The sequence below is a fragment of the Rhipicephalus sanguineus genome, chromosome 4 (assembly GCF_013339695.2).
Source record: "Rhipicephalus sanguineus isolate Rsan-2018 chromosome 4, BIME_Rsan_1.4, whole genome shotgun sequence".
NCBI classification, from domain to species: Eukaryota; Metazoa; Arthropoda; class Arachnida; order Ixodida; family Ixodidae; genus Rhipicephalus; species Rhipicephalus sanguineus.
Genome location: NC_051179.1, coordinates 208,082,386 through 208,154,474, shown reverse-complemented (window position 1 = coordinate 208,154,474; position 72,089 = coordinate 208,082,386). Strand labels below are relative to the sequence as shown.

The 72,089-nt window shown below is 48.1% G+C and overlaps 2 protein-coding genes across 2 annotated transcripts in view; both read right to left on the bottom strand.

Annotated features, from left to right (window-relative positions):
• Positions 1 to 5,600, bottom strand: part of LOC119392016 (monocarboxylate transporter 2-like) — a 97,587-nt gene extending 91,987 nt beyond the window's left edge. The window contains exon 1 of the mRNA XM_037659652.2: positions 5,171 to 5,600. The gene's annotated coding sequence lies outside the window, so the exon portion shown is untranslated. The remainder of the gene's footprint in view (positions 1 to 5,170) is intronic.
• A 23,411-nt stretch (positions 5,601 to 29,011) lies between these two features.
• LOC119391060 (uncharacterized) lies at positions 29,012 to 71,876 on the bottom strand. Its single transcript, XM_037658744.2, has 4 exons — positions 71,779 to 71,876; positions 68,589 to 68,611; positions 58,846 to 58,887; positions 29,012 to 29,267 (listed from the first exon to the last, which is right to left on the bottom strand). The coding sequence occupies exons 1-4, from the start codon at positions 71,816 to 71,818 to the stop codon at positions 29,043 to 29,045; spliced, it is 330 nt and encodes a 109-aa protein (XP_037514672.1). The 5' UTR covers positions 71,819 to 71,876; the 3' UTR covers positions 29,012 to 29,042.
• Between the last annotated feature and the right edge of the window lie 213 nt (positions 71,877 to 72,089).

Below are 72,089 nucleotides of genomic sequence, written 5' to 3'. Positions count from 1 at the left end.
GATAACTTGCGTGGTCTGGTTTGATAGCCACTTCCTGTCAAATTTAGAGTACAGCTTCTTCGGAGAACGAAACGGCGAGTTGGCGGCCGCACACGATTCAGGCCAACGGTTCAGGAGGCATCGCGGACGCCATGTTTACTGAGACTCAGAGAGCAGGCGTGAGGAAAATGTGGTGCAGGCGTGAGGAAAACGTGGTGCTGTCCAAAAAATAAAGACAGAAACAAACTTGAAGTTTACAATAACATTTTTTCACAAACGGCTTCCCATACTCGTTCTCTTTTTATAATGAGGAAATCTTTATTTATTCGAGCTAGGTAACTTTTCGAATTAGAAAATAAGTATAGGTACTCTTTCTTGGCGCGCGCGCATGCAGGCACTTTGGCTCTGTAGCTTCCACAGTGGTGCCAAGAAAAGTTGTCGCGGAGTATAATAGGCCTTCCTTCTAGGACTATTTTGGAACTGTAACGGGTGACGTACTTTCGTTACCATTTTTCGGTAACGTGAGGTGTCACGTTACTCGTTACTTTTCATTACAATTATGCTCGCTGTCAGACAATATTCATTCGTATTGTAGGAGCGCCTTTCTCGGAGCTCCCCTCAACGTTATTTTATCGCTGCGGCAGACTGCTGTCGGCCCGCCAAGCGTTGACAAAGCCACCTCGCACGGGGTCCTTTTTTGCGAAGGGGAAATTGAAACGGGGAGCAAATTGCTGAAATTTGTTAAATGGATCTGCTTTATTTTCGGCTACCTTGCTACCGAGGTTCAAGTTGTCGTTGATTGCCGATGACGCAAAGCGTAATGCGGTCCTCGTAACCGTCAAAAGCGAGCTGTCCAGATCTGCCCGCCGTGTGGACGTCAAGATTCGGTGTGAGCTCCAGCGCTAAGGAGGATGACTTCTTCAGAAATGTCTTCTGAAGGCAATCGACGACTGAAGATGAGCTATTGTCTCGGTACCTCTGATGCCGCATGTCATCGCCATGAGCGGGCTCAAGGAAAACTTTCTGCGCGTTCATCATGCAGCTCCTCCTTAAAGGGAATACAGGAGTACCATACAGTGCGTCCGTCGAGCTCCTGTTTAGCGCAGGTGCGGACGTATTCGCTAATCAGCGAGTCAAGCTGACCGAATAAAGCTTTGAAACGTAGCTGTTGCTCATATTCAGCAGCTTGTTCTTACATTACGAAACTGTTCCTGCACTACTCTAGCACTGTTCATAAACTTCGTATTCAAAATTACTTTTGCTTCTTGCTAATTGCAACAGCGTGTACGTTTCTGAATATTTAGCAAGCGAGGCTGACCTTGAGCACTTTCACATAAGCAGTCGCAATATTTGCGGTAATTACACAGGTCAAATTGAAAAAAGGACTTGTTTTTGTGCGCAAATAATTTTCCCCATATTTATGTCATTTAAGCATTCCTTTATTGCTACAAAATTTGCGCATTTATTATAGCAGTAGGAGGACGCCGTCATAATTACTGCAAGTTTGTTCAGTGATGTTTTCATTGCGGAGAGCGTTGATGATGTAATCAATCCCTTTCTGTTTATTTACCCATTCCGAAAAATAACTCCCCCGTGTGCCCCAGAGTTAGAAGCCAACACATGTAGCTGTATAGGCAACTTTAGGTCACTATAGTACGGTGAAGATACTGCATATTTGTGCATATTGTTCTCGTTTAATCACCATTTCCGGTAAAATTTCCGGTAAATAATAAACATGGGTTTGATAAAGTTGCTGTTGTAGGTTCTTGAGGCGAGGACATGCTGAATAAGATTTCTGACTAAGGCGTCACGACAGAAGTAACGTCCGTTACTTTTTCTCGGTAACGCGTTAACTTTGTTTATGGGTAACGCAGGGCAGTAACTCGTTCGTTTTCCTTTAGCGTAATGAGTAATGCATTTAGTTACTTTTTTTCGATAACGCATACAACATTGGTTCTATCTTACTCCTTGACCTTGCCATTACGTCATTTTCGTTACGCTTTCGTCACATACGCTACACGCTATCATGATGGCCGGCCGACCATTTTACATTTACAGAGCACCAGAGTCACCGATTACAAGCCATATATTTTATCACTATTCTGGACACCCGCGAACTTCCTTACCACGTCGCTGTAGTAATTAACGCAGAAATGCGATTGCCATCTCGTAGGTGGCTATATTACCTGGAATCCTTAACGTATTTTTTTTATTTGGCACCTGCTGCACCTGGAACTGCCTTGATACAACCAAAAAGCATAAGAAATAAGAAGAACATACATATCTTACATAGTTCATTCCTTATTAGTATTGAGCACGCACTAGCGAGTTTCCCAACCAAGGACGTGATGTTGGCCGCTACGATGGGTGCCAGTTCGAGATACGATATCACACGTTTTGTAAGAGCGGAATAGGACCTGTAGGCGCGCAACATCGTGGTTGTACGCAAAGCCCTTGAAACTGCGCTAATCTTTTCTCTTCCTCTAGCACCCTGCCAACTCTTTTCGAAAGTGCACTTTCGTGGCATGCTAATCAATCGAATATCCAGGTTTCTCTCTAGGAGGGTGTCCGAGTTTACGATTCTGTTTGGTAATACCGATTTCGCGTATGTTGACACGAAAAATAATAGTTAATTGTTCACGGTTCGGGGAGCGTTTCTGGGTCAGAGTACAAGGTGTAAAGAAGGGCTACGTCAGGTTATGCCAGGCTGTACGCTCGCTCTTCCTAGGCATACTTCACCAGGGGCAGAAGGAGCTTGATGTGGGCGAGTTGGGGTAGCATACTGGATAAAAAAGGATGTGCAAGAAACACGAGCACTATAAGGAACACTTACAACAGAGGAGCGCAAGCTATCAACAGAGTTTATTTGAAGAAACACGAACACTTATACACGAAAATACCAATACCACCATCATGACGTGCTCTATCGCGACATGCAGGCAATCTCTCTTTCTTCAAGTGTCACGCGCAGCTAATATACGTGTCTCTACACACGCAATGTAAATGGCTTCGAAGACCTTCCTCTCTTGTCTATCCCTGGATTGTGCTAAATTTGGTCTGATTAAGAATTGAAAGGCAGTTGCAAAGCTTACTGTGCTCTGCCATATGCCCGACAATCCGGGGATAGATTAGAGAGGGAAATCCTCGAAGCCTTCTACATTACGTGCGCAGGAGACACGTGCATTAGCTACGCGTGAGTGGCACTTGAAGAAAGAGAGATTGCCTTCATGTCGCGATAGAGCACGCCATGATGATGGTATTGGGTTTTTCGTGTATAAGTGTTCGTGTTTCTTCAAATAAACTCTGTTGATAGCTTGCTCTCGTCTGTTGTAAGTGTTCCTTATGGTCGTCGTGTTTCTTGCACATCCGCTTTTTTTTTTCATTCACCAGGGGGATCAGGACATCCAGATATCGACCCTGGTTCCACGTATATTTGTAATTAGGCATTGAAATTGTTTTTAGCGGTGGAGCTCTTTATGCCGAGTGTCAGTCCGTAATCTGTGAACAAAAACTGTCATAATCATGAGGCGGCACGCTCTCTCTTCTTCCTCTTCTTCATCTTCTGGTTCGCTCACAGAACACGTGTGCCAATTTGTCCGGCGCACGATTCTGATAACTCGGACGGGTGAGAAAACTAGTGTATAGAGAGAGAAAGAAAGAGAGACAGAGAGAAATTCTTCGCGACAAAAAATTCTTGACGAGGCAGGATTCGAACCCGCGTACCCACTATCCGAAGGCTGGCATCAAACAACTCGGCTATCCAGACACGCAAGTAGAGCATAAAATAGCCTTGTATAGTATTGCCACGCCCGCTTCTTGTTTTATTTTGATGCATTGGGGTTTAACCCACAGCAACGCTCGACGCAGACCGCGTCGCAGTGTTTGAGAAGCTTCGCGATGGCAGTAGATCATTTTGTTAAGATTTCGCGCAGGACGCGAATAGTCTAGATTGTTGCCGAGCTTGAGGGACCACCAGAGATAAGACTGAAAAGTTCGATGCGTGATGTATAAAAGACGGCACGTCCCAGCGATCAGTTTTTTCGAAGGCCGACGCCGTGTTCGCCTCTTCAGTGTGCAGTGTGTATTGCTATAGTTCGACTTTCCGTTTCCCAGCCACAAGTTCGGTCAAATAAAGAGTTTCATCTAGGACACGCCGACTGCTGCCTTCGTCGACGTCACGACCCCGTGACAGAATAGCAGGGGGGTGGAAAGGGGAATTGAGGGTGAGGAGGAGGGAAAGAGGGAGGGGAGATAGAAAAGCATATCATAAAAGAATGAGAGAAATAGAGAGAAAGAAGGAAATTGAGAAAAAGAGAAAGAAATGAGAGAGAGAGAGAGAGTGAGAGAGAAAGAGATAGAAACAAAGCGGAAGCAAGAAATAGAGAGAGAGAGAGATAGGGAAAGGGAAAGACGACACAAAAAGGCATAAACAGCGAGAAATGGAGAGAAAGAAATATAGAAAGAGAGAAATAGAAAAAAGAGAGATACAAATGGGATAGAATAAAACAGAGAAAGAGAAAGAACGAGAGCAAGAAAGAAAGAGAAAAATAAAGAGAAACAAGGAAGGCCGACCAGCATCGCTGTTCCTTAAGGCACCAATGCTATCATTTCTACAGAAAAAGCATGTGGTGTGGCGGCTTTGCTCACAGTTTCTTTCGTAATATTCTCCGGCGTTAGTATATAGGCGTATAACCTATTTCTCTCATGGTGGTGGTTTCTTCAGGAGTTCCGCATTTATTCTGCAAGCAGCACTATCTTCCACCACCCGGACACACACCAAAATAGAACGCTCTTTACAATTGCACACGAAACTTCGCGGTACCCCAGCTGAAAATACACATAAACTACAAGACGCTAATTTGCGCAGTAACTGCTTTGTATTGCCTTTTGGACGAATACGCAAACGGAACGATGCATGCCTGTAACCTAAAGTAGCGCGAAAGAGTGGCAACCCCATAAACGGGTCCCACTCCCGATGGCTAAACTCGCAGGGTGCATCGCAGTCTGATGTGCCGGCGTATACATAGAAGAGCACATGTGCGAACCAGGACTGTCACGACGACAGCGTGTACAAGTACATGTCTAAAAACGTATTCGAGTTGCACACTTTCATTGATGAAGCGCTTACGCTGTAATTTCAATTCTGCAATTAAAACAACAAAAGGCACAGTGTGCCATTTTGGAAACTAACCTTCAGGTCGCGGTCACGATGTTATTGCGTACTGGCGTGACGGAGCAGTGCTGTTTCGTCCGTGGATGTTGCCGATCGCACGTATCCGAGGGCCTAATACGAGCGACGCACTAAGCAATGAGTATTCCATGTAGCACGAACAGCCGAGGGAAGACGCTCGATGCCAGAACAGGCCTCGCGAGGTCGTGGTTATTCCTCGAGGAGCGATGGCGTTGTCGCCCGATTTGGTTCACCCGGAGACGAGAAAGTAACTGAAAAGGCCAGAGACAGACAAAGAGAGGGACGCTGTCTGCACTGTCCTCCTCTCCATATCCCCATGGCCGCTGGGCATCACGAACGCAACCCGCTCACCGGCACCTTCGGCGGTCGCTAGCCCGCTCCCTGATCGTGGCACGCACTCTCGGAACAACAGCTGCGAGGGATCGTCGACTTGCACTTCACGACTCGGTTGACCCTCCGGGCCGAAATAGCGTCTCCTCAGCCTCTGCCGAGGCTATCTTCCAGGTGGAGAGGGATGCCCCGGAGCTCGTCGCTATTCGCCCAAGGAGGCACCCACAGAACACCGTCAAGGTCATTTTACCGAGAAGGTGATTTGGGTGAGGGAAGACGGGGGGAGAGACGGACGACATGCAGCTCCAGGGGAGGTCATCAGAGCCCTGAGATGGGCTATGCATACCTACCCAAGGCATTTTATGTTCTTGCGAGAGCACGCAAACGGCGGCGAGGAGGTTAAGCATCGTGACCGACCAAGACACAAGAAAAACAAAAAAAAAACACAAAGTTAGGGTAGCAGTAACAAATAAACGCCTACGGAGCCTTTACTAGCGCAAAATGATGCCCTTGCGCAGAACGAGCTGACAGTTAGAGCAGAGGGATTTCGCGCAGTGAGATAAACAAGGCAATTACCACTATTCCTGACTGCAAACAAGACCGGAAAACAGCACGACACAGAACGACGTCATCAACGCGACTGAGAAGATAGTAATTCAGAATGCAACAATGAGAATAGTTGCGACATTATAACCAGAGCGTAAGAGGTTCAGTTGCGAGGTGCACTTCTGTCAGTTCTCCCCAAAAGCATTCAGGAAAGGCTTTCTGTCCTTCTTTGCTTATTCTCGTTTTTAATGCTACGCCGGTATGGCATAACACGATTCCGTTCTCTTTGTATTCCGTGTCCGCCGCTAAGTGTCCTATAATTCGTCGGACTCTTCTCTGCCATGCCCACAGTGATTCTGTATGACGCGACGCAACGAAACCCGCGAGAGTGTTCCATCGCGCAATGACTACCGATGCACGATTAGGTAGAACATAAAGAGGCTATGGCGCAGTGTCTTTTTATCCACAAGTATAATGCGGGTAGCATTAAAGAATTTTACAGTATCAATGAAAGGGTAGCAAGCGTCGTCATAAAACTGAATGGGAAAAAACTTGACAGTGGCTTTAGCTAAGGAGAGCACGGGCGAAAGCACGAAACAATAATGAACTTACTTAAGCATGCTCAGTCGATTGCAATTTTCCGGCTCCCTCCGCCATTTTGAACTTCTTGCACCTCGCCCGTTGTTGCACTACCAAAGGTATCGGCTCGACCCACCTTCGATTAGGCGGTCATGCCATGTCTCGGCGTCATTGATAACGTGATTATGTCGTCGTCACATCGCGTCATTATGAGGCGCTATCATTTATTCACGTAACTTTGGGACCGCCCGTGTTCAGGCCGACGGCGAACGACGCTTGTCATTGGTTTTTTATAGCGAACCTGCATATGCTGAGGCGAAACGCGTGTTCTAGCCCAAGCACTTGCCACAGAAATTGAACAAGCTGCACTACTCTCACTTACTGTTTGACATTTTGCCGCTAGTAAAGACAATGCAGACACAAGAAAGACACGAACACGACGGCAAGGGCGGCACTTCCAACTGGTTTATTTCTAGCATGAAAACAGAGCACACAGTACTCACGGACTGACACAAGGACCATTTAGGGCTACGTAACACACATCCTTTCGTTTTCAACGTCTTCAGTTCATGTCATATCAGCGTAACGTCGACTAGAAGGCGTAGATCAAAGCCAACATTATCTTTAGAGATCAGATTAGTCACGACATGACGTGTTATCTCGAGCAATTGCGCAGTACCAGTAGATATACTAAAAAAAAATTGATGTCACGTTTGAATCCGTCAGTACTACACATATACATGTGACACACACATGCGCAGAATAGCCAACAATACTGCCTAACATAGCCAGCTCTCACACAATCCAATCTCTAAAGACTGCACCTGTATAGAGGTGTCACTGATACATGCACCCGCGACGGTGGTCTAGTGGTTATGGTGCTCGACTGCTGGCCCGCAGGTCGCGGGATCGAATCGCGGCCGCGGAGGCCGCATTTTCGATGGCGGCGAGAATGCTTGAGGCCCATGTACTTAGATTTTGGTGCCCGTTAAGAGCATCAGATGGTCAAAATTTCCGGAGCCCTCGCCGTAATCAAATCGTGGTTGTTGGAGGTTAAACCCCAACAATTATTATAATATTATTAATGAAAAGGCTTCTAATAGCTCAAGTGCTGTCTGAGGCTTGCTCTTACCCAGAATCCTGACCTAATGAACTAGGGAGCATGACCGAAATCTAAAGAAAGAAAATGAACTTGCGCATCCTCCTGCGCACTGCAAGATCTGCAAATGTGAACCACGATTTCATGAGGTCCGGATTCTAGGTAAGAGCAAGCATCAGACAGCACGTGAATTATTTAAATCGTTTTGCATAATAAGCTACGCCATGAATGTACCAGTGACACTTCAATACAGCTGCGGTCTTCAGATTGTTTGAGAAGCTGGCTATGTTAGGCAGTGTTGTTGGCTATTGTGCGCATGTGTGTGTCACATGTATACGTACGCTCCGTCTCATGCTTGAAATGAATCAGTCGGAAGTGCTGCCCATGTCGTCGTGTTAGTGTCTCTATTGTGTGTGTTGTCTTTACTAGCGGCAAAATGTCATACAGTAAGCAATACCGACTAGGCCAAGAAGAAGTTCTCCTCAAGTATACCCTCCACTACTCCACTAAAAATGAAGTGTCCACGGGTAAAAACGTACGGGCCGCAGGAAATGGGCAAACTTCACCGCTCCCCACTGGTTCAATATAGTGTCACGAAACGTAGAATGCGGACAAAGTGCGCATGTTGCTCAAATGGGTCCTCAAGATGCGGCAAGTCAGGCAAGACGAAGTATGTCGCGGCAAAAAGGAAAAGAACACGCGTGCTGCTCAAATGCGAAAAAAATATTCAAGGAGCATACACAACTTTCAAAGGGGACTTTCTGTGCCTGTATGTACCTTTCATGAAAACTTATGCACCTTTCTTAATTACTATCCCAAGTGATGCCTTTAGCCTGCGGCTACAGAAGAAGCAATCGTGGAAGCGTCGAAAAATTATCGCCTTTCCCTGATCTTTGAGGGTTTTGGACACATATCGTGAAATACCCTGTATAAGGCTTCCGCCTTAACATAAAAAAGTCGTACGTGGGTACGCCCTACCATCCAGCTAGGACATCAAGGAAGTGGACCAGTTCTGTGAGGCCGTAGGAGCAGGCTAGCCATGCCAAAGGTGCGAACCGTGTACGCCACAGTCATGGGAGACTTCAGTAAGAAAGCAGCAAGAAAACAGGAATGAGAACAAGAAATCGGTGGCTGTGGCATCGCCTTGAGCAATATCAGGGAAGAAATGCTGGTGAATTTTCCTGGGAAAAAATTTACTCAGTTTAATCAACACCTTCTTCGAATGCATAGAATCAGGCAGTGGACCAGGAAGGGCCCTAACGTAGAAACAACAATCACAAATGAAATAAGTTTCATAATGTGCGGACCCAAAAATAGCACACTACACAGAATAAGTAGGCAAAGTAAATGGCAGTAATCAGTGCTAAGGCGGGGTAATGATCACCGTCAGCCTAAAGAGAATAAGAACAATAATAATCACTATAAACAGGCTAACCTCGTGGGCGTTGATGTAGGAACAGAGAAAGTCAAGGTTGTACTTGAGAACCAGCACGATTGTTAAAATATAAGAAAAGCAGACATGGAGGATATGAACGAAACAGGAACTAGACAAATTTCTGGACAAAGAATTTAAGTTTGAGGTGAAGCACCAAGACAATAAAAATGAAAGCTCTCTCAAACTACATTTATTTATTATTTATTTGGTTTGAATACATAGAAAATACGAAGACACGGATGAAATAAGGAGGGAACAGGCCGACAGCTGCCACCTAAAGGAGCGCAACGCCTGCCTGCTCATTTGGGAAAGGGGAAACATACTTGAAAGGAAGATAGGGGGAAAGAAAGAGGAAAGAAAATAGGAAAAAGGAATACATGAGAATAATTAAAGAAACAAACACCGAGAAAAATGACTGCCACAAGGCATAAAACAGAACTTTCTGAGCTACCAAACCTGATCGAGAAGCAGAAACTCAGAAATATGATATCGCGTGTAAAAGGCATAGTAAATAAAGGCAGCAGCTTCAAGGCAGCTAAAAGAACTGTCTATAGGGTGGACCATAATGCACGCGTTTAAGAATCAGTCGGGTAATGTTGTTAGCAATTTCAATGACATAAAGTGGCAGAATAATTCTGTTCCGAACTACGCGATGCGCACGAAAGCCATGTAAAATTAAACGAAACCCGAACACGACGTTGAACCTCTTTATGCAACCAGCGGAAAACATACGTCTTTATGTAACTAGCGGAAAAGCGGCTGGAGAAGATGGCATAACAGTAGATATGGTAAGAGATGAAGGAGGTTCTACACTCAAAGGACTCCTCACCTGGCCACATCGAGAAATTTAGTTGTGCACTGGAAGTGCTCAATTGAGAGCGTTCTAACGCAAGAATTTCGTGGCGTTAGCTACACTGGCCTAGCCGAGCCAGTTTCGCGTGGATCCTCGAGAGCCGTGCTGCGCATGCGCGAGGATCAGTGATGTCACGCACCGGAGCCGGCAACTCCCGCGCACTCCGCCGCCGCCGCGCGCGACTTACCGCCACCGGACTGCGTTTTCCAGAGGAGTGACGTCGCAGCCTTTGCAGACGTATTGGCGCCGGCGCGCGCGCAGCTATTCGCCTTCGCTTTGCAGTCGCCATCAGACACTGCGCTGGAGCCGCTTATAGCGCCTCTGACTGGCGTTCGCCAGTGTGGTATAGCCATGGGGAAGGAGAGCGCAGATGCTGCTCAACGGCGCAGAAGAGCGGAGAAGCTTAACTCATCGGATCCCAAAGTAGTTGCCTGGCAAAATAAATATACATGTGCCACATAATACCTATACCGTGTGTGTGTCATTGGAGTAGCAGTAAGCATGACAACCAAGGTAATCGTAGACAATCAAGAAAGCTAAGAATATTTAGCTGAACCTTTGCTAACGCTACGTTATCCTGGCGTAGCCGAGCTAAGCCACTGCAACATTTTTTCAACTTGGTTCACTACAAGCAGCGATAAAAAAAAAGACATTTTGAAGCGGCGCGGAACCATGATGTGAGGAGACGAGCCTAACACCCCTGCGCCTTGCCCTGTCTAGCCTTCGTAAAACAAGTTCGTTCCCTGCTTTCTCCGGTATCGGAGCCGAAGGATCAAGTGACGTGCACATACACCACGCACAGGTCACGATGCGTGTGCGCGACGAGCCTTCTTTCTTTCCCTGCAGTTGATGCTACACATGCGCAACACCGATAGCCAACATTTTTACGAATTCGGTTTCGCCGCTCTCTTCTGCTCGGTCATGTGAAATTCCAGGAAAATGACGCAAGGAAGCAAGCGAGCGCCGAGCAACGTGGTATGCTTCGCAATCGTCAACTACCTGCGTCGCGGCTGGCGGCGACTGGTGCTTGCGGCGGCAGGCACGGAGCTTTGAAATTTATACATTAACCTGGCGAAAACTTTCTATGGCAGCACAGCCAAAGCTACATGGGCGGCTATTCTGCACATGTGCTACTGTGCAGAGTAGTCTGTTTGCGGGCGGTTTCGGTATGGCAAGCGCAGCCAACACATCTTTCTAAATGTTATCTTTTCGTATGCACCTCCCGGCTTATGGTAGTATCTGCAGAATAGTGTTAGAAGAAATCGGCTATCTATAAATTTAATAAAAAACCACCACAAGGATATTATATTTATTGACGCATCGTTGATGCATCACAGAAGGAAGATATATCTATAATAATTGCTGAGCTACTCTGCAAAGTAAATTACTTCACCTCTTTAAACAACGCTATCTGCCAGCGGTTCAGGTCCGCGTGCAAACGCGCACCATCAGATAATATTTACATATTTTCTTCTAAAGCGACAGAATATTTTGTATTACGAAGGAACGTAGGAAGATCTTTTATTGAAGCGAGCGGTTTTATTTTGCAAATAAAAAAAAATTAAGGGGGCCAATGCAGGAACTACGCAATTGGAAATCCAAAAAACGTGGAGAACGCTTGAGCATCGCCTTCAAGAGTACAACACGATAGCGTAATCGGGCCCCGTGCGCATCGCCTTCTCAATTGCTAGCCTTGCTTCGGTTCTCGGTACTCGCCATGGTGGTATAGTGGTCATGTTACTCGACTGCTGACCCGCAGGTCGCGGGATCGAATCTCGGCCGGGGCGGCCGCATTTTCGATGCCGGCGAAAATGTTTGAGGCCCGTGTGATTAGATTTAGGTGCACGTTAAAGAACCCCAGGTGGTCGAAATTTCCGGAGCCCTCCACTACGGCATCTCTCATATTTATATCGTGCTTTTGGAACGTTCAACCCCAGCAATTATTATTATCGGTTCTCGGTGCATGTCTCAACCGCGCCGTAAGGAAACGAACGTCTGTGCGCGTAACATTGGTCGTTTAAAGCTATCCTAGAATGCCTATCGCAAGTACAGTTGCGCCGTGCCCACTGCGCAACAATTCTTCCTTTTGCCAATCAGCGAAGGGCCCACTAGCGTCCGTAAGGCGACACGGCTTTGTAATTGGTTGGCCTTTGAAACACCCACTCGTTGCGCATTTCACATGTTTTGACGCCTGGCGTAATTCTACGCTTGTGCCATGCAATATTACATGCGTTAAGGAGACTCCTTCCACTACATGACATTCATATAGTGTGGTTTTCCGCAGCAGTTTCAAGCACCTTCCAATCACAGCTCATGGTATTCGGTTCCTCCCTTTCAAAAAGAGCCCCACCAATAATACACCGTATGATTTATTTATGTTATTAGGACTTTATGCGCTATGGAAAAGTCGCATGATCGACCGGCACGCCGATCGACGAGCTCTGTCTTCCGAGAAGAAGCTGCTCAAGTGCGCAGTGTTGTTGAGACTTTTGAGCCCGTTCCGGAGTGGCTTGCACTTCTGGACGCTTGTGTGTGTTTGCCTGACTTTTGAACAGCCTCTTTCTGTAGGCAACAATGTGGGTGTTCTGAATGTTAAGGTAATTCTAATGTGACGAAGTATGTAGTGTGTGGTTCACAGCTATAACGGGTCATCTTTCCAGGAATTAAAGAAAAAATATATATATTGTGGCTATGTGGCAGAACATGTGCTTGCCACGCAGACGGCCTGGGTTCGATTCTCACTCGAACCAAAGTTTTTTTATTATTTATTTTATGTGCATCTTTCTCGATCTTTCGGTCACTGACAATATGATGATTTTTCGCTCACATACTACAACGCCGACACCGTAATTCCTGCGAAATGAGCTCTTTAACGCTACCGCGTCAATACGTACAGGCAATAAGCCAACTCCTGAATTTCGTCGTATTTTCGGTATTGTCGTGCCTTTTTTCTCTTCTTTTTTCTTCTTTTTTTGTGCATAACATTCTCGAGACTTTTACGTTGTCTTGCTGGTGGTCTCGCTGAAGGCCGCCCGAGTTGCCGGCGTCAAAGTGGGTATCGCGATGAGACCCACTTGCGCTGGTGGTAGTATTTGCACACAACTTCCGTCCTCGTAATTATATCTGGACAACGAAATATTTCACAACACAGCGCTGTCTCAATTTCTTCCTGTTGGATGAACAGAGATCAACTTACGAACAGAAAGTCATGCTCGCTTACAAGCATCGATGCGCCCCCACCAACCGAGCATCTTTGTTTAGAAGAGCAGGAAAACACGAAATCGACTCGAAAAACGAGAGAACTAGGAACAAAAAAAAAACAGAAAATCCTTTACCAGATAAGCTCTGTTACTCACAATGCAAAAAAAAAAATATTGAACAAAAATAAAAGAGGTAGATAATATGTGTTTTTTTCTTTTATGCTGTGTAGTCTACAACGCTTAGCTTTCGCGGACTACATGCAGCAGTGTATTAAAAATGTGTGCGCTTCGGCTCCGTAGCATTGGCTGTGCTGCCATAGGAAGTTGTCGCCAGAGGGGGGATCGGAGATCTCTGTTCGTTCCGCGTTCGTTCTGGCGGTGTTAGGTCACAAAAGAGGGCGGTCCGCAGCTCTCTTCCGCCGAGAGGAAGAGGACAGCCAATCGTCAAGCGGTGAGCGGCGAGCTTTCCGGAAGTAGACGCGCATCGTTTGTCCTCGGCAAGGGGACCGTATATTTCAAAACGAAGTGTTTCTCCCCTTCTAATAAATACAGTTGTTATACGAAAAGATATTGTTTTTCTTTTCAAGCTCAAACAGTTTCTGAAACAGCAATAGGTTTGAGCGCTGATATTTATTGGTGTTAGGTTTTCTAACGTGCTCGCTATGGGAAGTCGCGCACGCGAAAAAAAAAAGAGAAAAGTAGCGGTTGGCGCAGTTTTTCAAGATGTCGTCCCACCGGAATGTCTGGCTTGGCTCCCGTGTGTCGAATTGTCAAAGGGAGCTTCTGCTGGCTTTTATAAAAGAGCACCCACAGATACCTACGCCGTCGTGCCCACTGGGGCCGTCGTCCACGAGTGAGGACCGGGACGACACGTGGCAGTAGCTGGTAGCGCTTTTAAACTAAGAAGTCCCTGCGCGTAAGACCACAGCCCAGTGGCAGGCCCGTTCATTTTGTTCGCACTGTTCGTTTCGAGAACAGAAAGCGACGCCGCACTCGCTCATTTCTTCAAACGCATCTCGCACCTCCAACCGCAAGAGAAGCACACGTCGCAAGCGCCATCTTCTCAATATCAGCTGTTGCGGCAGCCGGAACCGCCGCATCATGCCGTGCGAAGCCGTTTGTTCGCTCGAGAGAACGCGTGCGAACGGTCTAGCGCTCCGTTCGTTTGCAGCAGACGACATGCTCGTTATGACGCGGTATGACGTCATCAAAAAATAAAAGATCAAGCAAAAAAGAAAAATGGCTACGCCCCTCAGAGACGCGGTTTTTTCCGGCTTCGGCCAATCGCGTACGCCGCCTGAATGGGTAAAGAACAAAACGGCGCAGAACAGAGATCTCCGATCACCCCACTCGTTATGCCGCGATATGAGGTCACCAAAAAAGAAAAGACCAAGCAAAAAAAAAAGAAATGGCGACACCCCCCGGCCTTGAGTGGCATCTCCCGCTTCAGCCAATGAGCGCGCTTGTTCTTCCCCAAGAGAATGAACAAGCGGAACGAACAGATCTCCGATCGCCCCCCAGGTATTGCTTCGAGAAACGTCGTCGATATCTAAGCAGACGAACTCGGTTTTCTACGTCATCACTCCATCTTCGAATCCGGCACCAGGGATTCGACGTTTAGTTTGAGAGTTGAGCTCTGTCCGCGTCGCGTAGCGTTGTTCATTTTGGCAGACGTGAGCGTGCAAGGTATGCACTGGTCTTCTCAGCTCAAAATGAGGAGGAGAGAGAGGGAGAGGGGACGCGTATGCGCAGTGGGGGTGTAGACCAAGGTCAATCTAAATAGGTCGCGAAAGTCGGAACGAAAAGTGGTCGGAAACCTATTGCGACAAACATCAACACCCGCGTGACGACTAAAGCGCTCCTAGGTGAGGGGGGGACAAATAATGAAAACAAAAAATTAATTAAGCGTTTATTTTTATTAGTTTTAACTTTATTTGTCACGAATTAAATTAGTAGATTACTTTAATCAAACTTTAGTCTTGGGTATGTGGTTGAGTGGCCAATTTTTGTCGTTTATTTTCAGAAACAGCGGGCACATGCAGGCAGTCTGGTAACAAGGGCCAACGGTTTTGCGCATTTTCATATAATTTTCAGTTGCAAATGGCCTCGCTCGTTTTTGCGCAGTAGGTTTGTGCCTGTCGTCCGTAGGTGATTTCCTCGCATAAGCGTTGTTTTCTAGTCGTGGTACTTGGCAGAAGGTAATATAGCCCATCGCACCCATCGGGAACGGTTTCAGTGACTGTGTTTTGCCAGCGCACGGCCGGCGTGCTGTCGCCCTTCGGGACGATGAGTCCGCCACGCTACGCGAAGAAACGCTGCGCTGTCTACGGATGCAAGAGCAACACGTGTGCAAGGTTTGTGTGTGTGATGATGTGGATTGTGTGGCCCGTGACGGGGCGAAGAGGGAACGACAGTTCTGTTCTGCGGTACGCCTTGGAGGGGAAGACGACGAAAACGAAGCGCGAGCGGGGCGTGCGGCTCGAGGAGTTGGAGCGCGACACGGTTGGAACGGCAGCCGCTGGTCGGCGGTTCGGGTTGCGACATCGCTTAACCAGGCGTCCGGCAGCCTTGCGGACCTGGTGAGCCTGGCTCCCTGCTTCGGGCTGCGTCACTCAACCAGGCGTCCGGCAGCCATGTGGACCTGGTGAGCCTGATTCCCGCTCTGTGCCCGGTGCTGACACGGAGACCGGCAGCCTAGTCTGTCCCTGGCCTGAGGTCCTGGGGCCCGAGTGGTGTCACGAGGAGGCCGCGGCTCATGTTGGCGTCGGGTAGCTAACCTGCGCTGCAGCGGCCTGGTGATCTACCGGCCTGCAGTGCGATCATCACCACCACTACCACCTCGCCACGGTCAAGGCAGCGTGACTGTTGACTGCCCAAGGAGTACCGGTGAAGACCGACCTCGCCGCAGCGGCAACAGTTCATAACGGCGAGTAGGACAGTTTGTGTGCGATGCGTGTAGGACGTTTAGGATGTAAATAAGGAATGCTGTAGTGTGTTGTGTGTGAATCGTCAGAGTTATCGGTTGTGTTAAAGTCTGTGTTGTGTGTACAGAATCACCTGACTGCCGGTTGAATGATTTCGGATCCTGGGCCCACATTACACCATCACAGTGTGCACGTTGAATTGTTATGCTACTTCTGATTTCTGTGTTATATATTTTGGGGTAATATCCTGTTCAACTGCAATATTTCGCCAATAAAATACATCTTATTTATCAAATCTGCCTTTTTCGTCTTCCCGTTATCTTGCAGGCTTCCATTATGGAGCCGTCATAGTGATAAGAAAAAGAACATGCAGCTATAAAAAAAAGTAAGAAGCGGCGCCCTGTCAAAAAATTTCATAATTTCGCGCCCATCGCGTTAAAACGTGACGTCATTTCCGCTTCCGGTTGTGACGTCAACTTTTTCTTTTTTAATTCTGTTTGTCCCCTCCTTACATAGATGGCGACTGTTGCAACAACTAGCCACCGACTTGACACGTGGGCTCCTACGGAAGTTACGCTACCAGTTTACATATACCTTGGTGTAGACGCCTCCTGTGGCGTGCTCGGGCTGGCGCTAACGCTGACACTGGTGGCGGCGTTCACGCTGGCGCCCATCGCGGCGTTGCGCAAGAGAGAATGAGGCGCGCGAGAGAGGGGGAGTGTAGGAGGGCGCTCATCGGGGCGTTGCGCAGGAGAGAATGAGGCGCGCGAGAGGGAGCGATCGCGCATTCGCAGTGGGGGTGTGGACGGCGCGGGAGAGATGGACAAAGCCCCCGCCTTAAGATGCCTCGCATCTTAAACGCCTCAACTACTACTCGCGCTGTCCTATCTTCATGCCGGGACAGCGCCTTTGTTTGACATAGCAATGGGTGACATTTGCAAGCTTTACAATGTAAGCACAAATTCGAGGAATGCTAAGCCTTCAGTGATGCCCTGTGATGCATCAAACGATTATTCCAACGCCTCCCGGTTTGGCCAATATAACACTTTCCGGAAGTCAAGGGAATAAGATACACAGCACCCTTTCTACATTCAACCAGCCCCTCCCGGTGGTTAACTTCGCATTCACTCCACTTTTTTTCTTTACCTTGAACTTTCCTTTTCCACTACTGTGCAAACGCGACCTAGCGTATTCCTAGAAGAAAAGACCACCTTAACATCAAAACGGTTTTCCACCTTTTTCATACGGCGAGAGAACGTATGGAGGTAACGGAATGCAAATAATGGGCATATCTTTATCCCTAGCCACCCTGTTGCCAATCCCCTTTCCTTCCTGCTTGAGTTTAATCAATAACCTTTCACTAAGAGAGGCCAAATTTCTTATTGGAAAGTCTGATAGCCTAAGCCTGTTGAGCTGGTTATCAAAAGCCCCCGACATTCGATGCGGGCACGACTTGTTCCGGTGCCTCGTCTCCGGTGGAGACAAGATAGCGTTCTGGTTTTTGTTGGATTATGAGCGCTGCGCGCACCGACAAATTTCCAGCTACAGACGCCGAGAAGTTTCCGTCGCTCTCTTTTTTGGCGGTAATGAGATGCGGTGCCTGCAACGGCTCTGCCGCGTGCACCACGCCAGCATTCTGGTTCATGTTGCAACTGCCAGCACATTTTAACAGCGGTGCTTTTTCAGCTTTTCGTTCCACCGTTTCGCACGACCGGAAAACTAAGCTGCGCCTAGCGCGTGCGACGCAATAACTCGACTGGCGCGCGCTCTCTTCGTTCTCTTCTTCATGTTAGGGTTCACTATAAATAAAGACAGTTTGCTCTTGGCAACGTACACTTCAGAAATGAGGATAGTTATTGCACATTTTTCTGTGGATGGATTCAGTACACGATGGATGTGCAATGAGGCATTTCTTCAATGCCTGTGCCTTCAGAAAAAAACAAGCATAGAACAGATAAACAGGAGAGAAAGAAATAGAGAAAGAAAGAGAAAGAAACAGACGATAACAGAGAGAGAGGACGTTGCACATTAAGACAACGCTAATTACGATCGTGTTAATTTAGACATTGGTAATTAACACGATGCTAAGTAAGACCTTGGTGGTAATCTAGGTCGACCACAAGCTCCGCTCTTAGTCCAGCCTTGCACCACTAGTGTAAGCTTTTTTCTGCTGGTCAAAAGCGTTCGCCTCGCTTGTTGCGTTATATCGTTGAATGCTGTTCAAGGAGCTTCAGCGAAACGCTATATGGTGCAATTGTCTTGAATGTATAGCGTTTCTAACCGGACCATTCATTTCTTGGACGCATTTATTTGTGATTTATGTCTTCATTACAGCCCTCATTACATATTACAGTTGGAGGTGTCGTGATCGAAAGATGACTCTAGTCAAGATAACTCGGAGAGCGAGAAAAAAGTGTCGGATTCAGTCACTAATGTAAAGCGCAACCCAGCCGCCAAACTGCTTTTTGTGGAAACATACCATGATGTCACTTCACGAGACTGATCTGGAATTCACAGCAGCAGTTACCCTTCAACATGGGTGCTGAACTGGGAACGCCGTGCAATTGATTCCGCTACATCTTCACTCCCGATGTGCTACACACGATAAGTGAACAATCCCGCCTTTATTCCATACACTGCAGTCCTGCGAAACCCATCTCAATCAAATACTGCGATGTGGAAACGTCCGTACGCTCTTTGCTACGGATGTCTCTGATTCGCCTCCCATGCACACGAATGGACTGGAGTGCCAGGTTATCTATCTCTCAAGTGACAAGACTTATGCCAGTGAATCGCTGGCGAGAAATCAAGTCATCAGTCCATTTTGCTGACAAACTGGCCTCAATAGCAAATACCAAAGCGGACATGACAGGCAGGCAAATATCAGACAATTGCTTGAAAGCATCATAGAGCGCTGCTTTTCCGTTTCGTTTAAGAAAATCTTTTTGTTGATGAACAAGCATGCGCCTTCAAAGAAGTGCCCTAAAGCCCAAAAAGCCGCATCGATGGGGGTACGAATTTTCGCTCTCATGAATAAGTGGCTTTCCGTACAACTTTCAACATATCAGTCGCCGATAGAATGTCGTCACAGATGGCATGGTAGTCTGTAGAGCTGGCGGCAACGGGTAGTCTGTGGAGCGACTGCGGCTCACCAGCGCTGTTACACTTGGTGTACACCGAAAAGTACACGTTTATAACTGTTGCGATAGCTCTAAGCTGGAAATAATCCTGGCAAAGGCTAGAATGCTGTCGCTGGGAACTATCAAGGGAAATGGAGCACTTGGTTGGCCAATAGAAAGCGAAAAGTAATTAACAATGCTGAGGTATTTCCGATGTTGTCTGTTACCTATACATAACGCTTCGCTGCGGCCTATACGGCCCCATAACATGGCGCGTGCTCAGCGGCCGCCTCCCTGAAAAAAGAGTAATATGCAATAAATGGTGGCAACTCTTTGTGGTCCGACCCTCTCGATTATTAAGGCGAAAGCCTTAGGTGCCTCATCAAACGCGAAATTTCTCCGTCGGCATCGGCATCGGCAGCGTCAACAAGAGTAATGCAAAAATCATCATCACGTGATGACGCCACCATAAGACGCCATCATCACCTCACAAATCAATTAAATTTGCGACGTCAGAAGGAGGAAGGAATACGAAAGGGGGAAGGCAGGGAGGTTAACCAGACAGCAGTCCGCTGCGATGTCACGCTGCGACGTCAGCGTGACATTATATAATGTGACGTCACATGATGACATCATTGCATGTCATCGTCGTTTGGTTAAAGGTGGGCCGATCACGGGGGCAGTGAAAAACAAAGTGAGCTGCAGAAAGCTTGTCATGCCTTCGATCTTGGAGGCCGTGCAAAACCCCGTTGGGTGCAGAAACTATTGGAGGGGGATCAATACACACACTCACAAGAAAGAAATGAAGATGGCTTTCGCCTTCCAGTTGTCTCAGGCGAATGCATGAGGGACCCCGTGAGTTTTTCCGGTGTCAGGACCCATAATTGCTGATTGATTGAGAAGGCGGGCAATAAATAAAGACTCTGGCAACATTCTGATTACCCATCCAAATTAATACCGACACCTCTTGCTCCCTTGGTGTAAAAACTTCTGGCCAGCGCTAAAAAAGGAACGTATGTTCACAAAATTGCGCTCTCGTGTCCCAAAATAAATTTTTATATGCTTAGAGCTGACTTGGCTCCTTCTCCTCGGTGCTCATTTTGTAATAAGGATGAAACAATTAAACGCTGTTTTGCATCATGTAGTCGATTCCATTTACTCTAGAAAAACACCCTAAAAGAAGCATTTAGATGAATTGGATTGGATTTCACTGTTGGAGTGTTCTGTCCTCGGGAGCTTCGTCATTAAGCCACTCTCACGGCGATGTCTGCTTCGCTGATGAAAAATATTTAGTTGAATCGGGGCGGGTTTGATCCGAAAATAATAAATTACCTTTAGTAATTTATATTGATTATTCTAAAATATGTCTATGGCCATACAACTGATATGTGTCCATTCTTTAGAAATTTATTCGTTTCTTGGGCAGTCACCCAGGGTGGTTGTGAGCCAGTGATGTAGGTCATCATCATCATCTGCTACTTCCAAAGCTGGGCCTGGAGCTAACAGAATCAGTGATTCTGTCGTTTGGAGCCACTATTCCGGTATAGAGCCCCATGGATGTTTCCTTCGACATTGAGGAACTCATCAATGAGGTTAAAAGACCAGCTTGCAAAATTCTGCCGGCTTTAAACATTTCATTAGTGATGTTTGACCATTCGAATGGATGGGTAAAAAAACAGCTCCACCTCGCGGACACTGATGAAACAACAAAGGTGACCTTCTCTCTGTCAGGGTATCGCATTTCTATGTTTTGCGGATCTTTCGGGTATGTTGTATCGCTGCTCTTCACTAAACATTCTTTGTGAAGCTTTGAGGTAGAGTATTGTTTTATTGCATCTTGACCATACCACTTTTATACAAAGGTTTACAAAGAAGCCTTAGTTTAAGATGCACGTCAATGGCAATATCATCAGAAATGTTTCTGGGAAAGGCAATCTACAGTTGTCGGAACGTTAATCGGCACATTCACCACCTGTCCCCTAATCGCATACTGGACACTGCTGTGCGTTAGCCCGTTCCCGTTTCAGTTCTCGCTGACGCTCACGTCGGGTGGTTTCTTCACCCGGAGAACGAGGGAGTTTGGCCATTCTGAAAGCGCAAATGTTGCAGAAGCGAGACGAGACAACTGCGTTCTAAGCGAACGAAAGCAAGGTTCTTCTTTTTTTGTTATTCTGGTTATCCTTACTGCCCGCGCCTTCGGTGACCGCAGTCTTCTTCTTCCTCTTCTTGTGTCCTATGAGTTTCAACAGCTTCCGGCCCGCAACAAGTTTTCTTCTTCATTTTTAGTGGACCAGTGGTGAGTAGTGGGATTCACACAACTTGTATGGCACATATAGTGGCGGAATTTACCCAATTTCTGTGGCACATACACGTAAAATGGCCATCTGCGTTACGCCAACATCGGACACGAAAGACTCGACTAAGAAGAGCTTCGCTGTTAAAACCTAATTCAGGTCCATTTGGTCGCGCTAGTTTCCTAGCCCGAAGCGGGCAGCTCTCGTTTGGGTCTAAAAGGCCTGCGCTTCAATACATTCTTTAGCTGTAGTGTCTAGGAATGCAACCCTACACATTTTAAACGAGAAATCCACCCACAATTTGACCATTGGATATAAGCGACGGTCAGAGAACAGCAGCAACAACAAAGGCGATGTCTTTGTTTATGTTGATGGCTCCGTTGATGGCCAATTGCCATGTTGATGTCTCCGTTTACGTTGTCTTCATTAATGTTGTCTGGCTGCATCCCTTGTCCGCCTCTGGGAGGCCGTCCCTGCGTGTACTTCTCGATTTGTTTCGGTGTTGGCGTCCCAGGCGGACGCGCCGACATCACGACATGCACAATATAACGTATGTTGGCAACGAGGATTTACCAGCCCATGTGCTACCGGCTTGACTCTCGTCTGTGCCTTCGCTTGCTCTCTGTGGTCCTCTTCGATGAGCATTTTGGAGTTCGAATCACCACTCCCATTTCTGTCGTGCCCTAGACACCCGGTGATCCCGTGGAAACAATGGGTCTAGGCATTCAAGAATTACATCGTTGCTTCAGGCACGTTCGACGTACCAGCCATTCTTTGGACGTACCAGCCATTCACTGCAGCGGGTCACCGTGTGCGTCGACGTACACCAGCCCCAGATGAGGCTGAATACGTCACCGCGCTGAGAAGTCTCACAGGAGCATGCAATTTCGTTGACCGAGCGGATGACATGATACTCGACCAGCTTACAGAGAAGACTACCAGCGAGTATTTGCGTGAATGCCTTCTTTTGCACAATTCTCTAAAACCTTCTAGGTCCTCACCATTGCGAGACGGCACAATCGAGCGACTAGGGAAGCAAAAAAAAAAAAAAAAACTGGCATGAAATAATCAAATTCAGAGAGCGAAGCATTGTAACACGTGTACAGGCTACAAGATGCAAAGTCAAAGTGGTTCTAAGGAGCATCTTGCAAATAGCTGTCAGTGCAAGGCCAGGGCACATAAGTGACGCATTTGTGAGAAGGTTGGCCATTTGGAAAAGGTAATCAAGTCTCTGCGAAAGTTCGCTAAAAGATGCTCAGCATGTTGCGGAAGACCACAGCGACAAAATGTTCACCTAATGATCACATACAACACATACATTAGACCACATGCAGACATACACACATACGTGTCATGGCATAAGTGTATGTGTAGGCTGGAGCTGTAAAAGGGAAATTTACGCAGTGTTGGAAGTTGAAGGAATTTCTGTGTCATTCGTTATAGAAACATCATCGTTTTCAATCCTGGCCGAAGAACACTACCAACACCATTTTTCTGGAGTGTATCCGCTGACGTCTACTTCCGCCCAGCTCCTTTATTATTCTAAGCCAGCAATTTCTATACAAGGATGTTTCATTGTTGCGGCCTCATTTCATGGCCGATGTGCACTTCTGTTATACTGTACCTTGCGCCTGGAGGAACAACCACTCTTGAATTAGATGGTATCGCTTCTCTGGATATGAAGATTAAATGGCCACCGCTAATGCGTCTTCTAATTGCGCAGGAAGCCACTGTGCTACCTACAATTACAATTTATCATTGTCAGGCGGTCCTTACTTTTGTTAACCATTATTCAGCGAAACACCCACCTCCCCTCGACACGAACCCTGCACCATCCTCACATTGTTTTTTTTTCTTTTTGTTTGCTGATCGCTTCCTCTTTCCTTTTTACTCGCCCGCTTCCACACGTCGGCCCTTCTTCTCCCCAGCCCCGTTTTCACACTTGCCCTCTCCTCATCTTTTGTTTCGATTGGAAGAGAGGGTATGAAGCATACACACACACACGCTAAGGTAGGCAGCTGCAGCCTCGAAGAAGACAAGACCGCTAGTCGAAACATTGGCTGCACCGATACCCGGTGTTCAATGATTTTTAATCTCTGGAAGCTTCCACCTTCCCCTCGACTTCTGCCTTATTTGGATACGCTACTTCCGGAATTACATTCCGAGTTCGAGCACTTGTTTGCGAAAGAGCGAGGAACCGTGAAATGCTTCAGTCACGAGTTCAGAGTTCTCGCGTCTGTCCAAGCAGTGGCCAGCAAGAGAAGACGGCTACCGCTTGTCCTTCGCAAGCAAGTCTCGCGGAAGCTCAAAAATTAGAAGCTCAGGGTGTCATTGAGCACGTGGGCACTTCAGAGTGGGTCCAAAATATTGCCGTAGCTAGGGAAACGATGGCTCGATTCGCATGCGCGTTGATCTACGGGAGCCTAACAATGTTGTAGTAGTGGACAGTTGTAGTAGTGGACAGAGTCACACGACGTGACTCTTGCATTAAACGTGCTTAGAGTGACACATGCGCAAATTCCCACTAGCCGAAACATAGACAAACCAAAAAGGAAGTAAGTGTCACCTAGGCCAATCAAGCCATCAAAGAAAACAGCCTACGGACGCAGAAGACAAACAAACCCACCAGTCAAGAAAATTGGGCTAGAACATCTGTAAGATAACTGAACAGAACTTATGCGGCTCCATCGTTAAGTATGTCAGTGGTGTTCTGTTCAGTTCCCTTGCAGATGTTCCAGCGCAATTTTCTAGCACAATGGGCTCATGAAGGCAGCTCCTCCAGCTTACGCTGCAACTGTGCTGCGTGTTCGGCGCAGGCCTGGCATTCGCTTTTGTTGTGGTTGTTGTTGCTAATCTAGTACTACATGAAACAATAGTGGATTTTAACACGAAAGTGTTTTATGCCGGGGTCCACCACGTTTCCACTGACGTATTTCCGTCACGGATATGACGTTGTAAAATATAAAGACTAACAGTGGGCAAAGAAAAAAACCAGAAGAAAAAGTTCCATCGCCGGGAATCGAACTTACAATCTCTCGCCCCGCAGCGCGCAGCGCGAAACGATTCGGCCACGGACGGCACGTTCTTCGGAATGCTAACGGCGAGCTATTTATATACACCATTTGCCGGTGGATGTACTCGGAGATCTGTGTTGCAGCGTGTTTTCGTTATCACTAGCGAGATGGCGCGAAGGGCTCGAAGAGCGTAGAGTTACTGTATATGCTACCTTTAGATAGCAGAGTTGCGCATCTGTCTTCCAACGCCGCGAGCAACCATGCATTGCGGAGAAGCTGCCGCTTGGGCCAATTTTTTTATTTCTTGACGCCGCCGCTGCAGCGAACTGAACTAACACTAGCCATCGACAGCCAATGCTTATCGCCGGTCTTCGACACGCCAGACAGGTTAATCGGCGACACGGTAGGCATGTCGCCTGCAAAAACGAAGTGCGACTTCACCGCATAGCTGTGGTTGCTAGCCGGACCTATGCGCAACTCTGCTACCTAAAGGTAGCATATACAGTGACTCTAGAAGAGCGTAGAAGAGCGCGCTTGAAAGGTCGTCGCCGCTGCGACGAGCACCCGTGCCTACAGGGCGTGGTCGCTTGTGCGTGCGTTTATCTCGTGAACGCGGTGGTTTGTACGTCTAGCGTTGAGAGCACGAATGTCACTTGACTCACTGCAGCGGCCGCTTTTGCGAAAGGAGCGCGGTGCTCACGCAGAAATAAGTTACAAATGTGACAGTTAGTTCGCTCTCATCCTGTGTATGTTCGTTCCGTGCGTCCTTTCAGCTTGAGCAACGCGTTGCAAGTTTCGAGCTGCTTGTCGTTCTTCGCGTGACATTACAATTTGTTGCTGTAGCATTCATTCCTTCACCCTTGGGGCGAAAGAATGCGCAACAAACGCTCAACTACGTCTCTGAGGACACGTTTCACTTTCGTGTTATACCGATTCCTATGACAGAGGGATCAGCCATGTTTTTTTCTGCAGCTTTGATGTCGCATGTTTTCACATGTTTTGCACATGTGCAAACTCCATGTGCAAACTCAACGGCTAGAATTCCTGAGCTGAAATATGCAAATAAAATACTCATTCACAGCTATGAATTAGCGTGATGTTCACATTTATGGGTGCACACTGAAACGACAGCTTACTTGTGGGGAAATATTTTCTACAGAAACTATTTTTCAAGCCGTTCTCTGAAACAACTCATCCGAGTTGAGATTAGCTATGTACTTTGAGATCACTTGTAGCAGACGTTCATCGTTTGCTGTGATAAATACGAAGCATTTCTTAGCGAACCTTTGGCACTTTGAGCGTTTCCATCTGTCTCCCTATCTATCTATCTACCTATCTATCTAGCCGCCTACATCTGGGTGCTCACGTGATCGCCTCCTTAACTTGGTATAGAACAAAATTGGCGTGGGAGGGTAAGAGGATTTGACAAATATGACCGTCGGGTCATGACATCAATAACGTGAAAATCCTGTCGCGTACGTCGTCAAACCCTTTCCTCCAGACACGTGTGACACATACCTGCTTACCACGGGTCGCAGTGTGATGGTATGCGCCACAGGTGATTGGCAGTTTATATCTACCCAGAAACGGCGAGAACAGACATTGGTAATTAAGTGCGACAGCGTTAAGGAAAACCGACATCGACAGCGTTGACCCGACGAATGAAAAGAATAAAAGTAGGATCCCAGCAGGAATCGAACCCAAGCACTCTGCGTGGCAATCAGGTATTCTACCACCGAGCCACGCCAGGTGTATAAACTGGTTTGGAAAAGCAGCCTATGCAGGCGTAATGACGGTGGAACGTCAATTGTGTTTGTGGTGCTGGCTATCTAATTTTACAAGCAAGCAATAAACACTACGCATGTACTACTGCGATATAGGCGTCATATCAGATTAACGTCTGCGGTTGCAGTGCTGGCTCCGCTTTTATAGCAGTCTATAGTTTATATAACGTATATTTGCTGTATCTCCAGGATGAAAATCACAGTGTAGCAATATGAAACGTTACATTTGTATCCCTATGATTCAGCAAGCTATATTGAAGCATTGCTCGACATCGGAGGAATACATTAACGAAAGTAACGATGATATTGACATTAGAGGTGTGCACGGGCTCTAGGTAGCCCGAAAGCCCGAGCCCGGCCCGGCCCGCGGGCCGGGCTCGGGCGGGCCGACGTATTTTCACCTCGGGCCCGGGCCGGGCTCGGGCTACTTGGAGTTTTATCGGGCCGGGCTCGGGCCCGGCGCAAAGCCCGACTCAAGCCCGAAATATAGAGAATGAGCGGGAATTGTTTTCCAGCAGGTATACAGCGCCTTTTCCGCGACCGCCCTTTACCGCTTTTCCTTTTCCATTCGCTACTTTAAACATACGGGGAGCAGGTAAAGCACTGCCTCTGTTGCACTCCGACAAACAGAGGAGTAACACCACCTGAGCTAGTGACGGCGCCATGCAACTGTTCCGCGTTAGATTTAAGGCCAAATCCCATACGAGTGAAAATGCACGCGACAGCGACCCGACGTAGATCGCCTTCGTGCAAGCTGACGCTTGCATGGGCATACCGCATACACGTGACGGCTTTGGCGACCGAACTTCATTGTTGCTTGCATGAGGCCGTCGTCTACTTGTAAATTGTAATCTGTGTAATAGAGACTGTTCGTCGTGTGTCGTTTCATCATATTTGATATGCTCAATAAAATGTCAAATTACCGGAAAACGATGTTTTGTTTTCGCAGCGAACCTTCAAAAAGCCGGGCCGGGCCGGGCCAGGCCGGGCTGGGCCCGGGATTGTGTTTTCGTACGTCGGGCCGGGCCGGGCGGGCTCGCAGCCCTTTGCCGTCGGGCTCGGGCGGGCCTTCGACAATGTCAGTGGGCCCGGGCCGGGCTCGGGCTCGGAAATACGGCCCGTGCACAGCTCTAATTGACATGATAGCACCATAAAGTGCACTTCATTTAGATAATACTGACGTATGTACTCCAACATCAGGGCTGACGTTACGTCGCACCATAAGTTACTCTTTAAAGGGCCCCTCACCAGGCCACATAGCAAATTTGACTTAGACGCTGGAAGTTGTTGTGTGCCGAATGAAGAGCAGTATGTCGCAATAATTTTTTAAATCGGTTCATTACGAGCTGAGAAAAACAATCATTTGTAGCGGCGCGAAACCACGATGCGAGGAGGCGAGTTTCAAACCCTTGCCACTCGCCCCGTGTAGCCTTCGCAAGCCAAATCCCTTCCCTGCCCTCTTCACTTGACACATACGCATGTACACGTCATGCGCATGCATAGTCACGTGCGCATGACGTGCCCGAGCCAGTCCGAGCACGCGGGCAGCGTTGCACGGCCGCTACCTTTTTTTTTTTATGTAGCGGCCGTGGGCGTTTTGTCGGCGTTCTCTGTGGTGTACTGCCAGTTTCTGCGAGACGGGCATGAAAGTTGAGACATTTGTACGGGCACGAGAATGGCGGTATTATGAGCCAGTGCCGCATTGAGGTTTACTTAGACGCGGTAGAATAAATGAGCATAATGAGTGCTCGAACGCGCTAGAACATTACTTTCGTTTCCAGGTCTGGCGTCTGCTCGATGCGGTAACCGCGGAGACACGAACGCATGGGAAAGGGAGGCACATTAGCCCCGCATCTCGCTGCAATTCACGAAAAAAAATGAAAAAGACGCACACATTCCATTTGTGTGTGTCATTATTTCTCTCAAGTTTTACTAATCTATTCAAGCAACAACTTACACAAACTACGCGTGTCGTGTCAAACAATTATCGCAGTGTCACGTGCTACTGTTGGCGACGTCAGAGTACAGTCGTCTACGTAGAGGAGCGACGTCACAGCACTACCATCTACGTAGGGCCATTTTCTCATGTACGTCATCCCCTCATTTTCTAAAGCGCGCGCCCGCGAGAGCAAGGGCAAGCAGCGTTCAGCTTGAAATTTGACCCATTTCCGCGGCGCGTAGCGTTGCAAATTTTGGCAGACGTGATCGTGAACGCCCAGTGTATGCATTGCGCTCGTTAGCTCAAAATTGACAAATTTAGTGAGGGGCCCTTTAAAGGCCAGTGTTGTCGACGTGCCTGGTAAGCCCACGATGTGCACACAACTACTACACGTACAAAAACACGTCGATCCACCTCGTAACGCTTGGCTCAAAGCCATGAGATACAGCATAGAAGTACTAGCTGACTGCTTCGCATGAAGCGATTCCCACAGCGCGTGGGATCTGCCGAATTTTTTTTGCAGTAACGTATATTTGCTGTATCTCCAGGATGAAAATCACAGTGTGGGCACGCAAGCGTACAATTACGTATATTTGGCCACATCATCTTAAGGCCGAGGATGAAAGAAATCGAAAAATACGCTAGCAATATCAGCTCCGTTTTATGAACATAAGAAGTGGAACCTGCGTCCAAGCAGAAGTATCTTCGGGATACTGACAGTGTTCTTTACATAAATACAGGAACTGATTATGTGTTTCATTTTCCGATGGGTATTTCAACTCCAAGACCGACGTTGGCATCCGGCTTGCCCTTGAATGTCCGTCCTTGTTGGCGCAGCACATCCTGGGAGACGCCGCCACCCAGGACCACCTTGGCACCGTTTTGAGCCCGGTAGACGTCGTATTCGCCCCGCACTTCAGCACCGCCTTCGAAATTGCGCAGATTGCGACCGCCAGCATCAGCTTTTACGTCGTAGCGGAACTGCGAGAGAGAGAGAGACAATGTTGCAGTGGTCACCCTTTTCTTGTTACGCGGCATTGGGTATCAAGAAGCTCCATATAAATTTTATGCAACACTGCAGGCGTCTGCCCTTCGTGCTGCGTGCCAGCGCCACCTCTCGCCATACAATTTCATTCACGTTACTCGCAGTATTTAGTGCCATTGTTATTAACTGCAGAATCAAGTTTTACCAGCGCCGTTTCAAATTGATGCACGGACGTGGTAGCACAACTGGTTTGAAGCGAATGCGTGTGTCGCATTTTTCGAGCGAAGCTTGTATTGATTGACCTGTGAAGCTGATATCCCAAGAAACCCTCCTAGTCCACATCTGGCTCGCACCAAAGAAATAATAAATAAAACAAAATAAGTTTTCTTTCCGTGCCTTGGGCACACGGGTTCCCTCGGTCCGGAAGCCAGTGCCTTGAACACTATGCCACACGACCATTCTTGCCCAGTGTGAACTGAACTGAAGCATACGAATATGTTCTACCGGCGATGAAAAAATGAATAAATAAATAAATAATTGGCGAAGCTTGTACAATGTCGCACAAGGCTTGAAAAAGCGAAACTGGACGAGCTTGAAGACTAATATGGTTTTTTCTAGGTTGTTTGTAGGTCTTAGCTAGGTGATGCAGGTTGTTTCTATAGGTTGCTTCTAGGTCGTTGCTAGGCTTTAGCTAGGTGATGCTAGGTTGTTTCTACACTGATTCTCATCGCAGAGAGGTTCGAGTTAGAGCGCAGAGAGTCGCAGGCTCCACACGGATGTCCAAACTCCAGAGAGAGAAACTCCACAGGTGGCGAAACCGCGCTGAAACCTACAGGGCACGTCGTCGTTAGCGTAGGCCTTCCGTCTCTTTGGGATCTTCTCGCAGCCGCCGTTGCCTTTCCCGTTACCTAGTTTTCCCTCGTTGTACGTACTCTGGGTCTTCGGCTCGCCGCCGTACCTCCGCAGCAATTTCTTGTTGAGCTAACTGCTCCCTTCTTCATTTTTAGTCGACCAGTGGTGAGCAGTCAGATTACCCAATTTCTGTGGCCCATACCCGTTTATGATGATTATAGTTTCTGCCTTCTTCATTTTAGTGGCCAATGGTGAGTAGTGAGATTTATCCAATTTCTGTGGCACATACCCGTTTATGATGATTATAGTTTCTGCCTTCTTCATTTTAGTGGCCAATGGTGAGTAGTGAGATTTATCCAATTCCTGTGGCACATACCCTTTTATGGTGATGATAGCTTTTTGTTCGCCGGACAAGGAACGATTTGCTAAACAGCTTCGCTGTTCAAAAAACAATTGGGATGCGGTACACTTGCTATGGGCGCTTCATTGAAATATTTCATGTTTGCTGACTAAAAGCGATCTGCTGGACAACGCGTAAGGTCAATATAAGGAACTGCACATTTCAGGAAACTTCCGACTTGAAGAAAATTGAATTGATAACCCGCGTTTCCATAATCATGTGATGGTAATTTCGTTGGCCGTTCTTGAGGCTGACGAACGCTGGTAAGAACATGAAAGGCGTCCTCCCAATTCAGCCCGAAAACAGCGCTCCAGGCACGGCCACTACATATAATAAAACCGAGCGCTTACGTTAGGAGCGATCATTGCGCGATGCGAAACAAAGAAAGGAAGGAAGAGAAGCAGTACGTCAGGCACGCCCACGCCGAGCTTCTCGGCAGCGGAAGGGCTCTTGACTTTTTTAGGAAGTGTTGTTGTGCTAAGCGTGGTTGTCCCCACACAGTGAGTGCTGCCTAGAGTTCTTTTAGAAGAAGAGACCCCCGTATTTTCGGAACCCATTATGGGGGGGGGGGGAGGTGATTCTTAAAAGGAAGAAGGAAATGAAAATGGAAATGGGGTGTGGAGTGCACGGTAACTGTCTCTCAAGTGAGGACACCTCAACCGAAACACTCACGGGGGATTGGGGATTAAAGGACCCCTGACAGCAAAATTTTTGTTGCTGACTTTTTTACTGTAATTTGTAGCTTTGGGTCTGGTAATCCCTAAGTTAAATCGTAAATGCTCTAGCGTATCGTATAACTAATTCTAGCGTAGTTAATTGTGACCATTTTAGCGTCACTTCAAAATGCCCGCCTAAAAACCACAAGAAACTAGCGACCCATGCGGGGAGCGTCAAAGACCACGTGCACTCAAGCTGTGGTGACGTAGAAAGCGCGGTTTTCAAATCGGGGCCCCGCGCGCGGTAGAGATTGAAAGTATGTGGGTACCTCGGTATGGGTTAAACCTGTTAAGCGCGTGACCCCTCACGAAAACTACCTCGAGAGCAGCCCGACAACAAAGCGAGAGGGGTGCGGAACAATAGGCCTCGCCGGGTGCCAGTCGTCGTATTGTGCATGTGCGCCCCGCAAACGCACGCCGCACGCTTCGACACAGCAAAGAGAGTGAAAGCATGGCTGGCAGTCGGCTCCAAACACACTCAGAGATCGTCGACGTCATTGTTACTAGCGTATCGTCACTCAGGGTGATTTTTGTGCAATGTATCACACCGAACACGTAGCACTAGTGTCGATGTTGCAGGGCAGCCGATTTTTTGTTTTTTCTCCTACGCTGTTTGACATCGAATTAAAATAACTTCCACGCGACGGATGCCGTTCAAATTTGGCCAAGAAGACCTATGCATACCAAGCGATCGAATGATGGGCACATCTCGATCTTGAAATTTGATGTCAGTGCTCCTTTAAAGGGACAGTGAGAGTGAAAAGAGTATGGTAAAAGAAGAAAAAGAAAGGTATGAGTGGGAAAAAACAGTGAGGGGGAGGGGGGGGGGGGCAGGAGAACGGGCGTCCGAGTCACCGTGGTGAGCGGCTAGAAAATTCGTTCGACTAGGCCGGCATCCTCGAGAAAAGCGAGTAGGGCCGCGAGGGCTGATCGGCGACGGTGCACGTGGCCGGTGGGATGGAGCAAGTCCTGTAGGGTCGCACACGGCAGTCCGACGAGGCGGTACTTCATGGCGAGCCGCTTCCGCGCAGTGTTGAGAGAAGGACAGCCAAACAATAGGTGGCACAGGGTTTCGATCGCGCCGCAATCGGTGCAGTTCGGTGCAGCGGCGCCGCGAAGACGATGCCTGCGTTCGGCGGGCCACACAGAACCGGTCCTCAGGGCAACAAGAAGCGCGCGCTCGCGGTGAGTGAAACCAGTGGCTGGGATGGGAGGAGGGGGGTGTCCGGAGGCGACCCGTGCGTCAGGATGCTCGCGCACCAGCTCCCGGCGAAGGTTGTTGCGTGCCGAGTCGAACGAGCTGGCGTAATCCGTCAGCGAAGTCTCGGCGGAGTGTGCTCGTTTTGCGAGTTCGTCTGCAGCCTCGTTGCCCGCGATGCCGACGTGTGAAGGGAGCCACTGAAGGACCACATCACAGCCTCGTTCCTTGAGGGCCAGCAGGCTGAGAGCGGCACGCTGAGCAAGAAGGGGGCCTCGTTCCTCTCTCGCGAGCTGGCGGAGGGCAGGTTTCGAGTCGCAGAAGATTGCTGCGCTCGTGACGGCCGGCGAATTGCGGAGGAGGTCTGCAGCCAGCTGGAGCCCGACTAGCTCAGCTGTTGTGGAGGATGCACAGTATCGCAAGCGGCACTGTCGTTCCGAGCTGAGCTGAGGGGCTATGCAGGCGGCCGCGGCTGAGCGATCCTGCAGGACGGACCCAACGGTGAACACCTGCGTCCTCCAGGCCAGGTCCTCATACATCCGCGCCGCGGCCTCCAGAGCAATGGCACTGATAGGGGTGTGGCGTTTGGATCGAATGCCCGGCAGGTGCAAGTTCGCTCGAAGGGGCACTCGACAGTGAGGGGGTGGCCAGCGCGAAAGGCGTGCGGGGTCGTCAGCCACAACACCGTCGTACACGTCGATAAGTTGGCCGACACGTGTGTTTGGCACAGCACGTAATCGCGAGAGGAGGGGACCTGCATCAGGAGTTCGGTGGAGACGCTGCAAGTGGCACAATGCGCGCAGGTCCGCCGTGAGCGACGCAAGCCACGCACGAGCCTCCGCGAGGGTCTCGGCCACACGAGAGCCACGAGGCATTCCGTGACACATGCGGATGACTCGGCGGTGCTCCTGGTCGATCAGTCGCCACTGTGGCGCCTGGAGTTTGCAGACCGGCAGTGCCTAGTGGATGGCAGTCAGAGCCATCGCCTCGTAGATGGTGCAGGCGAAGGCAGCGGGGCAGCCGTTGCCGCCTGCGAGTAGTTGGCACACGGCCGATTCCACGCGACGCGTCGTCTGTCGTACACGTCGCACCGCCGGGAACCATCGGAGGCGATTGTCTATCGTCAGGCCGAGGTAGCGGACGTTGCTACTCCAAACTATTGGTGCACCATCCAGCTGAAGGCACGGAAGACGTCGTCGGGCTTCAGCACGAGGGTGGACGACGAGGGCCTCGGTTTTCGGCGCCGAGATCGCGAGTCCGATGTTTCTCACGAAGGCGGCCACACATTGGAGGGCCTCGTGCATGCAAGCGCGCACCACCGAGCACTTTCGGGTCGGACCACGCACATACAATGCGGCGTCTTCAGCGTACACCACTGCGCGAACAGGGAACACAGCCGTTTCTGCTAGGCACTTGACGAGCGGCGCGAGTACCAGATTAAACAAAAACGGGCTGAGGACGCTGCCTTGTGGGACGCCACAGCTGACAGATCGCGGTGCACTTGTCGCCCCGCCCACGCGCACAGTAAACGTTCGGTCAGTGAGGAAGGCCTGAACGCAGTTCAAGAGTTTGCCCTCAACACCTAGCGCGCGCACAGCACTGAGGATAGACGAGTGGGGGAGCGAGTCGAACGCCGACTTTATGTCAAGGAGGAGTAGGATGGCCATTTCTCCATCGTGAAGGGCCTGCTCGAGGGTGCTCACGACTGCAGCAATGCAGTCGATGGTCGCGCGATGTGGCCGGAATCCACACTGCTCTGGTGAGAAAGCGTTGCGCACCTCCGCGATCCACTGTAGCCGGTAAAGAGCCATCTCCTCCATAGTTTTGCCCGCCACAGAAGTGAGAGAGATGGGCCTGTATGACGTCACCGATCGCGGCGGTTTGCCTTGTTTGAGGACAGGGATCACAGTCGCGGAACGCCATTCTTCCGGGAGGACAGCACTGGAGAAAACTCTGTTGAATGCATCCAACAAGAGTGGGCGCTGGGAGGCATCCAGGTTTCTCCACAGCTGATGAGTGATTTTGTCCGCTCCAGGGGCGCTGCGCTTGCGCTTTCTTAGGAGAACCCGTTCCAGTTCGTAGAGGGAAAAGTCTTCCTTGCAGAGAGAGCGAATGTCAGCTGAGGTGATGGGGTCCACGGGAGGCAGCGGGGGTGCGGCGTTTGTCGTGACACCGCCAGCGCTCCCCGCTCTAGGAGGGGAAGGAGGCGCGAAAGAGGCGGCAAGCAGTTCAGCAAGCTCCCTTTCAGTGATGCCCTGCGCAACGGCTATGGCGAGCACTGGGTAGCGCGACACTTTCGGGTAGTGCGGGGATCGCGGCGCAACATCAATAAGGGATGTGAAAGGGGAGCGCACGAAGGGGCGTAAAGGATGCCGCAGCTGCGATCATCCCCCGCACAGGCCTCTGCCGCGAATACGCGGAGGCGATTCCTAGTGAGCGTGCACCTGCCTGGAGTACGATGTAAGAGCCACACTCCCTTCAGTGCCATTGCGGAGAGGCTGCGGCAAGGATGTACGAGGACCTGGCCGGGTGGACCCAAGTCCTCACCGATGGGTCCGTCCTGCAGTATTGCTCAAATGCGGGGAGCGCTAATTCTGCCCGATACCTTTACTCAGTCTGAATTTTCACGTCGTGTTTTTTTTATGCGATGCATTTCTTAGCGAACCCTAGGCACTTTCAGCGTTTCTATCTACGTATCCATCAATCTAGCCGTCTATGTCAGGGCGCTCTCGTGAACGCCTCCTTAACTTGGTGTAGACCAAAATTGGCATGGGAGGGTAAGAGGATTTGACGAATACGACTGTCTGGTAATGACCTGAATAACGTAAAAATCATGTCGCATACGTCGTCAAACCCTTTCCTCCAGACACGTGTGGCGCATACCCGTTTCGACGTGACGCGGTGTACGGGTACGCGCCACAGGTGATTGACAGTTTATATCTACCCAGGAATGGCGAGAACAGACATCGGTAATTTCAATGCTACAGCGTTAAGAAAAGCCGAAAGCGTCAGCGTTGACCCGACGAATGCAAAGAATAAAAAACGGTAGGCCTGCGCAGAAAGTGCAGCACAGTCACAGTGAAAGCTGGAAGATCGGCATTTCTAGAGCCCGTTATAAACTCTTTTGTGGCTACTAATACAAGTACATTAGCAACGTACCCACTATGCCACAAACCATAATTTTGGGGAAGTTGGGAAGCACCCACCACCACATTATTCGTTATTCTGCAGAGAAGCGAGGCACCATCTGTAAGGCATTATGTGCACTTTGTTGATGAGACGGTTCATGGGGATGAAGAATTATGGCTGAGCCCTTTGTAATGGGTGGGAAGCTTTAAACGACCCACTAGTTACGTAATTCATATTGTGTGACGCCCGGTCGTTATTGAACTGTCCCACCACGCTTTATAACATACGTTAAGCAGAGAAACGGAGAGCGAGAGAGAGAGAGAGAGGGTTAACTTTATTGAGAGCCCGAGGAAATGGATCATGAGAGCCTCATGAGCTTCCTTGGCAACCAAAGAAGTGCACTTGCGAGGAACACACTACGCTATAAGTCTTTATATTGTAGCGAAGCCTTGAGATGAATAATGGGTTGCGCTCTCTATAGCCTTCTAGTGGGTCGTCCTCTTTGGCTCTTCCCGCTCGCGTTCTGAGCTCGTGTTCTTGCTTGACTGTCGCCATTGAGCATCGTCGCCGACTGCCGTCTAATAAACACCTCAACAAATTGGTGGAGGTGCTGTGCTCCCATTCGATGCCCCTGGAGCTAAGATCCCGTACCCTACCAACTACCATGCCTCAAGACGCTGCTCAGCAAACGCCTCCTCCAACAACGACCTCCTGCCCCGGTGTCCCCCGCATCCGCGACCCCCCTATCTTCACCGGCGCGGATGGGACCGACGTTGAGGACTGGCTTGCGATGTACGAGCGTGTGAGCGTACCCAATAAATGGGACGAGGCAGGCAAACTCAGCAACTTGGTTTTCTACCTCGCGGGTGTGGCGGGCCTATGGTACAACAACCACGCCACCGATTTCCCCACGTGGTCTGCTTTCAAGACCGCCATCATCGACGTGTTTGGCCGCCCTGCCCTTCGTAAACTGCAAGCTGAACAACGTTTACGTGAACGAGCTCAGCAGACCGGTGAGTCCTTTACGAGCTACATAGAAGACGTCCTGGACTTGTGCAAGAAAGCCGACGCACCTATGCCTGAGTCTGACAAGATCCGCAACGTTATGAAAGGCATCGACGACGATGCCTTCACTATGCTGCTCGCCAAGAACCCTCGTACTGTGGCCGAGGTGATCACGCTCTGCCAAAGCTACGAGGAGCTGCGCCGGCAGCGGTTGCTGACCCGTCGACCTGCATCACGCGACGCCGATCTCGCTGGCTTGTCGGCCATTTCTGATCAGTCCGCCTTGCTCGCCGAGATCAAGTCATTTGTGCGCGAGGCAATTGCCCGCCAGTTCTCCCTACTGGCCTTCCCTCACCCGCAGCATGTTGAACAGCCATCGACCACGCTGCTGCCTCCCTTACGCCGCGCTATTCGGCAGGAAATCGCGCAGGTCATGCCGGAATACCACCAGCCCCCTCCGGCGCCTGCGCCACTCAGTTACGCGCAAGTTGTAGCCAGGTCACCCCAAGCGATCCCTGTGGCTGCCCCACTTACGCCGAAGCCGTCACCAGACCTCAGGCCTTTGAAGCGAGTGCGCCGGCTGCGTTTGCCGACGTCATGCCTAGGCCACCGATGCAGCCCATCATGCAGTCGTATCAGCAGACGCCTCGTCCACCGCGTCCTGCGTCATGGATGGGACCTACCCCGACGAATCGATGGCGCACTTCTGACAACCGCCCGATCTGCTTCGCGTGCGGTTGCGCCGGTCATGTTGCCCGCTATTGCAATCGCGTGCAGCCGCCTCGTGTCGGCTCAACCATCACCAGCCAGTCGAGCCGCCTGTATTACGCTTCACCGCCGCCTATCATACCCAGGAATTCGGGACATCGATTCTAGTTCACCGTTTCTCACACCACGTGGCGTACGGACCTTCAACGTTCAAAATTCGCGCGATGACGCTTGCCGTGATCGCGCGGATTGAGAAAACCACAATACATAAAAAAAGTACGACGACGATATACAACCAGCGAGCGCGAACCTCAGCCGCCGAGTGATAACGGCAACGCATGCGACGAGCGGCCGGTTGCGCTGCTCAACTGTGAGTCAGCAGTCTGTTGCACTGAAAGGGTGCACACATACAAGGCGCTTGGCTGTGCTTGATAACTACGAATTCTCGAAAGAGCATGCTGCCCTTCTTCTCATCCCCTGCCTCTTCAATATATTTCGTCCGATGATATTGTTGTTGGCTCCGACGGGTTTCATAAAGAAATTACGCGTCCTTTAGCGCTGCTGTTTTTGTAATGTGAAAAAACTAACTTCCAGAAAATAATGCAAGCTTGGGAGACGGTGATGACGATCGCGAGTTTGCGAATGTGCGGAGTCTTGACGTCCCTAATTTTTGATGGCCTCAATTTATAAAATCAATATTTTGCGCTATTACGTGAAGACGCCTGGCCGTGTTATATTCGCTGCCATAGACATTTTCTTTAAAGCTCAATAAGCAGCAGAAGTAAAGGAAGAATACCTTTGCAAGCAGAACATTTTTCGATCATCTTAAAAAGAATGGTTTTAATAAAGTCGTTTTAGTTTTAACAGCGCGTTTTTTGTTTCTAAATAACATAACTATACGTCCCAAAGTGCATTGACTTACGCATGACATGCTACACAGGCCGCGTTTCCCTCTCTGCTAAGTGTTGGTGAAAGAGTAATGAAACAGATTAGATTCACATAAAGTATCGAGAAACTCGCCTTCTTGTTTGACTGCCTATGCTGGTCTGCAGAATTGTAGGCGGTCGCGGCTTGAAACCCGGCTCTTGCGGCCAGCTTTCTTCGGGACAGAATAGCGCGTTTCTATTTTTACATGGTAAAGTTCGCTAAAAGGTCCCTCGTCAGGACCCGTTTAATATATTGATTACGAGCTGAAATATTTAATTTATGTGAGCAAGGGACCTCGAAAAGCCGTTTTATTTTTATTCTCTGTGTCGCGTGTTTGTTTACCGTAAGACTCACCAGGCGATGTTTGGGGCAAGCTGAGCAACCGTTCACGAATGTCTTTTTTTTTTTTTGTCAATAAGTTTGCTGTTCACTATTGCAAGAGTAGGAAGGCATTGAACTGCCCTGTTACCGTGCCGCCAGAAGGTAAACATTGCTGTCAACGCGGGCCTTGTCCGCCGCAATGGAGCAGTGATTATGGTGCTGGGCTGCTGACTAGTGATGCAGAACTATCGGTAAATTGACTATCGATAGTTTTTTTGAAACTATCGATAGTGTAAGCAAATTATCGATAGTGCAATCGGTAGTACCATCGTTATTATTGCTATAGCGATATTACTGGAACGCGTGTTCATTGCTTTGGTTTGACGTATTCAGGTTTCACCCACAAAGACTGTTAGCAACGTTTGACGCAGACCGCGCCGTAATCTTTGAGAAGCTTCACAATTGCTTGAGATCATTCTGCTAAGATTACGCGCCGGACGCGAATAGTCAAGTTTATTCGAGAGCTTACGCGAACACCAGCGATAACGCTGGAAGGTTTGATGACTGATGTATAAAAGTCACAGTTTCGCCGCAACGGCGAAGCAATGAATGCGATAGCAATAAATTGGAATGTAACGCGAAGAATGGAAAGCAGCTCGAAAATGGCAGCGCGTCGCTCGAGCCCAAAGGACGCACGAAAAGAACACACACAGGACGAGCGCGTACTATCGTGCATCACAGCTCGACACTTGAAGCGCACTGCTCAAACATAAAGCAGGGCTGACGAAACGAACGAACAGGCACACACAGGACGAGCGCGAACTGTCACAGTTGTTATTTATTTCTGTTTAAACAGCGCGCTCCTTTCGCAAACGCGGCCGCTGCGAAGTGACCTTCGTACGCTCTGTGGCTTCAGCAGTGCGGACCTCGCGGGGAGAGCACAAGACATACAACCGCCCGTTTCCCCCTCGGCCGCTTATCTCGAGGAAAGAAGGGGGCCTTCTTTCCTCGAGATAAGCGCACGAAGGCGGCCACGCCCTGTAGGACGAAGACCAACGCCGTTCGCAGGAGCGGGGCGATGAACTTTAAAGCGCGCAACGCGCGCACGTCGCGCCATTTATGTGGCGAATAAGAAAGCATGCTGAAGGAAATAGTGTATATAAATAGCTCGCCGTTAGCAGGCGGAAAGACGGTACTGTTGATGGCGTAACCGTTAAACGCCGCTCGCTGGAAAGCAAGAGGTCGCCCGTTCGATACCGCGCGTCGGAAAGCTTTTCTGAGTTATTTTTCTTTGTGGCTTTTATATATATATATATATATATATATATATATATATATATATATATATATATATATATATATATACGGTGAATGACCGTATATCCGTATTTCCCAGTCTTGCTGCAGCATTCTTCACCGTCACAACCACGTGACAATACTATCGATAGTGGTGTGAATAATGATGCGGTTGCTGGCCGGCCATATTGCCAAAATATTTGCGATAGCCTACTACCAGCTTCGCTTAATTTATGATCATTTTTGGTAGAGAAATTAAATTAGGGATGTGCGAATATCAAATTTTTCGAATACGAATCGAATACGAATATCCACCTTCGAATATCGAATCGAATATCGAATATCAAAGGAGAAATGCCTCCACAGTAACGATATTTTATTTAACATGTAGCTATTTGAAGAAAAAAAACATTAACAGCCTGACTGGCAACACAACATACACTGCTATCTCCAGAACACAATGTCCAGGCTAGCACAATGCACATCACAACACAAGCAAATATCACGGCACAATGAAAGTAATGACTACATGTTATCATGAAGAAATATGGGTTGCTCCACATGATCAGGCAGCAGGCGCTCCCTTGTAACAGAGACAACCCCCTCCCCCCTGCCACTGAAAAGGCACGCTCGCTTGGAACGGAAGTGGCTCTGTCTTTCTTCAGAAGTGGTCCCGCATAGTGAACGAGTGGTAGTGCGGCACGTTACGGCCGTATAATATTGAAAATGTACGGTTACATGATCGCCAAAAGCGCTGCACGTCGGAGATGCACCAGCAATAAATCGTACGTATTGGGGCGCTCGTCGCAGGCAGATATCGTGCCTCCGTGTACTTACGATGTTTATCGCTCCTCTCGGCAACGTTTTTATTGATACGAACGCAGCAGAAATGTGGAAGACGAGTTATTTTATGCATGATAATCGAATCGCATATTCGAAACTTTTCGAATACCCGATTTTCGGATCGAATACGAATATTTCGAATGTAATATTCGATGAATATTCGAAACTTTCGAGTATTCGCACACCCCTAAATTAAATATTTCCGCAGTGAAAATGGCGGGAAATATTCATCAATAAATTCGTATCCAAAAGCAACCAGTTACATCTTACAATTAACTTCTGGATATTTTTTTGTTGTGAAATCATAAAATGCAATATCAGTTTGAAGCCGCGCAGTCCCACCACATGTAAAGGCTTCCTTTGCGCTATAGCTGAACAATTTCACTTTATGATCATGTGTCAGCAAAGCACTCGGGTGAAGAACACAAGCATGCCAACTTTCTTGCCCTCCATCCTGCTCTTCCGGCTCCACTATGTACCACGCGCGCGGGAAACCAAGTTTATTATGCAGTGAGTCCGCGCAGTTGATTTTATACTACCAATAGTACCATCGAATTTTTTACTATCGATAGCGCTATCGATAGTATTTTTTACCATCGATTGTTCGATAGTGACTCAGCTATCGATAGTATCGATAGTACCATCGATAGTTCTGCATCACTACTGCTGACCCGAAGGTCGCGGATTCGATCCCGGCTGCGGACGTCGCATTTCGATGGAGGCGAAATGCTAGAGGCCCGTGTACTGTGCGATATCAGTGCATGTTAAAGAACACCAGATGGTCGAAATTTCCGGAGCCCTCCACTACGGCGTCGCTTATAATCATATCGGGGTTTTGGGACATAAAACCCCAGATATTGTTATTAACGCTGGCCTTACGTTTGCCAAGGCGATGCAGGGAAAGAACTCTGCAAGCGGAGTTTTTTCCCCTGCCTTCCCTTACGTATTGTAGGCAATGTGCCCTGTTTTGCTTACATGACGAGCCCCACCTTCTATCTGTTTTTCTTCGCGGCGACTTTAGAGTGACCGCACTGAGAGTTTCGCAGTGGGAGGCTAACTGAAGTCACGTGCTGTAACAAATGACGCTGAAAGCAGTGTGCTGCAGTGCGCGACTCGCATCTCACAGGAAGTGTGGCCCCCTCTGAGATGCACGGACTACCTTTTATTATTTTCATACTTGGTAGACACGATGTTCACCTACTAATCTACTGACCTAATTGGTCAGGAATCTTAGATGATCAAATTCTTCGGTTTCCTCGCATCCCTCATTGCCATCGTCTCAGTCATACAGTAATGTCAATAAACACTTCGTACCGTCAGAGAGCGCTAAGTAACCATCATTCATTAAGGCGAGAGCGCTGTATGGCTCGTGATTTTAAAAATCCAGTTTTGGGCAGCGCGACCACCATTGGTACCAAAACTCGAGTAGACCGATGGAGGCTGTGCTACAACGGGTGAGGTGGAATATGCTTAAGGGTGAGGATGGGACGACCAATGCAATTGACTAATAATGTTAAAGTAGTTTAATTTATGAATGTCTCTCCAGAGCATAGCCTACTGTGGTCTTCTAAGCGTCAGCTATAGGGGTTAAATTTTATTACAGCGCCACCTACATAATATGTCTCCGCCGTGGGAGCGATTGGCAGATAAAGTGGGCGCTGCTAAGCGCGAGGTCGCGGGTTCGATTGCCTGCCATGGCGGCCGTATTCCAGTGGGGACGAAATGCAAGAACACCAGCTTACTTTGATGTAGGTGCACGTTCAAGAACCCCAGGTGTTTAAACCTATTACAGATTTCCCCACTGCGGCTTGCCTCATAATGACAATGTGGTTATGGAACGTAAAAACCCTTAAATTATTATTACTACATAGGCCGCTCGGCGACAACAGAAATAATACGTGAAAAACAACCCCGTACACACGCTTCGTCATTAACGCGATAGTGTCACATACCGAGTTTTGCCTAAATTAATGTTCTGCATGTCCTATCATCTGCTTATTTTAATAATTCTCAAGTAGCCACGTGAATGCGCACGTGGACAATTCGGAATTACAGATGCTCTTGTCGCAGGATAAAAAAAAAACATATATAAAGGCAGAAGATTATGATATTCCTCTAGTTTTGCTTGCTTTGCTCGCTAGGCCATCTTCTGGCGCTGCTGTCGCATGCGAAAAGCTACACCGCAGTGTGTATTTTCGCGGGGTGCAAGTCAAGAAATGGCTTCTCCTGGTCTTTGTATTTTTTTTTCAGTCATATTGGAAGATGAGAAATCCAAAACACGACTAGACGCTTAAGACGAGTGCGGTTTAAACCACAATGCACTGCGGAGAAAACATTCAACTAGGTGGAATATAAACGCTTCGAGCTTTCATTTTTGGTCATTCAATTTACATAAACCAACACTCTACCAGTATCAAGTGTTGTTAATAATAATAATAATAATAATAATAATAATAATAATAATAATAATAATAATAATAATAATAATAATAATAATAATAATAATAATAATAATAACTGTTGAGCTTTAACGTCCCGAAACCACGATATGATTATGAGGGACGCCGTCGTGGAGGGCTCCGGAATTATTGACCACCTGAGGCTCTTTAACGTGCGCCTAAACCTAAGATTTATTTCAGTATTTTTAAATATGGTTCGTCGACGCCCTGATTCCGTAGCGCCTGCGTAACTGCTGATACTCGACCGAATCAAATGCCTTCTCGTAATCTATGAAGGCTATATATAGGGGTTAGTTATATTCCGCGCATTTCTCTATCGCCTGATTGACAGTGTCAATGTGGTCTATTGTCGAGTAGCCTGTACGGAATCCTGCTTGGTCCTTTGCTTGACTGAATTCTAACGTTCTCCTAATTGCATTAGCTACTATCTTTGTAAGCAGCTTGTAGACAACGGACAGTAAGCTGATCGGTCTGCAATTTTTCAAGTCCTTGACGTCCCCTTTTTTATGGATTAAGATGATCTTAGTATTCTTCCAAGATTCGGGTACCCTCACCGTTAAGAGACATTTTGTATACAGGGTGGCCAGTTTTTATAACACAGTCTGCCCACTCTTTCAACAGATCTGATGTTACCTGATCCTCACCAGGGGCTTTGTCTCTTTTTCCCTCCAAGGCTTTCTTTATTTCCCCTGTCGTTACCGGTGGGATGCCCGATTCCTCTGGGCTACTACTACTTCTTACGTTATCTTCCTGGTTGCCCCGGCTACTGTACAGATCTCCGTCAAACTCCTCAGCTGTTTAAGCTATCCTACCCTTGTGTTAGTGCCTTTGCCTTCCTTGTCCCTTAGTACATACATCTGGTTTTTGCCTGTGCCCAGTTTTCACTTCACCGCTTAGAGGCTTCGTCCGTTCTAGAGATGACTAATAGAAACGTGGGACGAAGTTAGTCACGCGCGAGCCGGGCAATGTCCCCTGCCCCTACACCATAAATTAAGTAAAACAATACAATTCGGCTTCCTAGATGAAGTTCAGGAGCGGTCTATGCTATTCGCGGATCCATTTGGAATCAACGTCCATCGACACTGTCGACCAGCTCAAGGTGAGGTTGTGATATTCAAAGAGTACTCGAGAGCGTATAGTCAGCGTTTGCTAAAATAAAGTATACATTGAAGTATAAAGTATACTGAAATAAAGTACAGATAGACCGCGTGCGCGTCGATCGCACCATATATGCATCAATCGATAAGCTTTTGCCACCCTTCGTTGATACTAACTGCAGTTGCATTTTAGAAACGCTGGTTGTGCTTTCGCGTGTTGGCTAGCAGGTGAATGTATGCCGCAGATATGTATAGTCGTGAGCAAGATGACCTGCAACTCTGAAATTACCTTTTAAATAGGCCATAGCGGCTAAACGCAGCGAGCAAGCGCAAAAGTGTTCACGACACCAAATGCTCAAATGGAAATGTGTCTATGGCGATTCAGTGCGTTACATTTACATTAGTGCATTACAAGTATTCGAACACTAAACATTAATTCGGTGTTCGGCTCATATTGATGACAACAGAACGTCTTGACGGCATAGGCACGCGGTAACACACATGCCGTTTAAGTGCTAAGTCCGATATACATACATACGCTCGGCAATACCTACACTGACTGCGTTATTCCTTTCACATTTCATGCGTAGAGATACATGCAGATGCGTTCGGATATGTGAATTGTTTTACGATGTAAGTATATTCAACGTGTTCTTTTCGTTTCGCGATCCCACGGAGCCAACGAGCAGCGGGCGACCGAATGGCTGGCTCGCTCGATGTACACACTTTTCCCATAGGGCTTCACGCTCCCGCGGGGCGTTCTGGGATTGCTTGAAAAAGGCTTATTAGCAAGAATCTCCCAATGCATTCACCCTCTTTCTTTAGGCTATCATCTGTAGCTTTGCAATCATATCCCTCAATTAATTTTACTATATATCTGCACTTAATTATTATTTGCCTGTAACTATCAATTTAATTAATTACTCCTTTAAATTGCAGAAGGATCTCTTGAAGGGCCAGTTGGTATACCTGTTAATGCGTTGAAAACAGCGCGAAAACGGGACGAAGGGTAACAAACAACACAAGCACTTATGTTATATTAGCATTTGGGCCTTTTTCGCTGTGTTTTCAACGCAGTAACGTGTAGCAACTGGCCCTAGCTTCAACACAGCCTTCTGCAATTTGTTTCTCTTGCAGCAGGCTCTTTCGCACCCAGTGCTTTGTATAACACATCAATGTGCCAGCACTTGTATTGTTTCAAATGCGAAGCATTTCTCAGCGAACACTTGATACTTTGGGCATATCTATCTATCTATCTATCTATCTATCTATCTATCTATCTATCTATCTATCTATCTATCTATCTATCTATCTATCTATCTATCTATCTATCTATCTATCTATCTATCTATCTATCTATCTATCTATCTATCTATCTATCTATCTATTCTATCTATCTATCTATCCGCATACGTCTGGGTGCTCTCTTGATCGCCTCCTTAACTTGGTGTAGACCGAAATTTGCAGGGGAGGGTAAGAGGATTTGACGAATATGACTGTCGGGTCTTGACGTGAATAACGTGAAAATCCTGTCGCGTACGTCGTCAAACACTTTCCTCCAGACACGTGTGGCACATACCCGTTTACCACGTGCCGCGGTGTACGGGTATGCGCCACAGGCGATAGATAGTTTATATCAGGAACGGTGAAACAAACATTGGTAATTTAAATGCAAGAGCGTTAAGAGAACCGATATCGGCAGCGTTGACCTCACAAATGGACAGAATAAAGATTATTATCTCAGCAGAAACCCAACCCAAGCACAATTCCGCGTGGCAGTCACGCATTCTATCAAAGAGCCACGCCAGGGCTACAAACTGGTTTGAAAAAACGGACTATGCAGGCGTAATGTCGGTGCAACATCCATTGTGGTTGTGGTGCTGGGCATCTAATTTTACAAGAAAGCAATAAACACTGCATATGCATCCCTACGATACAGGCGTCATATCAGATTAATTGATGTGGTTCGTTGGCTCTGCTTTTATAGCAGTCTAATAAACCTTACATTTGTATTTCTATGATTCAGTAAGCTATATTGAAGCATTTCTCGGCCCCGGCGGAACACATTAGCGAAAGTTACGTATGATATTCACATGATTGCAGCATAAAGTGCACTTAATTTCGAAAATACTGACGTATGTGCTCTAACGTGAGGGCTGACGTTACGTCGCACCGTACGTTACCCTTTAAACGCCAGTATTGTCTACGTGCCTGGTAAGCCCTACGTTGTGCACACAGTTACTACACTTAAAAAAGCACGGTGATCCACCTAGTAACGCTAGGCTCAAAGCCATAAAATACAGCATAAAAGTACTCGATGACTGCTTCGCATGAAACCGATTCCCACAACGCGTGAGATCTGCCGAATTTTTTTCCTTAGCCTTTGTCCAGTTTTCGCGCTGTTTTCAAAGCAGTACTCCTTTAAATCGTGATCTATCGTAAATGTTTCTTGTGGCACATGTCAGTGATTAATGGCACCTATATTAAACGAATAATTATAATTGATTACGAATAAATGATATTTATCGCTGCTAATAATTAACGATATTCTATTATTTCCCACCATCGCACTATAACTGCACAAAACTGTCAGCAACGCTCAGCGCAAACCGCGCATCATTGTTCGAGAAGCTTCGCGATTATTGTAGATTGTTTTGTTAAGATTGCGCGCAAGTCGCGAACACTCGAGCTTATTCTAGAACTTGCGCGATAACCAGCAATAACGCTGGAATATTCGACGGCACATGTATAAATGCCGACGCGCTTCACCGCTTGTCAGCTGATCGACGGTCGACGCTCTGTTCGCCGCAATCAGTGCATACCGTGTGTATTGCTGTAAATTAACTTTCCCTTTCTCGGCCACAAGTACGGGCAAATAAAGAGTTTCATCTTGGACACGTCGCCTGCGGTCGTCGTCGACGTCACGACTACGTGACATTATACTATCTATTGTGAAGGAAAAAACAGCGCTACAAATGGACGAGGACTAAGGAAGAAAACACGACACAGGCGCTGAACTCGCAATCTTGAAGCGCTTTTGTAGCGCTGTTTTTTCCTTCACAATGATGAATCACCAACTAGCCCAAGTTTCTCTTCTAGTGCAGCTTATACTATCTATCTTGTTTATGTCCTACACTGACAGCTTTCACCCCTACATTTAAAATATGTTGAATTCATCGTCGCCATTCATTAGTCATGCACTTCATGCCAAGGTGCGATTATAGATCAACATTATAGTAAGTCATTCCTAATGTGCATTCTGGGCTAACGTAATTTTAAAAATTCGCGCAGCTTGCATTGAGTCGCGCAAGGCTGTGCTAGAGGGGAGCTGGTCGACACTTGGTTGGTCCTCGCTTGACCAGCCAAGTGTCGACACGTGCATTCACACGCGGGATGCACGAAGTGTTCACAGGATCACACTGTAAATCACGAGTCTAGACTAGGTGTTGATAGGGTTCCATTGGGTATCGCTTGGCAATCGCAACACCAAGTAGGTCACAACACCAGTAAATCACAACACCAAATGAATCTGCTCAAGCAGATTAATTATAATAATTAGCTTAATAGCATTGTAACGGAAAAACAGCGTGAGAACACAGGGACGAAAGGGGCACACACACAACGTTCGTGTGTGTGCCCCTTCCGTCCCTGTATTCACGCGCTGTTTTTTCGTTACACTGCTAACAAACCAACGAGCCCGCCGAACTGCAATAGCTTAATAGGTCTTAGTGGCACATTGGAGACTTGGTCTCGATTAGCTTGCATCCCAAGTCAGACTAGCCTTAATTTTAACTTAATTAGTTTAATTACCCAAACTCGCACATTCGAGGTTCAGCCTCGACTAGCTTGCATTCGAAGTCAATAAGGCTAATGAACTAATTAGCATAATTAATGCTAATTTAGTCTTAATCAGCGCCATTAAGTCTTAATTAGCATTCGCTAATTAGCATTTGCCGAGCGCGGCATGACTATGCAACAAGAATCTCAACTCGGCCTAATTATGGCTAATTAGCCTTTGAGTATATATGCATGGCTAATTAGGTTTTGCCCTGCTCAACTAGGCTTAAATAGGATTGGCTATGATTCACTTCGCTTAACTAGGCACAGTTATGCTGAACACGCCGGCATGATGATGATTGCTTGTCCACATCGCGAGTCAGACAAAGGGTGGGATAACAGCTCTGCTGTAAAAATAAATATTTTAATTGTGCTGCAGTGTCCTTAATTGCCAATTAGCAAAACATTCTAAATGTATTCAGCCTCTCCCTCTATGATTTCATTTGATGCATTACAATGATATCGTCCTATTAATTTATTGACCATCTACTCACACTTGATAATTGCCTACAACGATCACTAATAAACGATAAAATATTTTTCTCTTGCATAAAATTTGATTTGCCACCTTTAATCACTCGGTTGCATAGATTTCCCCCAAAATCATCCCTCACTACTAACCATCGATCGCTACCACTAAAGATGATTCCGTGTTGTTATGTATCCATTATCGTAAATTCATACATTGAATACCGTATAGATTTCATGTACGTATGCTTCTATACTGAAAGCCTTCTATTATGAGCTTAAAATTGGTGATTAATCACCGTTGCAAGTGATGACTTATATGGTCAGGGTGCAAATGTGCATAATGCTGCTGAGTAAACGTCAGTCAGTGTGAATACTTGCGGGTACGTCATTGTCAAATGTGTTAATTATCCATAATAATTAAGCTAAAATACCCCTAATCCCTAACTAGCAACTTAAGATTCTTATATCTTTCATCCTCTTCGTCTCCACTCCATGTGATACATCACAACGTGATCCTCCGATTAGTTGATTTTTATTTACCCCTTTCCTATTTAACACTAACTGTAAGTATTAATAATTCCAGAGTACGATTACCATCTCTTTTATACCTTTGATTCTAAATTAGCTATAACAGTAGCTACTCCTAGTTACATGCGATAGCCATCTAGTATCAACGGTGTACGTTGCAATACTACCTATAAATATATATATGATACATGTCCTTCTGTACTCACCGCTTTCAACAATAAGCTTTATATAAATTGTTAAATTCATTAGTACATTTGATTACATATACTCAATAGAGGAAGATTCGCATGCGTATCAATGTCTCTTGTTAATTATTACTTGCTTTGAATTGCGAGGAGCTATTCTCGTTTTTGATCATCTGTTCTAATTAACCCACGATTTCTCATTGCTAATTATCAACGAATGAACTCCACAGTATTCATACCCTCCATATCTTGAGCAGCTTCAAGAATAACAAACTTGTATAAAAACACTGACATTTTCCCGTGTTTTCGGGCCACCGAAAACACTATGAAGCGCATGCACTCCTATAAGGTGGTTTCACTGCAATGCACCTTTTTACAAAAGTTCCCGTCGAACCTCGGAAACTTCGCCAACATCAGCCAAACTTCACAGGTACGAAGACTGAATCATCTAGATTGGATCACTTTAGTGATTTTGGCAGGTGAGAGCGCATTCTTTTTATATAATTTTTTTAATTCTCTCCTATGGAGTTTCACATAGCACATAAAAGTGATTCTCGAACCCAGGAAGTTTATGGGAATAAAACAAAACTTCTCGCACTGTGAGATGATGACTCCCAGATTATACGGACGAAGTGATTTAAGCTTATATTGAGGCGTTGCACTACAATAAATGTTTAAAGGTCGTTTCCCATTCAGTGACGCTGCCACTCAGCAGCCAACGCAACAGATGGCGCTAGTTGTCGATGTCCCGAATTCCTGGACATGGTCACCGTCGTCTCGCCCAGCTCCATCTACACGCCGTTCGCCGTCACCACGACGCCGATCACTGTCACCGATGCGGCCACGTCCGGTCCCACGTGACCAGGAAAACTAGTCGTCGCAGTCCACGAGGCAAGGGCTGCGACGCTATCGAACTGCGAAAGCCCTCAGCGAAGCCCATCGAACGTGTTAGACGTGTCTGTGGACGGTGTTCGCGCATCTGCCTTTATCGACACTGGAGCCGCCGTATCCGTTATTGACGCCAAACTTAGCCGATTACTGCGAAAAGTGACGACGCCACTTCCCGGGCTCTCCCTCCGTACAGCCAGCGCCCAAAGTATTCACCCTACAGCGGTGTGCACAGCCCGCGTCATGATTGACGATGCTCTGTACGCCGTCGAATTGATCATAATTCCAGCATGCTCTCACGACCTCATCCTAGGATGGGATTTTCTCTCCCACCACGACGCCGTGATTCATTGCGCACCAGCCGAAATAGAGCTCTCACCATTCTCTCATCTGACGCCGGCTGACAGTCCATCGTCTGTGAGCAAGGTACTCGTCAAAGACGACACCACAGTGCCTGCAAACTCGTCAACGGCGGTGTCCGTCTACTGCGCCAGTCTCTCCGACACCGTTGCACTCCTCTCGCCATCTGACCGTGTTTGCACGAGGAAAGGCTTGCTGGTGCCTTTCGCGACCGTGCAAGTCACTCAGGGCAGCGCGTCAATTTTTGTTATCAACCCATCTCCGTACAGTGTTACGTTGGTGCGAGGAGAATGTCTCGGCAGCGTGGAACCCCTCGAAGACGCACAAGTTATGGACGAACCAGATGACACGTACTGCCCCAACTCCAGTACGCTCAGTGCTGTTACCACGTCTGGTTCATCGCCCGATGACGTATTCGCTTCTTCCATTGCTGACAACCTTACACCGGTCCAGCGTTCCCAGCTTCTGGGTCTCTTGGAAGAATTTCGCGCTTCTTTCGATATCGCTCAAACTTCTCTCGGCCGCACGTCCACCGTTACGCATAGCATCGACACTGGCGCCCAACCGCCACTGCGGCAACGTCCATATCGCGTATCTCCCACAGAACGCCGCGTAATCACCGAGCAAGTCGACGACATGCTTCGACGCGATGGTATTCGACCCTCCAACAGCCCCTGGGAGTCTCCTGTCGTTCTTGTTGCGAAGAAGGACGGTTCTGTGCGGTTCTGTGTCGACTACAGACGACTCAACAAGATCACTCGTAAGGACGTGTATCCACTACCGCGAATAGACGACGCGATTGACAGCCTACAAGGAGCAGAATTCTTTTCATCCATCGATTTGCGCTCAAGGTACTGGCAGGTACCTATGTCTGATGACGCTCGACCGAAGACCGCCTTTGTCACGCCCGACGGCTTGTACGAATTCAACGTCATGCCGTTTGGGCTGTGTAATGCACCCGCCACCTTCGAGCGCATGATGGATACTATTCTGCGCAACCTGAAATGGCACACGTGCTTGTGCTACCTCGACGACATCGTCGTTTTCGCTCCAGACTTCTCCACGCATCTTCAACGCCTCCGGCATGTGTTGACGCGTTTGAGCAACGCTGGTCTGCAACTGAACCTAAAGAAGTGCCGATTTGCAGCACGGCAGCTGACAATACTCGGCTACGTCGTGTCCAAGGACGGAATCCTCCCCGATCCAGCCAAACTTCAGGCCGTGACCGAATTCCCGAAACCTACGTCCGTCAAAGAACTGCGCAGTTTCGTAGGACTGTGTTCCTACTTTCGGCGCTTCATTCGAAACTTCGCGACTATCATATCGCCGCTGACGAAGCTTCTCGGAAGTAACGGGCCCCTCCATTCGTGGTCGTCAGAGTGCGACGACGCTTTCGCAACGCTCCGTCGTTTGTTGACGTCGCCTCCCATACTAGGCCACTACGACCCTACGGCCCCTACCGAGGTGCACACAGACGCCAGCGGTGTTGGCCTTGGCGCTGTCCTTGCGCAGCGCAAACCAGGGTTCCCTGAATATGTCGTGGCATATGCAAGTCGTACGCTTACTAAAGCCGAGACCAATTACACCGTCACCGAAAAGGAATGCCTGGCGATCATCTGGGCCCTTACGAAGTTCCGACCCTATTTGTATGGTCGCCCATTTGATGTCATCACCGACCATCATGCACTATACTGGTTGTCGTCATTGAAGGATCCCTCAGGCCGCCTCGCACGCTGGGCACTTCGCCTACAGGACTACGATATCCGCGTGCTGTACCGCAACGGATGCCAGCATGCTGACGCCGACGCCCTATCGCGCTCGCCCTTGCCCGACGACAATACCCCTTGCTCGTCACGTAACATTGTTGTTTCTTCCATCGACGTTCACACCATCGCTACCGAACAGCGCAAGGATAAATGGATCGCCTCGCTGATAGACTTGCTCAATGATCCGTTGCGTCGTCAAGCCCACCATTTCGCCATTCGTGACGACCTACTGCACCGACGCAATTACAACGCCGATGGCCGCCAGTGGCTACTTGTGATACCCCGCAGTCTGCGTTCTGAAATATGCGAGTCCTTCCACTCTGATCCACAATGCGCGCACTCTGGGGTATCCAAAACTTACCACCGCATTCGACAACGATATTTCTGGCGAGGGATGTACCGCTATGTGCAGAAGTTCGTTCGCTCCTGCCTCGATTGCCAACGCCGAAAACCTTCAACGCACGTGTCACCCGCTGGTCTACAACCATTACCTTGCCCTAACCGTCCGTTCGGGCGCGTGGGCATCGACTTGTACGGACCACTTCCTCTGACATCGGCTGGTAACCGCTGGGCTATCGTCGCTGTTGACCATCTAACGCGATACGCCGAAACCGCCGCCCTCCCAGCGGCTACAGCACGCGACGTTGCCTCCTTCCTACTACACCGATTCATGCTGCGTCACGGTCCACCCCAGGAGCTTCTCAGCGATCGAGGCCGTGCCTTCTTGTCGCAAGTCGTCGAAGCCATTCTCAAAGAGTGCCATGCTGTTCACTGCAAAACTACTGCTTACCACCCGCAGACGAATGGCCTAACCGAACGCTTTAACCGTACGCTCGGCGACATGCTCTCAATGTACGTCGCCGCCGATCACACAAATTGGGATGTCATTCTGCCCTTCGTCACCTACGCCTATAATACCGCCCCTCAAAGCACAACTGGGTTTTCACCCTTCTTATTGTACGGAAGGCACCCGTCGCACACCATCGACACGATCCTCCCATACAAGCCGGATTCAACTGAGTGTGCGCCGATTTCTGACACAGCCAGGCTTGCTGAAGAGTGTCGCGAGCTTGCCAAGACTTTTACAACGCAGGAACAAGAGCGGCAGAAGAGCATTCGCGGTGGCACCACCACTTGTGAGTCCACGTTCCTCCCTGGAGCGCTCGTGTGGCTCTCGGTCCCTACCACTACAACTGGCCTCTCTTCAAAACTGATGCCGAAATACGAAGGCCCCTATCGGGTCGTCGAGCGCACATCCCCGGTCAACTACGTGATCCAACCCATCGAACCATCTTCGGACATGCGCCGTCGAGGGCGCGACATAGTCAACGTGGAGCGCCTCAAGGCCTACTATGACCCACTCATAGTGACGAGCTGTTAGGTCGCCGGACGGCTCCCTTTTCGTACCCGGGGTGATTGTAGCGAAGCCTTTGAGATGAATAATGGGTTGCGCTCTCTATAGCCTTCTAGTGGGTCGTCCTCTTTGGCTCTTCCCGCTCGCGTTCTGAGCTCGTGTTCTTGCTTGACTGTCGCCATTGAGCATCGTCGCCGACTGCCGTCTAATAAACATCTCAACAATATAAATAAATTTTTGTGAAATAGGGAAGCAGCCACTATGCAATTTTTCGTCATTCTGCGGAGAACCGTGGTACTCGCTAAACACTTGTAAGGCATTATGTACACTTTGTTGATGCTGTGGCTGATGACGATGAAGAATTATCGCAGAGGCCTTTGTACTGGGTTGGAAGCCTTGAACATCCCACTCGTTGCGCAATTCGCATTGTGTGACGCCCGGTTACAGAATTCGCGTTCGTGTGACGCCTGGTTGTTATTTTACTCTTCGACCACACTACATTACATATGTTAATGTTGTTCCTTCCCGACATGAAGCCTGTATAGGGTCTATTTGCAACGCAGTTTCAAGCACCGGCATGGCCCCGAGGTAGAACACTGGGCTCCCACGCAGAGGGCCCAGGTCCGAACCTCGTTCCATCCTGGAAATTTTTTCTTATTTCCTTTTTTTCTTATTTCGTGCGATAGCGGTTACGGACACCGGAGGCGGCGGCGGACAACTACGGCGCCAAAAACGGCCGTTGAAATGATCTCATAACAGCTTTCGCTGTAAAAATTAGACTACCAGCAGGAATCGAACCAGAGCGTTTCGCGTGGCAGTCAGGTATTCTACCACAGATCCACGCCAGGTCTGGAAACTGCATTGAAAAAACACCCTATGCAGGCGTAATGTCGGTTCAACGTCAATTGTGGTTGTGGTGCTGGCTATCTAATTTGATAACAAAGCAACAAACACGACATATGTACTCCTATGATACAGGCGCCATGTCAGGCCGTCTGTGGTTCCAGTGTTGGCTCTGCTTTTATAGCAGTGCAATAAACATTACATTCGTACTCCTATGTGATTCAACAAGCTATATTCAAGCGTTGATCGACCCCGAAGGAATGCACTAACGAAAGTTACGTATGATGTTCAGATCAGCGCATCGTAAAGTGCACTTCGCTGCGATAATACTGACGTGTGTGCTCTAACGTCAGTGCTGACGCTACGTCAGATATTAAGTTACCCTTTGAAGGCCAGCGTTGTCGACGTGCCTGGTAAGACCACGATGTGACGCAACTGCGGCAGTTACGTAAGCACGTCGATACATCTCGTATAACGCGTGGCTCAAAGCCAAAAAATGCAGCATAAAACTACTCGCTCACTGCTTCGCATGAAACCGATTCCCACAAGGCATGGAATCTGCAAAATCTTTTAGATGCGAAGCAGCTCTTTGACTCACGTGTGTAACGCCGTACGTTACGTGCGTCCGTACGACTACGAATGCGCCGCAACGCGTTCCCCTCGCCGTAGGTGTTGGAGCGTTGCCAAGTAGGTCACGCCACAGCTTTGCGTTGACGTCACGCTCCCCTCGCACTCTTCCCTCGCAGGTGCGCGCTGACGTCACTCTCTCCCTCACCCGCAGCATGCTCGCCGTAGCGCCCGCAGCTGCCGGCTGCTCCGCCCGCTCGCAACACCTCTGAACGTGTCACTTCTCTGTCGCTTCACCCGTGGTAGACAAGGCGAAATGCGCCCCTGCTCCGGTCCACGCCCGTGTCTCGACTCTGAAGAAACAACGTCTACGAAGTCGTGCCAAACGCTTTAATGAAACTTACACGAAACCCAACCCGCCTCCCGTGTCTTTGCGTTTGAAACAAACGTTTACTGGAGTAAATGCTACACCGCGTTCCGCTTCAAACCGTTCTTCCAGCATCCGCGTCGACGCCCTTCTCAACCGGGTCAACGCCGTGCGCACCGCTGCTGCTTCGCATCCCATCAGGGTTCCCTTCGGGCAGATGGTCCAAGTTTTTTAACACGAAAGTGTTTTATGCCGGGGTCCACCAAGACTTCAGTGACGTATTTCCGTCACGCAAATGACGTCGAAAAAATATGCACGATCAAATGGCAAAGAAAAAAAGGTACCGTCAACGGGCATCGAACCCACGACCGCTCGGTCCGCAACAACAGATGCCGGGCACGCTATACACTGCGCCACGGTCACTTTTTTTTCTTTATTGCCGACTGCGCCACGGTCACAGAGCCTAGAGGCTTTACGAACGCGCCTTTTATATCTACCACTCCCCCGGTCGGCTGGGTGGTGTTGACCTCTGGGAGTGGTAAGGTAAAGTAATTCGTCATTGCTGTTGCCTCCGCGACTAGCACCTGCAACGCGTTACGCGTCCGTCCCATTCGGCGCGTTATAGGGGCGAAGCTCCTTAAGGCGGCACCCGTTCGTCCCTCGTAGTCGTAGTAGTGCGTAACCAGTCGTAACGCTAGTACCAGATCTTGACCTCCAAGGTGGTGCCGGTGGGAGATTTTTCCTGTGCGTTGTTGAACAATAAAAAATTCGCAGCGTGCGCGTTAACTAAAAGCCGAATTCTTCTGTCTCTCATTCCCCATTAGCAGCCATTGGCTTGTTCCAGTAGGAAACGTTAGTAGAAGTAGAAGTGTAAGTGTTAGCTAAAAGCCGACTTCTTCTGTCTCTCATTCCCATTAGCAGCCATTGTTTACCTCCAAGGTAGTGCCTGGTGAGATTTCTCCTGTGCGTGATTAAACAATAAAAATTTTGTTCAAAACGCCGTTGATTGATGAAATAAACCAACGAAAGACGCCAGATGTTTTCTAAAAGCAAAACGAAAGAACGCCAGATGTTTCTAAAGCAAAACGAAAAGACGCCAGCTGCTTAACGAAAGACACCAGATGTTTTCTAAAGCAATGGTTTTCTAAACAATGAAAATTCACAGCGTACATGTAAAATTAAAGTGAGCTGCAAGTCGTCATAACTCATCGAACCTTTATAATAAACGCGCCCGATCTCACGTCGGTGATGATGTACTGGGCAGAATTCGCGGAAGATTCACGGTTTGCCGATGAACCTCCGCAGCTTCGCCCACTCATCATCATTCACTCCGTGGATATGCTGTGATTTTTTTAATAGAAGTTGAATTTTGTCAATGCCTTAACACACCGCCAGGTGGCGACCTTTGCCCAAGCGTCGTAACAGCGTCGGCCTCGCTCAGCATCACGCTAATACAAACCAAAAATAGCTCTGCGACGCGCGCCTGCCTCACCTGGCTGTAACACCGCGTTCCATGCTCACGCGCTCGCCCCGAGAAAAATCGCGGCCGGGCTACCGGGGCGGCACGACGCGCTTTGCGTTTCCCTCTAGTCCGGCCGTGGTGTTCAATCACATTTTGACATGACGCGGGATGGCGACCAAGTTCTGCGTCCAGTATGAGACGCTCTTCTGGCTGTCACACCTCGTTCTCTGATTACGCTTTCACCGTTAACTACTACAGCTGCCACAAGGGTTTGTTTAATCATTTAACATGGACGTTAGTCGTCGGGGTGGAGATGTACCACAAATCATCAAAGTGGGTGCATACTCGTTAAACGGCGCCATCAGCTGCCAGACATCATTATATATTGTGCAAACTCTCATATCAATGTACAGTAAGCATTCAGTTACTTCTGTAAGGGCACGCTTTACTTTCGTGTTATTCCGATTCCTATGACGGAGGGATCAACCGTGTTTTTTTGAGCGTAGCCCTATGGCTGCGCATGCTTTTTGGCGATAATGGAGACCACGAAATCCTGATGTTGCATTCAAGGAACTCTTTACTTCTTCCCATCTTTACCCGCCCTTGCACCATTAATCTACATATATCATCATCATCATCATCATATTTACATCTTTACCCCTGAAAGCCGGGGACAAATGGCAGGCCGCTGTAAGAAGTATGTCATCGCTGTATTTTCATTCTCCTTTTGCATCCATTGCGGAGCGCGTTTTCTGTCGGACTAGTCCAACTGCGGGGGGGGGGGAGGGCTCGGTTAAGTTTGTTTTCCCCCCCGTCCCCTAATGGAGAACCCTGCGCACGCCTATGGGAACAATGATTTAGCTTCCTCTAAGCGTCACACACCACTGGCGTAAGGAGAAGCCAGTAGTGTTGACGGCGACGCACTTAAATGGTACACAGGATGAGACTTACAGAAGGCGGTTGGCATTAGTCAATGCCCAGCGTTCGATAACTTCAGCGTGACGTTTACCACCTATTCGGCTAATATCGGAGTAAAAACACATCACCTCAGCAGGAACGTCTTCTGGAAAGCACTTTGCATCCTTAAAGCAATCTCAAGGGAACAAAACACCATTTTTCCTAACCAGAATTTACAAAAATGGGGTTGTAAACACCTGTGTCCTATACGATAGGCGCGTCAGCTGGTAATTGGAGCTCGCTAACTAAAAATGTGTTGAATAGTAGGCGGGTTTCGAATAACAGACTTGTCTGTTTTCGTTATTTTTATTGTTACGTCGGTATAAGAGCAGATATCCGATACTGCCACCCCACTTGGCGTTGTCCTGACGTGACGTTGTATAGGGTCTATTTCCGGAACAGTTTGAAGCACTGGCGTGACTCTGTGGTAGAATACTTGACTGCCATGCAAAATGCCTGGATTCGATTCTGGCTGGAGCCTTAATTTTTATTCTGCGTTTCAGTCGGGATATTTAACCCATCGTGAACACCGCCGACTCCGGCACCGCATTTTCTTTGACGTGGGCTCCATCACACTGTCGGGGTAAGGTGTCTGGGTTGATATAGACTGTGTCACCTGTGGCGCATATCCGCACACTATGAACCGCGCTATGCTGGTATGTGCCGCACGTGATTGGTGCAAAATATTTCATGACATACGCGACAGGCAATGTCACGTTTTTCATTTCATGAGCTGCGAATCATGTTCGTCATGCATTCACGTCCTCCTATGCCAGTTTTCATGTGTACTAAGCTAAGGAGGCGACCACGAGAGCGCCAAGATGTAGATAGATGGAGAGAGAGATAGAAACCGTCAAAGTGCCTTTGGTTCGCTAAGAAACGCTTCGCACTTAATAAACAGTTGGTAAGTGCGATGATAATTGCGTCTTGTAGCTACACAATATAATATCAAACACTCCAATTTTCGTTGCCACAATATATTTTCTAGTAAATGCAGAGCTAGTTTGCTTTTTCTATATAACAAAAGCGAGTACTTACACGGCTGGGCCGCGGTCGGAAATTGAACTTGGGCAGTCTCCTCTGCAACAAAAGTGATCAGTGAGCAAGGTGTGAGCTTCGTAAATGTACTGTGCGACACGATCACCTCGTGAGCGCCAGGAAGACATAATAAATGGAGGTAACACTTGAGCCTCCTAGAGCACCTTGGTTAACAAGACTGGCAAAGTTAATTGAAGCATCCATGTGTAAGCAAGACGCACCCAAAAGCATTGCTGTATTTGTACACATTTACAAAGTTCAGAATGAACTAACTAGCCAGCAAGAAATGTACTTATTGAGGCTAGGGACATCCAGCAACTACTTTGCTGAGCTGTGCTGTCATTCAGGTATTTGAAACGACTCATTACTTAAGACATTGTTTCGTCGTACGGTTTTTTTCTTCGTTTATTTGTAGCCCTGTGAAATCAGCGCAAGTTTTCCTCCTTTGCCCTGCTGAAGACCATGGTCTATGTAAGATTAGAGGCTGCGGTAATCTACTCCCGATTCTGCGGTAACCTTAGCGAACGACCTTACATTACCTAGGGTTAAACATAAAATACTATGCACGAACGCACAAGCTCAGTTTATTGGCTCTTTGATCCCGGCCCTATAGTATTGCTTTTAGACTTCCTGCTGGTTATTAGGAAGTTGAAACGGTGCTGCAAACGGTGCACCAAAATGTGAACACAGTTCTGAAGCTTGCTCTTTAGGACTTGAAATTGCGATTTTTCCGCTCTTTTTATCAGTTTCTGCTATATTCGCAAAATGCACAAAAAATTAATCCCACTTTCATGACGAATAACTTGCTTGGGGTCACAAATGTGTGAGCAGGGCTTCTACAGAAATCAACATAACGCCAAAAAATGCGCTACGCACTGACCTACGCATTACTTTTTTCTGATGACGCCATCCACCGTCGGCTTGGCGAGTCACCCATCGGCGCCACAATCATCTGCACTAAACGACGCTTCTCATTAAAACGGAGCCGTTCGGAACAGCCGCCGAGTTCTTATTTTCCTGTTTCGTCGTTATCTAATTAGACAAGCCCTTGCCGCAAGAAAAAAATAAGTGGTTGCCTACACAGTTGCAAAAACATTTTCGTTCACTCATGCAATAAGAAACAGGGGAGAAGGTAACAAGCTTTTTATCACACTCAGGATCGTGGACTCAGAGATTGCACCAGCAGCGTTGCATTGCGATATCGGGGGTCGCGGGGTGACTCACGTTCATCAAATAATTTTATGCCATCTGTAGCGTCGCATTACTTGAATTATCATCATTTATTCAATTATCGCCCAATTTGAGCGTATTTCTGAAATTGGCATTGCGGCCTAGAGATTTCCGTAAGAGTGTGCACAGCGTTATCGCTTGCCCTATCCACCCCGCACCCCCTCTTTTTATAATGAAACATTCATCAACAGGAAAACCCAGAAGTCAAGGGTGAGTCAAATTGTTTTTGAGAGGTAGAGCTATTAATGACATTATAATTACATCTACTGACACCAATAGCACTACTATAATGGGTGACTACTAAAAATCTGCTAGCTTTTTCCAATTACTGTTATTGGTTTTTACGGGGGCTACGAAACACTGGTTTAGTAATTTCCAGGGGTGTGCGAATATTCGAGTTTGAAATTTGAATCGAATAATACTTAATCGAATAATTGGAGTCGACTTTCGAATAGCGAGTATTGAAACTTTCGAATTGTTTGAGAGGACGAATATCTAAAACACGACAAAGACCAATGGTGCAACTTTGTTAGGGTGGTGGTGGCTAATACTAACGCTGATGTGCCTACATTAGGCATTTCGTTAAACCTTTCACCGATATCCTGTTTCAAAGCCAGCGCATGTTTACCTTAAAGCAGATTATACCATTTCCGCACGTCATGGTTACAGCAAAGAAGGCCAGAGAACAGACTGGGAAACTGTCGACCTGCTAACGTCAAAATAAAATAAAATAAAATAAAATAAATAACCAGCACACTGAGTTCGGACCTTAGAGTCAAGAGGTTCTAAGATACTTCAATTAGGTGCTGATTCAATGAAAGTATGGTCCTTTAAAATGCTGGAGAGAGCATCGAGCCGCACTTTGTCCAGGTATCGCCAAAATTGCTTTGCACTACCTTCCCATCCCTGCTATAGAGGTGCCCAGTGAGCGCATGTTTTCAACTGCCGGAAACACCGTAACATCGCGGCGAGAGCGCCTGAAGCCTGGTCATGTGGAACACTTTGTAGTTTTGCATGGCAATTTGTAATATTTCGATAGCAGTCATTCACCGCGTTATATGCTCGAGGACATGAGCAAATTTCATTTCCTCGTTCTTTCTTTCAATTTGTAATAAATTTTCTGTATTCAATATTCGATTCTATATTCGGTATTTTTGGTCACTATTCGGCGCTATTCGATTCGAATTCGATTCGAGAGGAAATTTCACTATTCGCACACACCTAATAATTTCTGTTAGTAAGGAAGCGTCTTGGTACGCACGCAATATCGAAAACAAAAAGAGTTCCATTAACATGTATCGTCAGCGCACACATGTTGATTTGGAACATTAGCAGCTGTGACAAGTAGGTTAACTGCCCGAATTTCGATCACGAAGGGAATTAGCAGTTTCTCCCGAAAGGCTGTAACGACGGCAAGGCTTACCGTTGCGCTTGAGCTGCGCAGACTGTGCTCTAACTGCACCCGTGTGTTAGATAAGTTGGCGCGACGAAATATCTGTAACCCATAAATCTATTTGCGTGCAGTAGAAGGACTGTGACATCAACAGACGGATGCAACTACAGTGTTCGCATATAGTTTTGGTACTGGTGCTGGTTACATCGCTTATAGACATACGTCGGCAAACTCACTCATGAGTCGTCTCACTCAGACTCGGGCCGGGTCGTGAGTCCGAGTGAGTCCGGTTGAGGACGATTTTGGTGAATCCGAATAAGCCCTAAGTGCAAAATGCATTTTTTGAGTGAGTCTCAACGAGCTCCACTTTTTTTTTGCCGAGCTATGGTCCTATCTACTCGTCTTCAGCATTACAATCAGCCTTACGTCGGCGCACGTTTAAACTCACGTCTACTCACACATATTTCAAAGCACTTGCGTTCATACGCCTCCTCAGTATTCATCTATCAGAGGCGGGATTTACGGAAAAGGGGCGGGGCTTGCCTTGACCTCCCCCCGCAAACTCTTTCACGTGAAGTTCTCGATAAAAAAGTCACAGTTTTGCCGCAAGGGCGAAGCAATGAATGCGATAGCAAGAAAAGCGGCCCGTGATGGACGCGCTGCTACGCTGCGAAAACATCTGCGGCCGTATAATGAACATCTAAACAACTACCACGCGAGCAGAAAGCGGAAGGGCAAGGTTCTCCCTGCACAAATATTAGAAGAAGCGAGCGAGCTGGCCGACGACTTTTAAATGCGCCCGTTGCGCTCCTCGCGCCATCTCGCTGGTAATAAAGAAACGCTTATGAGCGCTTGCCGTCTTGAGTCCTGCCAGCGAGGGTTTGCATATAACGCTCGCCGTTAGCTACCTCAAGGATCTGCGCTTTGTGGCGTAGTGGTTAGCGCCATGCCCTGCGGAAAGAGAGGTCGCTGGTTCGATACCGCGCTTCGGAAGCATTTTTCCGAATTACATTTCTTTGGGACTATTATATATATATATATATATATATATATATATATATATATATATATATATATATATATATATATATATATATATATTGTAGCATCTGGATAACAACTGTGTTGACACCAAGGGAAAGACAAAAAAGAAGACGTTGGCATAGTGGGTGTGAGCCACGGTGGTTTTGACCGTAGTAGAAAAAGGACAAGAATGGCTTTGTTCAGGAACGATGCTTGAGGTTTGCATTAAAACGTGAGACCTCTTGCTTCGCACGTCTTGTTACATTTGGTGGCAGCGGTGCTCACCCATGCTCCCCCGAAACCAGCCAGTCTCGCAAGACTTGACTCCACGGTCGCCCGCTTCACAGCCCGATGACTGCGAACGTACGGCTAACTCTTGTACCGACAACGGCCCCCTGTCGTTTCGCACCGCAGACAGCCCTGCAACTATGTCGGACTTCAGCCATCCGTATGAGGCCTTTGGAGACCAGCTGGCCACGCGCCTTCTCTCCGTGGAGGCCATGGTAACACAGCGGCTCTCCGCTACGGCTAACCTCCTCGCAGACCTCGCTGCCCGTGTTGCTACACTCGAGTCGCCTTCCACTGCTGCTCCACGAGTTACACCACCAGCTGAACAGACGCCCACAGAACATACACCTTCTCAGCCTGCGGACCACCTTTCAGGTACAGGTCGTATGTCATTGCGTCCGCCTACCTACGATGGTACCACGTCATGGGCAGCCTTTCGGATTCAGTTTGAATCCGTTGCCTCTTTTAATTGCTGGACATCAGAAGAAAAACTCCTCGTCCTGGTTGCTCAACTTCGTTCTACGGCAGCAGAGTTACTGAACTGTTTTCCACGTGTCGGCCGTTCCACATACAACGACTTAGTATGTGCGCTCGAGGCTCGGTTTGGGGACGCCCCATTCCGATCACTATACATCGGGCAATTGAGAACGCTGCGTCAAGGGCAAGCCACACTCCCTGACCTCGCTGATACAGTCGAACGTTTATCACGCAAAGCGCTCGCAGGGTGTTCTGAAACTACGCTGGATCTTATTGCTACCCAGACGTTCGTCGATGCCATATCCGACCGTGGTACACAGACCTTCGTGCGCCTCGGCCGTCCAGCCAACCTTCGGGCAGCACTGGCGCTTGCTCTAGAAGCCCAGGTTTTAGAGCCATCGGTTCCAGCTTCGCGCGGCCTCTCCGCGCCAATTCAGCAAGGTTCACCGTGCTACAACAGTGCTAAGAGCCACTTACAACGAACTTCACCTGCTTCGTGCTGTTACAAGAGCCCTGAGGTAGGCTGCTACGCCCGTTGTAGTTCACAGGCTCCACAGGCGGAAAGCTCGTCTCTACAATCGCCGCAGGAAGCACCTAGCCTCAGCCATCAAACGCACCTCTTCTCTCTTGGAACATGGTCAGGCAGACCAAAAGTAACAGTGCAACTGGGTAACCGGAGCTCTCCTTCTGAAGCTCTGGTAGACACCGGCGCAAGTCTTTCCTTTCTGCGTGAAGATTTCCTCCCACCTGGCGCATTGCTAGATGACCAGAGAAGCCCCGGTCCTTCAGTGCTATTCCTTGCCGATGGAACTGTCGTGCAACCACTCGGTGAGACCTGTGCAGTAATTTCAGCGTTTGGAAAAACGATACGACAACCGTTTGTGGTAGTGCGCGACCTGATCGCTCCAGTGATCTTGGGCTGCAACTGGTGCTCTGCGATGGAACTCCGGTTGGATTTCAAGGGTGAGGACTACATTGTGGCACTGAATAACCCCTCCCGCAGCGCTGCTGGCGTCATACCGGCAACAGCGAATATTCCTGCAGAGACCCTCACACACCGGTGGCGCAAGTGGTTGCTCGAACGCTGCGTTGAATTTACAGATATTTTGAGGGAGCTGCTTACATGGGCTACGAGTAGTCGTCCTCTGCTACACAACGTTTTTCACCTATGTGGCACCGAATCCACGTTCCAAGAAGCTTTCCGTCGGCTCGACGGACGACACCGGCTGTGTCATTTATGGACTGCCACAAGACGAAAATGTCAACACCAGACTCTGCACCACTCCCGTCGTGGCAGGTCACCTTAGCGTCATCGGTCACCATACCTGTCGGATCCGCTGTCTGGGTCCCTGTTCACTTGGATGGCGAGACCAACTTTGATGGCGACATCTTAATCGAACCTTTATCGTGCTCCCGGCCGTCGTTGGAGTTTGCCACACCACGGGCTGTTGTCTCATGCTCCCGAGGTAATTTTAGTACCTTTGTTCTGAACTTATCCGATTATGATTTGCATCTGAACACCGGTACAGTTCTCGGCGAGTGCACTACCCGTTCTCAACCTACTGTCCTTGCCACGGTACAAGCGGCGCATTATTCGTCTAGCAACAACTGCCTACTTAACTGGGACGACTTCCACTTCGGCCCGGACTTAACAACTTCACAAAAACATGACATACAGTTGTTGCTGCAGAAATATCGCTGCTGCATCGCGGTCACGCAAAAAGAACTTGGTTGCACAAACGTATTGCGAAACACGATTCATACAGGCTCCCATCCACCCATACGCCACAATCCACGTCGCCTTTCCTTGTCAGAACGAGCAGAAATCTAAGCCCAAGTCGAAGACATGCTCGAACGGGGCGTTATTTCTCCTTCGTCAAGGCCATGGTCCTCGCCTGTGGTCCTGGTGAAAAAGAAAGACGGTACAACTCGATTTTGTGTGGACTACCGCCGATTGAACAGTGTCACAAAGCCCGACGTCTATCCCCTCCCTCGTCTCGACGACGCTTTAGATCGACTACACGGAGCGCAGTTCTTCACCACCTTGGACCTGCTCTCCGGATACTGGCAAGTAGAGCTAGATCCTGAAGACGCAGAAAAAAGTGCCTTCATAACCCCTGATGGCTTATATCAATTTAACCGCCTTCCTTTCGGCCTTTGCAATGCTCCCGCGCATTTCAGAGGCTAATGGATCGCGTTCTTGGGCACTTAAAGTGGAGCATGGCCCTGGTGTACTTAGATGACATCATCGTTTACGCTCCAACATTTGAGGAGCACCAAAAAAGGCTTGAGCTCGTATTGAGTGCCCTCGAAAGGGCAAATCTCCGGATAAAGCCTTCTAAATGTTATTTTGGCTTCTCCGAAGTGACGTATTTGGACCATGTTGTAAGTGCTCGCGGCCTCAGCCCTGACCCGTCCAAAGTAAGCGCACTGGCCACCATTCCGCCTCCGACTACGGCTAAGCAACTCGAAAGTTTCTTGGGATTTGCGTCCTATTTCCCCCGCTTTATCCCTGGCTTCGCAGTACGCAGCAACCCGCTGAATGTACTACTCAAGAAGGGTACAAAATGGCACTGGGGTCAAGAGCAAGAAGCACCCTTCGCCGACCTTAAAAGCGCGTTGCAGTCGCCACCCACACTAGCCCACTACCGGGAGGACGCGCACGTAATCATCCATACCGACGCCAGCGGTCTTGGACTTGGAGCTGTTTTAATGCAAGCCGATCCTGATGGCCACGAACGCCCCGTCGCCTTTGCTAGTCGACGGTTAAGTGAGCCTGAAAGTCGGTACCATGCGTCTGAATTGGAGTGCCTAGCGGTAGTTTGGGCGGTGGAAAAATTCAGGCCCTACGTATACGGCAAGTCGTTCACCATTGTTACCGACAATAGCGCTCTCCGCTGGCTTCAAGCGAAGAAAGACCTCAGCGCGAAATTGGCACGTTGGGCGATCAAACTGCAAGACTACTCTTTCAAAATCGTCCATCGCAGTGGCTCTCAACACCAGGACGCAATGTGTCTCGAAACGCCGCACCTCAGGATTCCCCAGCGCCAGCTCTCGCATTTCTTGATCTTCGGGCAGCTCAACATGCAGACAAGAATGTTGAGGACATTACTCGCCGTCTGTCTGGCGCACTGCCGACTAATATTCATCGTTTAGTAAAGTTGAAAGCTGCTTACGCTCTTCGGGATGGTATTCCGTGTCATCGCACCACGAGAACCTCTTCTTGGCTTCCTGTCGTGCCGCAAAGTGTACGACAGTCCGTGCTTTTTATGTGCCACGACGCCTTTGCGGCTGGTCACCTTGGCCAAACGAAAACGCTGGACAGACTCCGTCAACGTTTCTGGTGGAGAGGCATGGCATCTGACGCACGTCAATATGTGTCCTCTTGCTCCATATGCCAGCACAGGAAAGCCCCACCTCATCCCATACAAGTACCTCTTCAACGCATACCGCCACCGGAGGCCCCTTTTGAGGTCATTGGCATTGATCATCTGGGGCCACTACCACGCACCCGGCGGGGCAACAAGTTTCTGATAGTCGCAACCGATTACCTAACGAAGTGGACCGAAGTTCAAGCCGTCCCTGACTCCTCTGCGACTCATGTTATTTCTTTTGTGACCGAACGCATAGTGTTCCGCCATGGCACACCACGAATGTTGATCACGGACCGCGGCACGCCATTCATGTCTCCAGCCTTTGAGAGATTGCTATACCAGTACGGAATCCGCCAAGCTGCTGCCTCACCAGAACACCCACAAACGAATGGACTGGTCCAACGCACCAACAGAACGCTGGCTGGCATTATTTCTTGCTACGTGAGCCCAGAGCACGATGACTGGGACGACTTCGTGGCGTCTGCTGCGTTCGCTCTGATCACGTCACGGCAAGAAACTACTAGAGAGACCCCCTTCGAGCTTGTATACGGGAGAATACCAAAGCTTCCTCAGGAGTCACTTCTCGGCATTGATCTGTCCAATGCAGAGCCCGACGGGTCAGAATCGAATACTACCGCTCTCCTTCAGCAAGCACGCCACCGAGCACGCCTAGCTATTCTACACAGCCAAGCAGCTCAAGCTCCACTAACAAAGCAGCGCCAATCTACGCCGTTTCTTGTCGGGGACCTCGTGTTCGACGCACACAGCGTGTACCAAAGCGTTGTCAAAAGTTCTTGCCGCGCTTTTTCGGACCCTACAGGGTCGATAAGCAGTTAGGGCCAGTGACATTTCGTCTTAGCGCTATTGCTGAGCTGAAGGACAAGCTCTATGTGCCACGAGATTTGTGCGCAACCTTTTCTTCACACGGTGCTTCAGCCGACAGCGGCGGGGGGGGCGGAAAGTGTAGCATCTGGATAACAACTGTGTTGACACCAAGGGAAAGACGAAAAAGAAGACGTTGTGATGGTGGGTGTGAGCCACGGTGGTTTTGACCGTAGTAGAAAAAGGACAAGAATGGAATATATATATATATATATATATATATATATATATATATATATATATATATATATATATATATATATATATATATATATATATATATACCTATACATACACGGTACACGACAGCGGCGGCAAAAACCAGCCGAGACTGTCCATATAATTGCTTTCGCAATAAAAATGTCTCGTGTGAGTCATGTCTTTCATAAGAATTCCCTTGCTGGATTGCTGCCGCTGAGAACTCGCATATATAGGTACGATATGAAGAGGTGCCATGTAGAGCACCGATTATGCGAGATATTGGCGTTAAAGAGCCTTGAAACCGTGGTCGAAAAAGCTACTGTACGCTAACGCACTAATGACTCGAGTAACTCACTCAGATCGAGCCGTGAGTCCAAGTCTGAGTGAGTCCGGGTGAGTAATATTTTGGTAAGCTTGAGTCCGAGCGAATCCTGTTAAGGAAAATTTGGTGAGTCTCCTCAGTCCGAGGGAGCCCTAAGCGCAAAATATATTTCTTGATTGAGTATGACTAAGCTCCATTTTTTTTTTTTTTGCCGAGGTGTTCTTGTGAGTCCTTTTATGTTGCTTGACTAAATTCCTCAATGTAAAGGGAAGGTGCATGAATCAAAATGTTGTGCAATAAGTACTTTGTCACTTAAAATACGCAGAATTCTGAGGAATAGTTTAGCGACAAGCACAAGAACTTGTCTGCGGCTTTTCACGCTTTCAGCTTTACGGCATCTGCCTCGTATACGCCGCTCCTATGCATATTGAAACAGCATGCATGTGCTTCGGTACATATTAAACATCGTGGTGAGTGCGCTTGGGAGGCCGCCGGAAATCCGTTTTGTATGTTAAAGTAATTTCTATTACGATAAAAACTACGTTGGACTTACATCGGCGCTGACCACCACAGCGGCTGTAAAGAAGAAAAAAAAGCGCGTCAGAGGTGAACCAAGATAAATGCGGTTTCAAGTTCACACACACGAAACATATAAACCACCAAAGTAGGAGTATTATGTATCTGCAAATGTTTTAAGCACACGCTGAGATATTAAAGTAAGCGTATGAGAAAAAAAAACGTGTAGGTAAATATTGATCCCGTCCTCATCATAATGATCTTCGGAAGGTCGGTAATTATCTTGTCAACATACTCCTTCGGTGAACCGTACCGCTTACGCCACAGACATGTATGTAGGCTCGCGCACATAAATAGCGAATTTCCGCTGGACTAGATGACGTCTGACGTCGCTCAGCGCTCAGCAGATAGTGCGTGCTCCTCGGTGTACTTGGCACCTTGCGAAGGCAGGATGAAAGGAATTCGCTAACGCCACACCTACACGAGAGAACGTGCCAGACACGACGCTTGAGGCACCGGTCAAACGAAAACAGCCTTGTAAATCGGCTATCACGTTTCTTTGAAAAGCATTCCGTGGTCACATCAATATCCCGAAAATTCCAGCGGCAGCGTGTCGGTCACTTCGCGAAATACAAAACGGCGAAACAAGAGCTGAACATCACGCTCGTAAAAAGCAAAATAAAATTTCTCATTACGACGTTGTCGTATCTGTGTATCAAGTAAACAAAAAATATGGTAAAGCGCTAATGGCACGTTGTGTATGCTACCACGCAGATGGTGCCAGACGGAGTGGTCGGGCGCTGGGGAATTTCCGACGGTTCCTTGAGTGAATGACGGTACGACGTACGATTAAAGCTACAAGAAAAGACAAAATGATGCATCGCGAGGTGTCTGTCTGGGCTTCCTCCGCACGTGTCGAGGAAGCGTAGAAAGCCATGGCAGGTTGCGATGGCTAACGACCTGCTTGGGTCAACGTTTCCATTTTTGCTTAAGCTCGTTTAACAAAATGAGTTTTCGCAAAATTATCAAGGCAGATAATGTCTCGCAAGAGCATCATTCCCTGCCTTAGGGAAAGGCTGCGAGAAAGTTGCTCTTCTCAAAATGTACCTACGCGGCGCAACACAAGACACTTTGAACGAAACGACAGGACAGGCGCGGCTCAGGGTAAAAATAATGCCCGGATGTGAGTCGTACGACATAGTGAAGTGTGTTAGTGCGTGAGAATTTGCAACCTTTTACTGCTGAAACGAGCTTCGATGTCTCAAGTAGCGTTCGTAAATATGTTATTATTGACTTAGCAAGCGGATCATTTGGAGTAGGGTGCGGTACACTTGGCTGGGAACATTGTCAACATTCTATTGCCGTAGAGCTTTTGCACACAACTAAGGGGACAAAAAGCAAGAGGTGTGCGTCTAGTGTTTGTCTAGTCTTGCTTTCGTGGCCCTACCTAAACGCAAAATCGCGTGCAGTTGTTTCTCGGTCACGGTGTGTTCTCGGTTGAACGCCTATTTGCATCCTTCTGCTTTCTTACGAATCGTGTAAGCTTCGCTTTTCGCGGGGGGCTTTTGTTTCCACTCTTGGATGACCAACTGGAACAATTGCTTTTCGACCTGCATGTGTTTATGGATATTTGTAAAGAATATTTTGTACAACATCAGTTGTGTATTTGCCCTTTATATTATTCCCAGCAAGCCCTGTTTCGATATTGAATAATACCTCTTCACATAATGCTATTGACAAGAAGCTATGCAGGCATAATTAACAATAACGCCTTTACCGCTGCCTCTACAAGTGTTCGATATGAAGAATCGCGAGCGTGAGAAATACTTTACGTAACACACGAATTCGCTCCAACCCAGGACTACCCGTGATCCTTCACGCGTGAGAGACTACATTTTACTATTTACATTAGCTGCATGACTCTGGGAAGCGGCGTCTTGGTATTCCTCACATACACATGCGCCGTGTGCTCCATTAGGAGGGTGGGGGGAGGTCGCTGCGAAGTGCGAAGAGGGCGGAATGTCACCGCTGCGCCCCCACTGTTCCCTGCCAACTGAAGTCCTTTGAGTCAGAACGCAGTAAGACGAGGTGTTAGGCGAGAGAGGGGGGGGGGGGGTTACTCTGATTTCTTAGGTACGGTCGACCACAAACATTTACGGACGATACGAGCGCATGCTGGTGTAGTCCGTAAGTTTTTGAAGTTCCGAATGGACGGCTATCTTCCCATTTGGTCACACGGCAGCTTCCTCGTTCAACTTTCCTATTGCCGTCAACGCAGAAGTTCAAAAAATCATTTTCTCCCTTAAAACGAAAATTGTAATGATAAAACTTGCCACACAAGAACTTTTTATTTGGTTTCGATTAAGGTATAAAGCTGATTTTTAATTAGAGCACCACGTGGTGTAAACTGCGCCTCAACGTAGACCAAACTGACGATTTTCTCGAATATGTCATTTTTTCCCAGTAAAAGTTAGAAAGACAGTGGTCTGAAAATATATTTTAGCGCAAAATATACTTTCTCTAGAGTAAGTATTCATTACTCATATATTCACACATAGCGCAATATCATAAGGAAAAAAAGTGCAAACGTAGAACATTTTGGCAAATTTTCTGGAGGCGTATATGGCAGAAAAATTGCAGTAATCTTGTGAAGCATCGGACATCTTGCACAAACACCTTTGCATAGTATCTAAACTAAGTTTGGTATTGAAACAAGAAACGATACTCTCAGAATAATTTTTCTGACGAACAACACTCAGACGACATTCTGAGAAGTTCGGGATGCTCTCACGTGACCGAAATTGTTTTAATCTCCTAAATATTCTAGCAATTTCTTGTTTTCAATGCAAGAAATGAAGATTTTTTTCGAGTACATTTGAGATGGTCGCCAAAATGGCTGGGACGTTTGGCGTGGAATGGCCCATATGAAATTTGCTACGAGAGCACTATGCGATTCCCCTGCCATCGGTGAGTGGTTGGCTAATGGTTAGAAATCGCAACAGTAAAGTCGTGCCGAGACGTGCATCGTAAAAGTCAATCAAGGAAGTTACTTAGCACTTTAGCGACCTCTTCAAATCAATGCCAGGCGATATTTTACCCGCAGACTTCTCACTCATACCTTACTATTACAACGCTCAAAAATCAAATAGTTCCTTTAGTTAAACTTTTTTCGCCTCAGCTCATGCGTCCTAGAAAACGACTGCTAACCGATCGCGTTAAACACTCACCGACAATGACAACCAAGAGTATAAGAGAAAGGCGGCACATCTTCGATGATTCTTCTGTCGACTTAGCACGGAAACACGAAGGTGGTAGAAAGCGGGCGACACGCACGATGGTCCAAGGCGCAGGAGTTCGCCCCTATTTATGCCCCGAACAATCTCTGTCAGTCCGCTTCAAACGCAACACGCCCACCTCGGCAACGACATCCGATGCGAGCGGGCATGTTGCACGCATCGAGTGAAACCGCTGCCACCATTTTTCACTGTGAATATCACTCTATGCACGCGGATGTCGGTGCGCCTTGGGAAACCGCTGC

Bases quoted from the DNA above. Each gene is read 5' to 3' on its own strand.
- LOC119391060 (XM_037658744.2), bottom strand. From the start codon at position 71,818: ATGTGCCGCCTTTCTCTTATACTCTTGGTTGTCATTGTCG. The intron at 58,888-68,588 runs GTAAGTCCAACG...CTTTTGTTGCAG, and splicing joins CTGTGGTGGTCAGCGCCGAT to AGGAGACTGCCCAAGTTCAA. The intron at 29,268-58,845 runs GTAAGTACTCGC...TCTCTCTCGCAG, and splicing joins TCCGACCGCGGCCCAGCCGT to TTCCGCTACGACGTAAAAGC.